Source organism: Musa acuminata, chromosome BXJ3-9 (assembly GCF_036884655.1).
Source record: "Musa acuminata AAA Group cultivar baxijiao chromosome BXJ3-9, Cavendish_Baxijiao_AAA, whole genome shotgun sequence".
NCBI classification, from domain to species: Eukaryota; Viridiplantae; Streptophyta; class Magnoliopsida; order Zingiberales; family Musaceae; genus Musa; species Musa acuminata.
Window position 1 is genome coordinate 13,726,216 of NC_088357.1, and position 72,089 is coordinate 13,798,304.

The 72,089-nt window shown below is 37.3% G+C and overlaps 4 protein-coding genes and 2 pseudogenes across 9 annotated transcripts; 2 read left to right on the plus strand and 4 right to left on the minus strand.

Moving 5' to 3' along the window:
* Nucleotides 1-14,745: 14,745 nt before the first annotated feature.
* LOC135649803 (uncharacterized) lies at nucleotides 14,746-16,340 on the minus strand (annotated as a pseudogene).
* A 532-nt stretch (nucleotides 16,341-16,872) lies between these two features.
* LOC103998310 (probable inactive ATP-dependent zinc metalloprotease FTSHI 3, chloroplastic) lies at nucleotides 16,873-29,864 on the minus strand. 2 transcript variants are annotated; one of them, XM_009419748.3, is made up of 6 exons: nucleotides 29,772-29,864; nucleotides 28,542-29,687; nucleotides 18,876-19,199; nucleotides 18,490-18,790; nucleotides 17,731-17,931; nucleotides 16,873-17,154 (listed from the first exon to the last, which is right to left on the minus strand). In XM_009419748.3, exons 2-5 carry the CDS (start codon nucleotides 29,577-29,579, stop codon nucleotides 17,747-17,749), a joined length of 1,848 nt encoding a protein of 615 aa, XP_009418023.2. In that variant the 5' UTR covers nucleotides 29,580-29,687; nucleotides 29,772-29,864; the 3' UTR covers nucleotides 16,873-17,154; nucleotides 17,731-17,746. The 2 variants fall into 2 exon arrangements, with proteins under 2 accessions (XP_009418023.2, XP_009418024.2); XM_009419749.2 differs by having other exon boundaries at nucleotides 28,542-29,589; nucleotides 29,772-29,841.
* A 359-nt stretch (nucleotides 29,865-30,223) lies between these two features.
* Nucleotides 30,224-35,914, plus strand: LOC135648606 (uncharacterized). Of its 4 annotated transcripts, none has more exons than XM_065166438.1 (9): nucleotides 30,224-30,363; nucleotides 31,137-31,356; nucleotides 32,111-32,306; nucleotides 32,662-32,832; nucleotides 32,927-33,043; nucleotides 34,258-34,455; nucleotides 34,972-35,031; nucleotides 35,112-35,210; nucleotides 35,596-35,914. In XM_065166438.1, the coding sequence occupies exons 2-9, from the start codon at nucleotides 31,211-31,213 to the stop codon at nucleotides 35,719-35,721; spliced, it is 1,113 nt and encodes a 370-aa protein (XP_065022510.1). In that variant the 5' UTR covers nucleotides 30,224-30,363; nucleotides 31,137-31,210; the 3' UTR covers nucleotides 35,722-35,914. The 4 variants fall into 4 exon arrangements, with proteins under 4 accessions (XP_065022510.1, XP_065022512.1, XP_065022513.1 ...); XM_065166439.1 differs by having other exon boundaries at nucleotides 30,234-30,363; nucleotides 31,122-31,356; XM_065166440.1 differs by lacking the exon at nucleotides 35,112-35,210.
* A 4,736-nt stretch (nucleotides 35,915-40,650) lies between these two features.
* LOC135649540 (S-adenosylmethionine decarboxylase proenzyme-like) lies at nucleotides 40,651-43,463 on the plus strand. Of its 2 annotated transcripts, XM_065168012.1 has the most exons (3): nucleotides 40,651-40,789; nucleotides 41,605-41,750; nucleotides 42,088-43,463. In XM_065168012.1, exon 3 carries the CDS (start codon nucleotides 42,108-42,110, stop codon nucleotides 43,275-43,277), a length of 1,170 nt encoding a protein of 389 aa, XP_065024084.1. In that variant the 5' UTR covers nucleotides 40,651-40,789; nucleotides 41,605-41,750; nucleotides 42,088-42,107; the 3' UTR covers nucleotides 43,278-43,463. The 2 variants fall into 2 exon arrangements, with proteins under 2 accessions (XP_065024084.1, XP_065024085.1); XM_065168013.1 differs by lacking the exon at nucleotides 40,651-40,789 and having other exon boundaries at nucleotides 40,796-41,750.
* Nucleotides 43,464-45,291: 1,828 nt separating this feature from the next.
* LOC135649603 (ASC1-like protein 1) lies at nucleotides 45,292-49,165 on the minus strand (annotated as a pseudogene).
* Nucleotides 49,166-51,144: 1,979 nt separating this feature from the next.
* On the minus strand, nucleotides 51,145-58,049 carry LOC135650141 (ruBisCO large subunit-binding protein subunit beta, chloroplastic-like). The gene is made up of 14 exons (XM_065169308.1): nucleotides 57,812-58,049; nucleotides 57,608-57,733; nucleotides 56,694-56,831; nucleotides 56,211-56,306; nucleotides 55,769-56,011; nucleotides 55,466-55,700; nucleotides 55,128-55,297; nucleotides 53,783-53,860; nucleotides 53,607-53,678; nucleotides 53,192-53,296; nucleotides 52,840-52,932; nucleotides 52,644-52,736; nucleotides 51,762-51,945; nucleotides 51,145-51,656 (listed from the first exon to the last, which is right to left on the minus strand). Exons 1-14 carry the CDS (start codon nucleotides 57,938-57,940, stop codon nucleotides 51,643-51,645), a joined length of 1,776 nt encoding a protein of 591 aa, XP_065025380.1. The 5' UTR covers nucleotides 57,941-58,049; the 3' UTR covers nucleotides 51,145-51,642.
* Nucleotides 58,050-72,089: the final 14,040 nt, after the last annotated feature.

The following is a 72,089-nucleotide window of genomic DNA, read 5'->3' on the forward strand; positions in this document are numbered from 1 at the left end:
GATGCATGAAGTACAACCTCGAGGAGGCGGGCGAAGTCAAGTAACCTTTGCCTTCTCAACTCTTAAGAGAATGGGCGAAATCGAATACCCCAATTCTCTTATCTATCCAGCAGAGGAGCTCTGCATATGTTCAAAGACCCTTCGAAGATAATGGAAGACAATAGTTGTCAAATCCTCACCAATGGTGATCAGTGCTACTGAGAGTAGATTGTCCGCTTCATTTCCCAACGAAATGCCAATCGAAAGCGGAAGTGATGCGAACCTACTTGGATGTGACAACTAAGTGAAGGAAGAGTCAATGAGCAAATTTTGTGGAGGAAGGACCCAAAACTTCAGAAGTTTGCGAGACGATGCTCGTTAAAGCTCCAACAAGCATCCATCCAGTTCAAGCAGCATGTGGAATTTGAGAGACTGGCGCAGTAAGGATGGTCTTTTCCTTCATCTGGGGGATCCACAGGAATCAACAAGGATCAATACAACTCAGCCAACCCCACACCAGAGTCAGAGTCATTGGTGAGTTGAAGCAGCATGGCAGATCAAAGGTTCGACTACTCAAAAACAACAGCAGAGAGCAACTGGGAGCCAAGAGGCGCATTGTAGCTGAAACAGAAGATTGAAGACTCAGCAAAGGCGAGGAGTTGCAGTGTCGACAAAGGCTTCAACGAGGACGTCGAAGGAATAAGTGGGGGAGAATGTCACGGACAAACTTCGAAACAGGGTGTTTGATGCAATGCTTATGTATGTCCATGTCTTTTGGCATGTTCATGCCTTGTACAACATGTAGAGGGGCGGCCGAAGGCTTAATAGTCCCATTTTAGTTGGGTTGGTGGCCTCTTTAGGCTTGTAAATAAAGGTTGTGTCATGTGGACACGTGCGAGAGATTTTCGGTCTGTAATGGATCATTTTACCCTTTGTTGTGCCACTGTTCAGAGCTTGTAAAGTCTGTTTGTAATTTACATTGTCTATGAAGTGTTTTTCGGACATGTTTGCTTGTGGATCCCGATTGAGGCGTTCTCTCTAACCCGTTCTCTCTTTTGGTAGTCCTAAGGGACAATGGGAGGCTTCGGGGAGGCTGACCTTTGCGGACGGACACGCAAGGGTGCCGCACGACTTAGGCAAAACCAGCTAAGTCCGTGACAGCCTGGCAGTCTCTCGGAGATTGTGTCTGGACAGTACAATCGCCTAGACCGACGGTACCATCTCCTGACACAATCTCGGAGATTGTGCCATGACGGTTCCACTTGTTAGGTCATTATTTGAGCCTTTTCACTTGGCCCAACATAGCCCAAACTTGGGTCCAATTGGCCCCTAATTGAGTTTGCCCAATTCTAACCCAATTATGTGCTAACTATGAATTTTAAGTCATACATTAAACTAAATAAGTCTAATAAGTCTAGGTTTCTTCCAACGAGCTTCTGGCGATCTTCCGACGATCTTTCGGTAATGTTCCAATGGACTTCTGGTAAGCTCCTGGACTTCACGATGATCTTCTTGGTGAGTTCCAATGAGCTTCTTTGCCAAGCTCCTGGACTTCTCGGTTAATTCTGACAGAACTTCCGATGAACGTCCAGACTTCCGACGAACTCTCAAACTCCCAATGAAATCTCATTCTTGACTCCAGGACTTCATTTTGTTTTATGCCTTGATCATTATTGTAGTTAATCCTACACACTTAAAACCTACTTCGATCTAGATAATTATTATAAGGCTTGAATCAAATATTGTCCGGTATATCATTGGTTCATTGACGCTTCATCTGATTTTTCGGTGCATCATCCTCTCTTGCATCCTATTGCTCAATTGGTCACTTGACTTTTGCAACTCTGATTTCCTTGGTGTAATTTCTGCTCTTCTTGACCCGATGCTTGAACCCATGGCCCAAGGCCTTTTGCCAATACGTTGACCAATCCTTTGGCTCGACGTCCAATATTCTGACATATTTCTCTCCTACCCAACATAATTCTTCCTACTTTTAATTGTCTTTCTTTGATCGAAGCTTCCTATATCACTCAAAACACAAATCAAATCATAAACACTATCAATTGGTTTTATCATCAAAATCCGAGATTCAACAATCTCCCCTTTTTGATGATGACAACCAATTGATGACAAAGTTAACCTTAACTACCCTTATCAATTTGCCATATTGATAGAACCTTGAATTCAAGTTGAATTCAAATCAAAGCAATATTTCATCATAAATATTTCATACATTATATGCATATGATAGCATGCATCATTATCATAAGTTTTGCATGCATTATCATAAATATTTCAAATCATTATGACATCAAAAATATCAAAGTATATTATATCTTACCATGTATGATTCTCATATCATCATATCTTCTCTCCCTTTATCATCAATAAAAATAAGAAGTACATCTAGCAAGTTTTTGATATATAATTTTAATTTATTGCATTATAAACATAATATCAAGTTTTATCATTAGTAATTTTCTTTCTTCTCTTTTGAGAAGTGAAATTTTTGCTTCCTTGGAAAAGTGCTAGCTAGCAAAATTTTACATCATTTTACAACATGCAAACTAGCAATAATTTTGAGTTTTGCAAGTTTGTAAACTTTACTAGATGTGAAAGTTAACATGTTTTACTTCTTGAGATAGGCAAGGTAGCACTTTTGCTTCTCTTGAGATTGCAAGCTAGCAATTTTTTGTGATGTTCAAGATAGCAAGTTCTTTCTTCTCTTTTGAAAAGTGCAAACTAGCAATTTTGCTTTCTAGTATGTTTTTCTCTTTGCAATTTGTAAGCTAGCAAAATTTTCTCTTTTGAGATATGCACACTAGCAATTCTTTCTCCCCCTTTGTCATTGGGAAAAAGAGGGGAATAATAAAATAATAACATAATTTATTTCCCTTTATATCAATTTTTAAATTATGACAAAGATAAATTATTATTCTTATTGTAATATGTCATAATTGAGATAAACCTCGAAGTCAAATTAAATTTAAGTCAAAGCAATTTAATCATGATTCACATCATATGCAATACATCATATACATCATCATAATAAAATTATAAATATTGCATGATTTTATATCATCACATGAAGAATAACAAGAAAAAATTTGGTGATGAGATATACTTCATGAATATAAGGAATTAAAAAAAATCATATCATGAAAGATGAGATCATGTGAATACCAAAAGATATGATTCATTTTGATAAATCTCCTTTTAAATAATGAAAAGAAAATCTTAAGAGATCAAATAGGAAACGATCTTTAAAAGAAATTTTAAGTCATGAATTCCAAAAAAAATATTCTCTTTAGCAAATCACAAAAAGAAATATAGGAGAAAATGATCTCAATTCATAGAAAGATTTGAAGTATCAAATATCAAGAAATCAAGATCGTGATTTGGATTAATAACTCATTTAAATCTAAGTCATCATAATCACTTTAATAGTTCAAGAGATTTATAAAATAACATAAATAGATTCATTAATTTTAAAAAAAATCAATAAAGTAGAGAAAAAATTTTTTTAAGGAGAAAGCTTTCCTCTTTTTAGTATTTCAATTCATATAATTAATTTCATATAAGCATGTCCAAATTTTTTATGTCAAATAAAAACATGCATCAACGTTTAGAACCGAAAAAGAACTTTCATTATGGCAAAGATCGATAATCCATAAATCACAAGAATCATCATACATAATTTCAAAATATAAACTTATTCAGCATTATCATTATGTATTATTAGATCATCAAGCATGGTTTCATTGAATATAAGGCATCTTTAATCAAAATCGAAAAGCTATACGGAAATTATCAAAAATACATATTATTGCTTCTTAAGAACATTCATAAGATTAATCTTATTTGGTATACAATAGATTTATATCTAACATTTTATTATATTTTCATAAAACATGTAATTGTTATTATCATTTTTAAAATTGCTAGCATGATCCCAATATATATATACAGTGAAAAAATCATCGGTTTGAAAAATTAGTGCATGATCCCAATTTTTTGTGATGTTCAAGAAAGCAAAATTGCTAGTTTGCACTTTTCAAAAGAGAAGAAAGAACTTGCTATCTTGAACATCACAAAAAATTGCTAGCTTGCAATCTCAAGAGAAGCAAAAGTGCTACCTTGCCTATCTCAAGAAGTAAAACATGTTAACTTTCACATCTAGTAAAGTTTACAAACTTGCAAAACTCAAAATTATTGCTAGTTTGCATGTTGTAAAATGATGTAAAATTTTGCTAGCTAGCACTTTTCCAAGGAAGCAAAAATTTCACTTCTCAAAAGAGAAGAAAGAAAATTACTAATGATAAAACTTGATATTATGTTTATAATGCAATAAATTAAAATTATATATCAAAAACTTGCTAGATGTACTTCTTATTTTTATTGATGATAAAGGGAGAGAAGATATGATGATATGAGAATCATACATGGTAAGATATAATATACTTTGATATTTTTGATGTCATAATGATTTGAAATATTTATGATAATGCATGCAAAACTTATGATAATGATGCATGCTATGATATGCATATAATGTATGAAATATTCATGATGAAATATTGCTTTGATTTGAATTCAACTTAAATTCAAGGTTCTATCAATATGGCAAATTGATAAGGGTAGTTAAGGTTAACTTTGTCATCAATTGGTTGTCATCATCAAAAAGGGGAGATTGTTGAATCTCGGATTTTGATGATAAAACCAATTGATAGTGTTTATGATTTGATTTGTGTTTTGAGTGATATAGGAAGATTCGATCAAAGAAAGACAATTAAAAGTAGGAAGAATTATGTTGGGTAGGAGAGAAATATGTCAGAATATTGGACGTCGAGCCAAAGGATTGGTCAACGTATTGGCAAAAGGCCTTGGGCCATGGGTTCAAGCATCGAGTCAAGAAGAGCAGAAATTACACCAAGGAAATCAGAGTTGCAAAAGTCAAGTGACCAATTGAGCAATAGGATGCAAGAGAGGATGATGCACCGAAAAATCGGATGAAGCGTCAATGAACCAATGATATACCGGACAATATTTGATTCAAGCCTTATAATAATTATCTAGATCGAAGTAGGTTTTAAGTGTGCAGGATTAACTACAATAGTGATCAATGCATAAAACAAAATGAAGTCCTGGAGTCAAGAATGAGATTTCATTGGGAGTTTGAGAGTTCGTCGGAAGTCTGGACGTTCATCGGAAGTTCTGTCAGAATTAACCGAGAAGTCCAGGAGCTTGCCAAAGAAGCTCGTTGGAACTCACCAAGAAGATCATCGTGAAGTCCAGGAGCTTATATATATAATATATATATGTATATATGTACATACATATATATATATATATATAATATATATATGTATATATACATATATTATATATATATATATATATATATATATATTACTAACTAATTAAAATTAACTCATAAAAAGCATCAAGTAATTTCAAAATAAAGCAAAGGGGTTTTGATTATCTCGTCGTCAAAAGTCGTTAAGGCGTAGTTTGCCACATTATCTTTGTTGGTTTGCTTCTCGTCTTCGGATGAGCTCGATTTATCCCAAGCCACCTTGAAGACTTTCTTCTTCTTTGGTAGCTTCTTCTTTTTAAGTTTATTTTTACTTTTTGATTCTTGTTTTAAGAACTTTTTAAGTATTTTTATGAGAAGTTCAAGTTCATCATCACTTGAGCTTTCGCTCGAGTGGTCTTCTTTTATTCTAAATACAAAATCCTTTCTGTTCTTTGGAAGATTATTCTCAAGTTCATCATATGCCACATAAGTCATTTCGTAGGTCATCAAAGACCCGATAAGTTCTTTGAGAGGGAAAGTATTCAAATCCTTGGCCTCTTGAATGACCATTATTTTAAGATCCCGATTTTTTGAAAGAGATTATAAAACTTTATTAACAAGTTCAAGATTCGAAAAACATTTGCCAAGAGCTTTTAAGCTATTGATGACATCCGTAAAATGGCTGTACATGTCAACAATAATTTTGCTTAGCTTCATTTGAAAAGTTCAAAATCATGCATCAAAATATTTATTTTAGAGTCTTGAACTCTACTAGTGCCTTCATGTATGATTTCGAGTATATGCCAAATGTCAAAAGTCGTTTCGCAAGTAGAAACCCGATTAAATTCATTTTTGTCTAAGGTGCAAAATAGAGCATTCATGGCTCTAGCATTTAAAGAAAAAGTTTTCTTCTCCAAATTATTCCAATCGTTCATTGGAAGAGAAAACCATTGAAATATATTTTCGATCATATTCCATAAATTTAAATAAATAAAAAATAAGAAAACTCTCATTCGAGTTTTCCAATATATGTAGTCGGTCTCATTGAACATAGGAGGACGAATGATAGAAAGTCCCTCTTGAAATCTGAAAAGAGTCATATCTCTTTGTTGTTAAACTAAATGAGAAAAACGTGGCTCTAATACCAATTGTTAGGATCAAGAGTGGCACTAAGAGGGGGGGGGGGGGGGGGGGGTGAATTAGTGCAGTGAAAAAATCATCGGTTTGAAAAATTCTTCATTCGATAAAACCAATTTTGGAAAGATAACTTCAAATTTCGTTCGTAACTATAGTGAAAGTAGTAAGCAGGTAAGGTAGTTTGCAGTAAAGATAAATTGCAAGAATGGAAATACAAACTGAGTTTTATAATGGTTCGATCGTCATGACCTACATCCACTCTATCGATTCCTCTTCCGTCGAGGCCACCAGCATCTACTAACGATCTTTCTTCAATAGGTAAAGATCAACTGCCCTTACAACTCGATTATCCTTTTGACAGGTTCAGGAGAGAACCTTTAAACCCCCACTTACTCCTCTCTTAAACCACACTAGCACTTAGAGCTTGAGAGGAGTTCTCACAAGATTAACCAAAAAGTGGATTCAAACTTAGAGCCAAAAAGTGTCTCATCCCCCGTTTTCATAGTATTGGCAGTACCACCACCTGCAGCACTGACATTGGATGGTACCATCGCCTTGTAGTCTCTCGAAGACTCTGTCTGGGTAGTACTGTCGCTTGACACAGTCTCGGAGATTGTGCCATGACGGTTCCACCTATTGGGTCACTGTTTGGGCCTTTCGCTTGGCCCAACATAGCCCAAACTTAGGCCCAATTGACCCCTAATTGGGTTGGCCCAATTCCAACCCAATTATGTGCTAACTATGAATTTTAAGGCATACATTATGCTAAATAAGTTCAATAAGTTTAGGTTTCTTCTAGCGAGCTTCTAGCGAACTTTCGACGATCTCTCGGCAATGTTCCAATAGACTCTCGGTAAGCTCTTGGACTTGACGATGATCTTCTTAGTGAATTCCGATGAGCTTCTTTAGCAAGCTCCTGGACTTCGCGGTCAATTCTGACAGAACTTCTGATGAACTGTCACGGACTTAGCTGGTTTTACCTAAGTCGTGCGGCACCCTTGCATGTCCATCCACAAAGGTCAGCCTCCCCGAAGCCTCCCATGGTCCTTTAGGACCTACAAAAGAGAAAACGAGTTAGAGAGAACGCCTCACTCGAGATCCACAAGCAAACATTCCAGGAAACAGTTCATAGACAATGCAAATTACAAACAGACTTTACAAGTTCTGAATAGTTGCATAACAAATGGTCAAAATGGTCCACTACAGATCGAAAATCTCTCATAAGTGTCGATATGACATAACCTTTATTTACAAGCCTAAAGTGGCCACCAAACCCAACTAAATTGGGACTATTAAGCCTTCGATTATCCCTCTACACACTAGGCAAAGCATGAACATACCAAAAGATACGGACATACATAAGCATTACATCAAACATCCTATTGAGAAGTTTGTCCGTGATATTCTCCCCCACTTATTCCTTCGACATCCTCGTGGAAGCCTTTGCCGACATTGCAACTCCTCGTCTTTGCTGAGTCTTCAATCTTCTACTTCAGCTGCAATACACCTCTTGGCTCCCAACTACTCTCAGCTACTGTTTTTGAGTAGTCGAACCTTTAATCCGCCATGCTGCTTCAACTTGCCAATGACTCTGACTCTATTGTGGGGTTAGCTGAGTTGTGTTGATCCCTATTGGTTTCTGCGGATCCTCCAGATGAAGGAGAAGACCATCCTTAGTATGTGCCAGTCTCTCAAATGCCTCATGCTGCTTAAACTGGGTGGATGCTTATTGGAGCTTTAACGAGCATTGTCTCGCAAACTTCTAAAGTTTTGGGTCCTTCCTCCATACTATTTGCCCATTGACTCTTCTTTCACTTAGTTGTCACTTCTAAGTAGATTCGCACCACTTCCGCTTTCGATTGACATTTTGTTGAGAAATGAAGCGAACAATCTACTCTCAGTAGCACTGATCACCGTTGGTGAGGATTTGACAACTATTGTCTTCTATTATCTTCGAAGGGTCTTTGAACCTGTGCAGAGCTCCTCTGTTGGATAGATAAGAGAATTGGGGTACTCGATTTTGCCCATTCTCTTAAGAGTTGAGAAGGCAAAGGTTACTTGACTTCGTCGGCCTCCTCGAGGTTATACTCCATGCATCAAGCTGGTTACTGGCCTTCGCCTGCTCTTTGCTCACACTTCTAAAGCACTTGAAGTGTTTGCACTCCTTGCGTTGAGTTAGTTACTGTGATTCATATTCTCAATGCCATCGAACTTCTGGAATGCAGGAAGTTTTCACTCCAACTTGGAGTAATTCTCTAATAGATTTGGTCGCCTTTGGGATTGTGCCGTCTTCTCCATCAACCCTGTCGCCTACTCCACTGAGTAGCAAAGGTACAACACCGTGTACTACTTGCTTCATTCCTTGGTTGTGCACTCTTGCATGACCCAAAGTCCTTCACTTTCGGCTATCTTGATGAGAAGCTCGTTGACACCGGTCGTACGAAGTTCCTTGGCCTCTCCCTTCAGCCTTGTCTCGGTACTTGGAGTTTGCCTCTGCATGCTCCACCTCCTCGGCCCCTTTCACATCCAAACGCTCTCCCTCCATGAAAGCAAGGGATCAATGACTTTCACGGAAGTCCCGCCTCTACGGTACCATGGTGCTGCTATGCCCATGGCCCTACTATCTGTCACCTCGCATCTGCATCACTTTTCTTCATGATCAGTAGATATGTCTTTGTGGCACTCCTCTGAGTCCACCTCTATTCTAACTGATGCTTGATTTTGGGTAGCTAAGTCCCTCTGGACTCGTCGTCGCTTCCTCGCCCCTTTCGACCCCCTGCTTCAATACCTCTGTGTTTTCCAAGCAACTCCCTTTGGTCGATGGAAAGATAGACTCCAACTCCCATGTATGGCCTCTACCATCACATTATAGGATTTGCATCAATTATGTTCTCGTTAGCTTCCTTGGTAGCAATGTTCACTTACTCGACCTTGTCCTTTGACTTACCGGGCTCCCATAAGCAAATATGGGCTCTCGAGCAATCTAACTCTCCAACTGCTTTGATCATACCTCTACATGATCAAGTCCCTCCCATGGGACTCACTGGTACTTGCATTCAAACTTTTTCCTTGGTGGATCACAACCCCCATATGCTGATGACCAAGGCTTTCATCCGATGCAAAATTCGATGCACGCACAGAAGACCCACCTCTACGGTACCATGACCTTCACTTCTTGAATTCATAGCCCTTCTTGTTGTCGTGTTGTTCACCGAAGTGGAGCTTCCAGTAGCTCTCGATCATATCTCTATATGATCTAGTCCCTCATGGGAATATGTCGTGTGTATCGCATTGCCATGAACTATTCCACCACGATCCGTTGCACCATGTCGCCTCCTGGTGACATCTCTATTGCATTCTGATCCTTGTGGGATGAATTCGAATTGTGATCCCTCCATGTGTGGCCTTTGCCAATACATCGCAGGGTCTCTTCCACCTTCGATTTTTTTTTTCGCTCCTTTGGCAATCGACCTTCATCCACCCACTCTTGGGTCACACCTAGATGAAGCACTGCTCTAGAACAGTCTATCTCATAGTAGCTCCCGAAGTCCACCGACTTCGCTGAAAATGGTGCACCATTATCCAGATCCTGGGCCTCTGCCCCTACTAGCACAATCTTCGCTGCGCACCGCTTCCTGCCTGGCAACTTGAATGGGTAACACTGTGGCATATTCTTCAAGAGTACCCGCCTTCGCGTCCTCTTACCCCATGCCAAGGCCTTTTGAACCAAACTTCGCCTTCGCAAATTGAGTCACCTTAGTTCCTCCCTCAAATGCTTCTCCAAGATAAGAAGCATATGCCTAGAAGCTCCCTTCGTCTTTGGTACCATACAAGATGAGTCTGCTCCATCAGAATGAAGGACCCATAGAACAACATGATCCTGCTCTTGCCTCTGCAAGAGTTCATGTCCTTAACCTCTATCCAAGGAAAGCACTGTGCCTCTGCTCCATGTTCCATCTTCTATGCTGACTTCCTTCATGCGGCTTGGGTACTTCGCCAAGTTACACCCAAGTTGCTCCGCTCCTCGTTTTTGCATTGAGTTGATGGTGGACCTCACGCCCACCATTCCATAGGTCAGCCCTCCCTTGAGTCCGATCTCTATATCAACTCCAAGTGTGCCTTCATTTGTATTGCTTTGGGTCGCTCCCCCACTTGATCTCGCAATGCATCCACCAATGCATTCTCTCAAACGAGATCATGTGACAACTCCTCGCTGCTTGCTCGGTCTATTGAGCTTCGTGGAGTTATTGTTTGTTGAGGTACTCCTCCTCAACATGTGCGGTCCGTCCCACATGATTCTACCCCTGGAGAGCCGAGAATTATCCCTCCTAGATATCTATCTCGTTGGAGCAATATCTCTCTTCGTTTCGGAGACCACCATCCCCTTGGACTACTCCGATTTGCTAAACAAATTATGCATTGTTCTGCCTCCTACAAACGCACTTACTAGATTATGACTCCACGTCAATACAGCCCCCGCTGCACCACTCAAGACCTAGCATCATATTAAACTCGTTACATACTTCAGCCTCCTACGGACATATCCTTCACATACCGAAGAGAAAGTTTCAATGCTCCATGGTGTCGAGTTTTGGTCGCCTTGGGATGGCCACGAACATTCCATCGTCTGCATACAAGCCCATGCATGAGTACCGAATTCTTTGAGTTAGTAATTCCCCTCACCTCTGTGAGCTTTGCACAACTCTTTCGGTCACTGAGCAGCTACTTCCACATTGCATAGTCTCATCTTTTACCAAGCGCTTCGCTTGCCTTGAGTACTATCAAGTATGGTTGTCAACGTTGAGCCATAGCTCAAACTCAGCCATCCCAACTTTGCACGCTTCGTATTCTTCCAAGCTTGCTTGTTCTCGTGGTGCCTCTCATGCGAAGGGTTAGCCATTCCTCTGAATGCCAATCTCAAATGCCCATTTTCCCTATATCTCCATGCCCATTTTCCCCCAAACGGTCGTGCGTGTGCTGACTGCCCTCAACGTAGCCCTGCTAGGTCCCCTATGTTTGCATGCCAAGTGTTTCTAAGAGTGCTTGTCCCACTCTGATACCATCTGTCACAGACTTAGCTGGTTTTGCCTAAGTCGTGCGGCACCCTTGCGTGTCCGTCCGTAAAGGTCAGCCTCCCCGAAGCCTCCCATGGTCCCTTAGGACCTACAAAAGAGAAAACGGGTTAGAGAGAACACCTCACTCGGGATCCACAAGTAAACATTCCAGGAAACACTTCATAGACAATGTAAATTACAAACAGACTTTACAAGCTCTGAATAGTTATACAACAAAGGGTCAAAATGATCCACTACAGACCGAAAATCTCTCATAAGTGTCCACATGACACAACTTTTATTTACAAGCCTAAAGCGACCACCAAACCCAAAATGAGACTATTAAACCTTTGGCTGTCCCTCTACATGCTAGGCAAAGTATGAACATACCAAAAGACATGGACATACATAAGCATTACATCAAACATCTTGTTGAGAAGTTTGTCCGTGATAGAACGTTCGAACTTCCGACAAACTCTCAAACTCCCAACAAACTTCTGACGAATGTTCAGACTTCCGATGAACTCTCAAACTCCCAATGAAATCTCGTTCTTGACTTCGGGACTTCATTTTGCTTTATTCCTTGATCACTATCATAGTTAATCCTACACACTTAAAACCTACTTCGATCTAGACTATTATTACAAGGCTTGAATTAAATATTATCTGGCATGTCATTGGTTCATCGACACTTCGTCTGATTCTTCGGCATATCGTCTTCCCTTGTGACCTATTGCCCAATCGGTCAGTTGACCTCTACAACTCTAATTTTCTTGGTATAATTTCTGCTCTTCTTGGCCCGATGCCCGAATCCATGGCCTGAAGCCTTCTGCTAGTACGTCGACCGATCCTTCGGCTCAACGTCCAATCTTCTGACATGTTTCTCTCCGGCCCACCATGATTCTTTCTGCTTTTAATTGTCTTTCCTTGATCGAAGCTTCCTGCATCACTTAAAACATAGATCAAATCATAAACACTATCAATTGGTTTCATCATCAAAATATGAGATTCAACAATCTCTCATCTCAAGCAACTTAGAATTTTAACTAAACTTAAGAATAGGAGGAGACTCAAACTATGCTCAAACTAAGAGCTTATAATACTTCACTACCTTATGAATTGGATGTTACATCAATCAAACATGAGTGAAGATATTTATAGGCCCTAAAAGACTTTAAAAATAGAGTCAAATATTTAAATCTCTAAAATTTTTAGAATGCATGCATACTACCGCCGATGTTGTAAATTTAGACTCCAGTAGTTTTATCGTTATAATTTTTAAATTTTGGATGGCACCACCACCGTCGAAAAAACTAAGAAATCATAAATAATACTTGTCGATTGACTTAGGTGATACTATTTCTTGAGCTTGGCAGTATGACCACTCAAAACTAGTTTAGGCTATTGGTTTAACCTTCTTAATAGGCCCAATTTGGCTTAACTTCAAGCCCAATAACTTTCTTGACAAGTGAACTTTATTTTAGTCCAATACTGGCTTAAATTAATCTAAAATAATCTTAATTAAGATATTAACAAATCAACCATAAATCTGACACATTTATAAAGCTTCTGGCACATTGTATGCTCTTTCAACACGTCGTTCGATCTTTCAACAGTTTATCCAAACTTTCAACATATTATCTTTTCCTTCGGTATATCACTTATTCTATTGGTATATTGATTTTCTTATGACATCCAATCTATGTAATATCTGATTCTTTCAGTACAATGCTCAAACCTTTAGCACGAAGTCCGATCTTTAACATGTTGACACTCCTTTGGCTCAACGTCCAATTTTCAATTTACTAATTTTCTAACATAACGTTTGACTCTCTTACTTAAAAGTTGGCTCTTTCGTGGTCTATTCTAAAATCAAAATATTTTTCTATGCATATTAGTTTCATAAGCTTATTAATTGATTTCATAATCAAAATTCTAGATTCAATAATAACTAGCAAAGCCACTAAAGAATCACTTATCATTTATAGACTTATAAAAACTATTTTAGAAGAATATTATTTAGTTTTAAATTTTTTTCTATTGGTTTTGATAATATAGCGACAAATACCACTTTTATTTTGGAATCATAACAAGTATGTCAATATGGTTTTGGTAGTGTTTTTTTTTCATATTAGGTGTGTTTATCATATTTTAAATTTATGTATACAAGAAATCTTACTAACTCTTGAAAATTTTCTTACTCTAATTAAAGAAGCAAATTTATTCTTACGAAGTCATCCACAAGAAATAAAAGAGTGGCTTAGATTTTCTAAATTAAATGGCAAAAGGCCCAAGAGATTTCCTAGGGATCTTTCTACTTGATGGATTTCAAATGACTTAAAAGAATTTTTTGAATATAAAAAACTATTTATATACTTTTATTGTAAATAATGTTACATAAGTTAGTTTATATCCACAATATTAGAACGTGTAAGAAGGAATATTTAAAATTTTAAAAGTTTTTATAATGCTACCTATACCTACCCATATATTTTTTGTTATTTGTATTAATATTGTTGGTGAATATCAATATGATAATCATTTAAAAATACTAATGACTATGAAATCAAAATGGATAAATTATTTTTAAAAAATTTATCGATTTATTTAGTTTCTTATGTTTTTGGTCCTCCTACTAGATTAGATGAGTTAAGTGATTATTTAATCCCTTACTATGAAATTTTATTGGAGTAGATATTGATATTGGTGATAAAATTAGAAAAATAGAAAAACTCATCATTAACTTACATGATCATTATAGTACTAACTATAATAGACAACATACTGCATATGAAACTTCTCCATCCATAGATCTAAGCTAGTAGGGGTTGTAAAACCCCCCCCCCCCCCTCAAAAAGATGATGAAACAAACCAAAAGATCATCCACAAAAACAACAGCCTCCTATTCAACATATAATCGAAAGGATGATCAAAATGTTTAACATTGTAAGTGATTAAAAAATTTATAATTTTATTTATTTTTATATCAACTTTTTTGTCATTACACTCATTATAGTTATATATTCATTTTTTTTCAAATTTTAGGAAAAATAATTTTTATATTTTAAATTATTTATAATTTAAAAAATAATAAAATTTTATCAGTTCAAATCGGCCCTCGTCGGTTCAGTTTTGGTTTCAGATTTTAGAAAATTGAAATTGTCTATGTGTCTTGAAATCGTGATTAGGGCTACTTATCCTCAAGACTTCATCCCTTTTCTACCTTCTTTTACATGTCAATCATTAGTGATCTTTCTGAGCATTACATTACTCTCATGTTTCAAGCATATCAAAATTCAACATGTATTGAATAGCTTTAAGAACACAAAAGAAAGAAAAGGAAAAGGAGAACATGATTTACTACTTGTCTAAGCTTTATGGGAAGCTTTTCTAGTTGACTTTTAGTCCCATTTAGACCTCACTTTAATGCTGTGTCTGAAATCAAAGGTCAACAACAAGCTCCCATCAATCCTCTTCACGACAAACCTCTCCACCAACACAACACGTAGCACGCAAACTTCTTCCACCTATTCATCCCTTCGTACTGCTCCAACCTCACCATCCTCTCCTCTTCATCGGCAATCCACCCTCCTCTCCCCTGCTCCCATTTGATACTTTCCCACATTGCCAAACTCAAACCAATCCTCTTAGCTCTCGAATCTAAAGGCTTGAACCATACCATGCCATCATCGCCATGCACAGTTCTGTCCTGCACCACCTCTTTGCCGCCATCCATCATAACCAGTAGGCTCCCGAAAAGAGCGTTCACTTCCACAACTTTGTCATGGCCAATGTGGTTCTCACAAGCATACACCTTCTGCCAGAACTGCTCCAGTGAGATCTCATAGAACATGGAACGCTTCATTTGGTCTCGCAAGCGACATGCTTCCTTGACAAACATGAACGGGCAGTACCATCTTCCGACAGTAATCTTCGGGCCATCTGCTGCATCTATGGGGAAGTTGAGGTCGGGCAGACATGCACGAAGACCCGCGTCGAGTCCCCAAGCCTCACGTAACGCATAATGCTTGGGCTTTGAGGCATAAAGCTTCCAGTGTTCCCTCCCTAGTAATGATGGAGGATGTCCGTCAGGAGCAACAGATTTCGCTGTAAATTTCCCGTTCCCATCATCCTTGATCTCCATTACTTGGTATACATTTCTGTGATCGAAAGCTCTCAATTTTGCATCCTTTACACCACCATGGCAAGAGCAGCATGCGATATCTTCCTTTGAACATGTATATACTTTCCTGTGGATCCAGTTCATCGTCATCATCAAGAATAACATGCAAGAAAAAGTACAGTGATGAGGATTTAGGATGTTACCCTCTCTTTCTTCCTTTGGCGACGATGACGTAGTATCGATTGGATGATAATGGATGACCTACCGCAGGGATGAAGCAAACGGTAGCCTTGTTGGATCCGTTCTCACCTTTGAGTGGAGAGTATTTGATGGTAAGGATTCGGTCCTGAGGGAATGGGAGATTTCGAATTCGAGTCTCTTCGGGGCACCCAAAACAGCATGCGGACTCAGGTTCAGATTCCTCGTCTTTGAGCACGATATATCCAGAATTCGAACCTGGTTTTGGTTGATCGAGAGACCATCTTGAGAGTGTCTTTGCTGCGTACATGGATATCTGCTTGTGGGCATCACGTTTAGAAGATCGTAGCTCTCTATAGATAGCAGTGAGGATAGAACGAGTGAAGTTGCCAAGAAACTTCTTCCTACTCGTATCTTGCTTGCACTTCAAGTTTAAAGACTTCATGGTTGCACGTCAATGAAGCAAGTCAACTTTACATCTTCTTCTTCTTTTTGTTTTCATTTATTTGATTTGAGGAGAAACCTCTGGATACATACAAACATAATGTTTCTGACCTCTTCAAACATTGCGGCGGATGATGCAAATGTTGTGTTGACTTCGATTTAATAGCATTCGTTGACTTCTGTTGTCTGTCTTGATAGCACCAGTGGCTTGAATCCATTGATTTCATGATATTTGAAACGAAACTACAAAGAACGAAGAGGGATATCCTTTTTTACAAAGAAAATACTCTCCTTCCTGCCTTTATACATATCTTTTTCTTTTTCCCTTTTTTTTTTTTTTTGGGGAAGAGCAACCCTGTCCAAAGGCATCAAGGGCATGTACATACTAAGAACATAACTTTTGTGCAATCATTTCTTATTTTGGCCAGTCAACGAAGAACTTTCAACCACAAAATCTACCTCTCCTCTTTGAAAATCCAGACATTATTGTTTATATTATAGAAGCAACAAGAATCAAATATACTAAACAAAAGAAAAAAAAAGAGATTCAGAGAGCTGAGAGAGAAAGTACCATCATGGCCTCATTAGCAGCCTCCCAAAGAACAAACAATAAAATAACAGAAAAGAATACTAAACGAAGCTAAATAACAAGTCTAATAAGAATTAAAAATAGGAATGAATGATTCAAGATACATAAAGAGGGTTTAGAAATACATATCTTTGGATGACACCTTGTGCAGATGAACATGGGAATGGGAATCATTTTTTTCCTTAAATCTGTAAATCCCACTAAGTGTTGGATGTGCAAACTCATATTGTAAATATCGAGATTTTTTATTGATTAAGCTACACAAACCAATGTTGCTTGGCCACATGAAATCCTTCTAGGTGTAGAAAGTCAATCTTGAGAGGCCCTCCCATCCCTGCAGAAGCAAAATACAAGCAGGTTAAGAATAGGACAAGTTGTGGTATTCGCTCATCTGATAGTTACACAGGCAAATATAACTTAATCTTTATATGGAAATTGTTTTATTAGTTTTAAGGCATTTACAGAACATTGGCATCCTCACAAGGTACATGTTAAAACCACATATCCCATCGTGGTAAATAAACAAGATGATGAAATATTATTATCCCATCCTATCTTTATATGTAAAGGTTTGAATCTTTTGGAAGTGCCACAGTTGTCTAGAAATTTAACACAACCAGATTAGAAATTTGAAGAGTAGCTATCATAATTCTATCTTCTTCATTTAAGATCATCAGCAACAAACAAATGATGGTTACAATGTATGGTTTCTTTTTAATCTTATTATAATGAAAAGATGAAAACCAATGGACATAACACAGGAATGTCTTTAAATATTCTCCTTAATTTACTCCTTGGTAAATGATCATAAACAGTTATTGCACTTTTTTTGTCTTCATTAAACTAAGTATTAATAATCTTGAAAGAACTATTTTATAGTATTTCACATCATTATGTAAATTAAGCATACCTCATAGTGACAAACATTAGCTCAAAGTTTGGTAACCCATAAGGCCTTGGAAACCATCTTTTCCTGTTGATGGAGGAATCCATGGAAACAATTTACCCAGACTCTTGCCTACTGTACTAAGATTCAGTCGCCTTTCTTTAATCCCAAACTTTGCTCGCTCTATTGCCTCCATCATATCATCTCTAGTAACCGTCTCAGCATCTGCAAGTGCATGCTATAAAATCTGATAATTCGGCCTTAGAAATAATAGAATTGTACAGTAGCTACGATGATGGGGAAATTTGTTCTCTCCAAAACTTTAGATGATAACAATAAAGCACATCAAAAATTTGACAAGAGAAATCAACAAGAGTAGAATAAATCTACAAGAAAAAAAAGTTGCGGAACCTAGAAGAATATAGTATCACATAATCAAATTTTAATGTGCTTCATGATAAAGGGCACCTAAACCAGTAAGATTCATGTATCAAAGAAAAAGCAGGGTCCAGGTGGGTCGACAAAAGAGATGAAGAAAGCAATTGCACAATGGGGGCTAACATAGAAAGGCTTGAGAGTATAAAGATAACAGGACAAAATTAGATCCCATCTAGTACTCCTCCCAACCAAGAAACAAATTTTGATCAACAGGCCAAGAATAGAAAGGAATAAAATACATGTATCAGTTTCTCTTTAATAAATTTACTAATAAATTTCTTGGCAAATAATCATATACTGACTTAACCAATGCTAGTAATGGTTTAAAAAGATAGCACAACCAACCTCTTCGAGCAGCAAGCAGAGCAGCTTCATTGACAATGTTTGCGAGATCAGCACCAACAAAACCTGCTGTGAGAGATGCAACAAGGTCACAGATTAACTCAATTTCTTCCTCCAGTGGTATTTGTCTCAGATGGACAGCCAAAATTTTTTTACGCCCTTCAAAATCTGGTTCACCGACAAGCACTTTCCTTGAAAAACGTCCTGGCCTGCAGAGAGCAGGATCTAGTGCTTCTGGTCTATTTGTTGCTGCAATAACAATCACTTTTGTCTCCGACTCAAAACCATCCATTTCTGTCAGCAACTGTAAATAATAAACCAAGCCATATTTAGAGAATTTGATATAAAACAAATTAATAAATGACCAATAGATAGAATTCAAAGCATACCTGATTAAGTGTTTGGTCCCGCTCATCATTGAAACTTCTTCCACGCTTTCCTCCCACTGCATCAAGTTCATCAATGAATACTATTGACGGTGCACATTCTTTTGCCACATTAAAAAGGTCTCTTACTCGTGCAGCTCCTCTTCCAACAAACAGTTCTACAAATTCACTAGCAGACACTGAGAAAAAAGGGACTCCTGCCTCTCCAGCAACTGAGCGAGCTAGTAATGTCTTCCCAGTGCCTGGAGGTCCCACAAGCAGCACACCTGTGGGCAATTTTGCTCCTAACTTTTTGTAGTTCATTGATCCTTGTAAGCAAGATACTATCTAAAGATAACAGCTTTGTTTGATTAGAGTTCCATCACAGCAGAAAAAAAATATGGAACTAGGTAAACATAGATGTGGTCTTAAACAAATAAACATACTCTATGTTCATTTAATCTAAATATCACAAATCAAAAGAATAACCAACAATAGATAGTAACTGCATAAATGAAACTAAACATACCCAATTTCTGCAGACAGAACTGATTTATAACAGTTCCATAAAAAGAAATTTAGGAAAATTTCTTCTTAGAATCAAGTGCTTATATATATACCACATGGTATTCAAACTTATCATTGTCAACAAAAACAGATACAGATAGAACCTCTTATATCTTTAAAACATAAATATTTAGCAATTTTGCCTTGAGTGTAATGGGTGTTTTATGAACATGTCCATGATTGACAAGGAAGAACAACTTAACTTCTCAGATCCTATATACCAAAATATCTAACAGAAGAGAATATAATTTAATTAATTTCAATAATTTCACAGCAATATATTGAATCCATAAATTCCTCCAGTTCCATCTCTGACATAATATATTGTTTCAAATCTGAGTTCTTTGAACAATCAATTAAGGACCATGAAAAAATTAGATCAATCAGTTGAAACCATATCAGTGATTGAAAAAGGCGCTCGGGCGCTCGCCTAGGCGCTCGGGCGAGGCGGGGCCCGAGCGCCTCGCTAATCTCCCAAGCGGCGCGCTTCAAACAAGCGCCGCCTGGGCGCTCGCCCGAGCCCAGGCGCTGGGCGCTTCGGGCGAGCGCCTGGGTATACCAAGGCGACCGAACCAGGATTTTAGGTCTGGTTCGGTTGTTAGTTGGTTCAATCGAACCAACTAAACCGATATAACCCTTACCCAACCCTAACCCGCTGCTGCTGCCGCTCCCGATCCCGATCTCGCTGCTCGCAAACGCTGTCGTTGTCGCTGCTCGCCACTGTCGCTGCTCGCAAACGCTGCCTCTGTCGCTGCTCGCGTCTCCCGCTGCTCGTCGCTCCTGCTCCCGCTGTCGCTGCTCGCGCCTCCTGCGAGCCCTTCCGCTCCCTTTCCCACTGCCGCTGTCGCCGCTCGCCACTGCTTCCTCGTTTCTCCACCAGCAAGCTTATACTGTTAATATTAAGTTTATTTGAATTTTGAAATGATTAATTTTCAATACTGTTAATAGATTAATAATATATTATTTTGATTTTAATGTTGTTAATTTTTATTTACTTGATTTTATATTTTAGATTTTCTTAATTTAATAGCATATTTTTATTTAAAATTTTAAATAATTATATTTATTAATTATATTATATATTTTTATATTTTAGCGCCTCGCTTCGCTCGGGCGAGCGCCTAGTGCCTCGGGCGTTTTTAGACCTTGGCGCCTAGCGCTTTTTAAATCACTGAACCATATAACATGCATGCATGAAAACCATGGATTAGTACATCAAAGATTGCAAAGTATGAATAATACCACAAGGACTTCTGTAATAACTTTAAGGGTGCAAAGATTTAAAATTATGTAAGTTGGTGACCGACAATGTGTTTCTTCATTTTGTCAATCAGGCCGCTTCTAGGTATTATGCCTACTCCAAATAGCAGAACTTGACAAAGACATGACAGACTGATCTTTGTGTGTAGATGAAGATGTCATGAATTGCTAAAGATCAGATCATCAACCAAAACATAGCAGAAGAGACTCTAGGAGACAAGTGATCAAAAGACTACTCATGTTGAAAGAGTTTGCATGACTAGGAGATTGGTCAATAGATGAACAACCTGTTGACAAAAAAAATCTGCATAGACAGGATCAACAATGATTATTCATCATTTATTATCTGTTAATGTGTTTTGGCTGTTTCAATCACTTATTTACCCATAGACAGAAGGAGGGTGAGACTTGGTACCATAGCAAGGTTGTTCCTTTATGAACTAGGTGATCAGGGTTCAAGTCCTTAAAACAACCTCTCTACGAGGGATTAAATTGTGTAGATTGATCCCCTCAAACTGTACTCATTGGGAGCCTGATGCACTAGGCCGTATTTTTTAGGTAGTTAAGTGTGGTGACAAATAATTTTTTCATTAATTAAGGAAAAGAAATCATAAGTTCAAAAAATAACATTGTGTTCAGATACTGAAGACAAAGATAAGATAACATAAACTTAATTGTTTGGTGCTTCTTATCCACATATTATTAGCAAAGGTCTTCAATTTTGAATAATACCATCCGATATGGGTGGTACATACCGGTCCGTCAACAGACCAGTATACGGACTGCCCGGGCAGCATATATATATATACATATATATATATACATATACATATATATTTATACATATACATATATATATATATATATATATATAAGGCTGTTAGGATCAAGAGTCGGGGTCGACACTTGCGCAGGGTGGGGGGGGGGGCGGGGGGGATTAGTGCAGCGGTAAAAATTACATCTTCAAAACTTTCGTACGATAAAATCTATTTACGTAGAAAACCGATTTCGGAAACTTAACTTTGAAAGCGTACGTAAGAGAGTAGTGGATGTAAAGAGCAAGTAAGGAGGTTTGCAATTAAAGTAAATTGCTCAAAGAAATGCAAACCAGATTTTAGAGTGGTTCAGTCATCGTGACCTACATCCACTTCGCTGATTCCTCTTCCGTCGAGGCCACCGGCATCCACTATCGATCTTCCTTTAATAGGCGAAGATCAACCTCCTTCTTACACCCCTCTTCTCCTTTTACCGGGTTTCGGAGACAACCCTCACAAGCACTCACTCCTCCTAAACAGAATTCTAAACTTAGACTTAGAGAAGGGGATTTCTCAAGTGATTGCAATAGCGTTTCTTCACTTTTAAACTCTCTGTGCTTGTGTAAGTTAACCAGGGATGAGAGGGGTATTTATAGGCTTCAAGTTGATTCAAACTTGGAACCTAAAAAGGTCTCATCCTAGGTTTCCTTAGTACTGGTGGTACCACTGCCGTTCCTAGGCATTACTACCGCCACAGGATCTGGTACTGGGCGGTACCACCGTCGAACAGGGGTGGTACCACCGCCCAGGTTTCCTGGGGTGCTGTTCCCCAGGTAGTGCCACCGCCGGCCAGGGTTTCAGCACTATGGTTGGGCCTTGAATCCGGCCCAAACCAGTCCAACTTCGAGCCCAGTTGGCCCCTAACAGAGTTGATGGGATTACCTCCCAATCCCAACTCTAATTATGTGCTAACTACGATTCCTAAGACATAATCTAAGCAAGATAAGTCTGGTTTCTTCCGGCGAACTTCCGACGATCTCTCGGCAATGTTCCAGTAGACTCCCAGCAAGCTCCTTGACTTCACGACGATCTTCTTGAAGAGTTCCGACGAGCTTCTCTGGCAAGCTCCGAGACTTCTCAGCTGGTTCCGACATAACTTCAGACGAACGTCCGGACTTCCGACGAACTCTCGAACTTCCAACGAAATCGCGTCCTTGACTCCGGGACTTCATTTTGCTTTATGCCTTGCTATCGTAGTTAATCCTGCACATGTAAAAACACACTTCGATCTAGACAATTAATACTAAGCATTAATCATGTTGTCCGGCATTGTCATTGATCCCTCGATGATTCGTCCGATTCTTCAGCGCATCGTCCTCTCTTGTGGCCTATTGCCCGATCGACTAGTTGACTCCGCAACTCCGATATCCTTGGTACAATATCCGCTCTTCTTGGCCCGATGCCCGAATCCATGGCCCGAAGCCTTCTGTCGATACGTCGACCGATTCTTCGGCTCGACGTCCAATCTTTTGGCATGTTTTCCCCCGGCACAATAGGATTCTACTTGCTTTAATTGTCTCATCCTGATCAAAGCATCCTCCGTCACTCAAAACGCAGATTAGATCATAAACACTTATCAATTGGTTTCATCTTCAAAATCCGAGATTCAACAATCTCCCCCCTTTTGATGATGACAACCAATTGATGACAGAGTTAATCTTAACTCCCGGAGTTTAAACAAACTCCCCCTATCAATATGGCATATTGATAGAACCCTGAATTCAAGTCGAATTCAAGTCATTGCAAATTTCATCATGAATATTTGCAACACATCATCATGCATAACATGATCATACTTCTCCCTCTTTGTCATCAACAAAAAGGAGAAGCGTAACTTTCAAGTGTTTAGACATAGGAGTTCAAATCATTGCATAATAAATCTCAAGTTTTATCATCATTGCAAGCTAGCAAAAAATTTAAGATGTTCAAGAAGGCAACTTTTGCTTCTTGAAATATGCAAGTTAGCAATCTTTGCTTCTCTCTTGAGATGAGCAAGCTAATATATTTTCGCATCTTCTTGACTTGTGGAAGCTAACAAGTTTACCTCTTTTCATGATGTGTACACTATAAATTCTTTCTCCCCCTTTGTCATTGGCAAAAAGAGGGGAATAACAAAACAATGGTGCACTTAATCAATTTTCAAATTATGACAAAAATAAAGTGTCATTCTTATTTCAATATGTCATAATTGAGATAAACCTTGAATTTAAATTTAATTCAAGTCAATGCAATTTTAATCATGATTCTCATACATGATATGTAATACATCAAATACATCATCATAATAAAATCATAAGTATTGCAAGCATCATTTAAAATAAGCTAGCAATTTTGCTTCCTAAAAAGTTTTTCTCCTTGCAATTTGTGAGATAGCAAATTTTACACATGCAAGTTGACAAAAAATTTTTACATCTTTTGGAATGAGCAAGCTTTTTGCTTCTTTTTGAAGTATGCAAGCTAGCTAGCAACCTAGCAAAATTTCTCCCCCTTTCTCATTGTCCAAAAAAGAAGAGAAAAAAATAATTTTGTAATTCTTTTTCCCTTTACAATAATTTTCAAATCATGACAAAGGTAAATAACAGATGAAAAATCAAGCCATGAATGTCAAGATCATAGTATTGAATGCATTCATATCGTCACATGAAGAATATCAAGAAGAACTTGGTGATGAGATAAACATTTCATGAATACAATGAATTTTACATAATAAAATTTAAGTCATAAATTATCAAGATGTCAAGTAGCATATCATGGTTAGTTTAAATGCATCCTTTTTAGTGAATATCAAGAAGAATCATAGTATGAAAAATCTTGATTCATAGAACAATCTCATGTATCGAATATCGATAAATCAAGATGATGATTCATAAAAAAATATCATAAGTTATAATCAAGAGAAAAATCATCATTCATTTTCAATTCATTCAATTTGTCAAATCAACATTTCTTGGGTATGCATGATATCAAAATATGGTTTCAAATCTTCAACATATAACATACATAATTTCAAAAATTGAAAAAATTGAAAGGAGAAGGGAAGAATTCAAAGGTACAAAGATTTCAACTGTCTCGTAAACAAATGAAAGATCAAGTCATGAATCCAAAATTTCATTAATTATTTCGACAAATCTCCTTTTAAATAATCAAAATGATCATCAAAGGTAATCTCATGTTATTCCAAGAAATCAAGATCATGATTTTGATAAAACTCATTTCAAATTCAAATCATCAAAATCTCAACATTACTTTCAAGAGATTTAAAAAGGCACAAACAACTTTATCAATCTCTTAGTGAAAATTTGATAAAATAGAGAAAGAGAAATTTTTAAACAAATGCTTTTCTCTTTTTAGTTGTTTCAATTCATGTGATTTATTTCATAGAAACATGTCTTTTTCATTTATGCCAAATAAAAAACATGCATCGTACATGAACACAGAAAAAAAACTTTCAAAAGATCGCAATAACTATCATGCATAAGTTTGAAATATAAACTCGTTAAGCATGCTTTCAAATCATCATTATATTTTTATTAAGATATCAAGTATGTTTTCGTTGAACATGAGGTTGAATGATTTTTAAGGACATCTAAACTTAGTTTCAATTTGTGTGATTGATTTTATATTGGCATGCCCAAATAATTATTCTTACGTCAAAACCATGCATTAATGTTTAAAACGGAAAGATCTAAACTCATCAAGATCAAAAAGTGTAACATATAATTCCAAAACATATGATTTCAAATCATTACTTCAAATCATCATGCATAATTTCAAAAAATAAATTTATTAGACATGATATCATCAAACATGATTTCATAAGGTATTTTTAATCAATATCATTTAGTTTGTTTATCACATGTAATTTTCATGATCATTACTAGAAGGATAAGCATGATTCTTAATTTTTTGTATTTTTACTACATTATTAAACATGCAATTTACAAGAAAAATAAGTTTAAAAAAACATCACAAAAAGCATCATGTAATTTCGAAATAAATTAAGGGGGTTTCGATTACCTCATCGTTGAAAGCAGTTAAGGCGTAGTTTGCCACATCGCCTTTGTTGATTTTCTCCTCGTCTTCGAATGAGCTTGATTCGTCCCAAGGAGCTTCCTTCTTGTTGCGTTTATAGTAAATAGTTGCGTTCTTTTTGTTCTTTAATTTTTGTTTCATGAATTTTTTAAATTTCATGAGTAATTCAAGTTCACCATCACTTGAGCTTATGCTCGAGTGGTCTTCAATTGTTCTAAGTTCAAAATCCTTCATGTTCTTTAGAAGGTGGTTCTTAAGTTCTTCACGTGCATTGCACGTCATTTCATAGGTCATTAGAGACCCAATAAGTTCTTCGATCAAAAAAGTATTCAAATTTTTTGACTCTTGTATAGCCGTTATTTTAGAATCCCAATTCTTAGAAAGCGATCATAAAATTTTGTTGACGAGATCAAAATTCGAAAAACATTTGCCAAGAGCTTTTAAACCATTGACGACATCCGTAAAACGGGTGTACATGTCAACAATGATTTCGCTAGGCTTCATTCGAAAAAGTTCAAAATCATGCAATAAGAGATTAACTTTAAACTCTTTAACTCTATTCATGCCTTCATGTGTGATTTCGAGAATGTGCTAAATATCGAAATTCGCTTCGCACAAAGAAAGCCGATTGAATTCGTTTTTGTCTAAAGCGTAAAACAAAGCATTCATAGCTTTTGCATTTAGAGAAAAAGTCTTCGTTTCCAAATCATTCCAATGGTTCATTAGAAGAGAAGACATTTGAAAACCAAATTCGACTATTTGCCATAAATCGAGATTCAATGAAAGCAAGAAAACTCTCATTCGAGTTTTCCAATAAGTGTAGTCCGTCACATTGAAAAAAGGAGGACGAATGAGAGAGTGACTCTCTTGAAAGCCGAAAAGAGTCATTTCTCTTTGGGTGTTAAACCAAATGAGAAAACCTTGCTTTGATACCAATTGTTAGGATCAAGAGTCGAGGTCGACGCTAAGAGGGGGGGGGGGGAGGGGGTGAATTAATGCAGCGATAAAAATTACATCTTCAAAACTTTCGTACTATAAAATCTATTTATGTTGAAAACCGATTTCAGAAACTTAACTTTGAAAGCGTACGTAAGAGAGTAGTGGATGTAAAGAGCAAGTAAGGAGGTTTGCAGTTAAAGTAAATTGCTCAAAGAAATGCAAACCAGATTTTAGAGTGGTTCGATCGTCGTGACCTACATCCACTTCGCTGGTTCCTCTTCCGTCGAGGCCACTGGCATCCACTATCGATCTTCCTTTAATAGGCGAAGATCAACCTCCTTCTTACACCCCTCTTCTCCTTTTACCGGATTTAGGAGACAACCCTTACAAGCACACACTCCTCAAAAATAGAATTCTAAACTTAGACTTAGAGGAGGGGATTTATCAAGTGATTGCAACAGCGTTTCTTCACTTTTAAACTCTCTGTGCTTGTGTAAGTTAACTAGAGATGAGAGGGGTATTTATAGGCTTCAAGTTTATTCAAACTTGGAGCCTAAAAATGTCTCATCCCAGGTTTCCTAGGTACTGATGGTACCATCGCCGTTCTTGGGCGGTACTACCGCCGCAGGATCTGGTACTAGGCGGTACCACCGCCGAACAAGGGCGGTACCACCGTTGGCAGCATTGCTGCCGACGGTACCACCGCCCAGGTTTCCTGGGGTGCTGTTCCCCAGGCGGTGCCACCGCCGGCCAGGGTTTCAGCACCCTGGTTGGGCCTTGAATCCGACCCAAACCAGTCCAATTTCGGGCCCAGTTGGCCCCTAACAGAGTTGATAGGATTACCTCCCAATCCCAACTATAATTATGTGCTAACTACGATTCCTAAGACATAATCTAAGCAAGATAAGTCCGGTTTCTTCCAGTGAGCTTCCGGCGAACTTCCGACGATCTTTCGGCAATGTTTCGACGGACTCCCGACAAGCTCCTAGACTTCACAACGATCTTCTTGGAGAGTTCCGACGAGCTTCTCTGGCAAGCTCTGAGACTTCTCGGTTGGTTCCGGTAGAACTTCCGACGAACGTCCGGACTTCCGACGAACTCTCAAACATCCAACGAAATCGCGTCCTTGACTGCGGGACTTCATTTTGCTTCATGTCTTGCTATCGTAGTTAATCCTGCACATATAAAAACACACTTCGATCTAGACAATTAATACTAAACATTAATCATGTTGTCCGGTATGTCATTGGTCCCTCGACGCTTCGTCTGATTCTTCGGTGCATCGTCCTCTCTTGCGGCCTATTGCCCAATCGGCCAGTTGACTCCGCAACTCTGATATCCTTGGCGCAATATCCGCTCTTCTTGGCCCGATGCCCGAATCCATGGCCCGAAGCCTTCTGTCGATACGTCGACCGATTCTACCTGACATGTTTTCTCCTGGCACAACATGATTCTACCTGCTTTAATTGTCTCATCCTGATCGAAGCATCCTGCGTCACTCAAAACGCAGATTAAATCATAAACACTTATCAATTGGTTTCATCATTAAAATCCGAGATTCAACAAAGGCGACGTCGCCTTTCCCTTCTCCCATGCAGGGGAACGTCGTCGACGCGACGCGACATCGTCTTTTATAAAAATATTTATATATAAAAAAATCTTTTATATATAAATATATATAAGTTTTTTTTACTTATATATGTATATATATATATATATATATATATATATAGGCGACGTTACTAAGGCGACATCGTCGAATTTATATATATACATATATATAATTACATATATATACATATATATATACATATATACACACATACATACATATATATATATATATATATATATATATACACCGAACGATATACCGCTCGGTATACAGTATCGTACCGTACCGAGCGAATGTCGAAACTCCGGTACGGTACGATATTTCAATCCTTGCTATTAGCAATCATGTAATATGCATCTATAATGATCATCTTCCTAATGAGTACCATTTATAAAATTGAGTCAATACTGAAAAGTAGGGAAAAAGTAAAATGAGAGAGAGGGAACAAGAGTAAAAGCTTACCTCCATCAATTCTAGCTTGGCAGCATCAACTCCCTCCACATCATCAAAACTGACAGACTGCTTACTAGGCCGCCGCTTCTTTGCAGGGCCATTGCTAGCATAGAATTGGTGATAAAGCAACCACAACATTGGGGCTATTGGGATCCACAAAGTAATCAATGTGATAACAAGACTTCTCAATAACTTTACTGCAGATTGAGGAGCAGAACTGTATGTGGTCCCTCTCTCTCTCATCAAACCAAGAAGAAAACTCTCATCATGCTCGACTTTTCTTGTAGAGTATTGCCACTTCGAGATAGATTTACCACCTCTCTCCCTTTCATTTGTAATGCTTTCAGATGATTTTGGTGCACTGACATCGGAGACATCGACAGTCAGTGATGATTCTTCTACTGACTTCAAACTCTCATTATCTTCAAATTGCTTATTAAAGTAAATATAGCGGGAATCCTCTTCGAATTGAACAGCTGACACGCTTCCACTCTTCAGGGCCGATACAAAATCTGAGTATGGAACATCCACCGATGCAGGTCTAGCTGTGCACTTCAAGAACAAGAAACACACCCCTAGGGCAACAGAAAACCAAGCAGATAGCATAAGCTTCTTCGAGTTTCTGAGCAACACTGTTCTAGCATTTTCCACCAATCGTTGAACCGACAATCTCCTCAATCTATAAGAGAGCAACCGCAGCCTGGGGCGCAATCTCAGGGAGAATCGCCTTCTCGACCTGGGCTTCCCTCGAATCCCAAAATGGGTATGCTTCTCGTTGCTGCTCCTATCAATCTTCGCAAATACAATCCTATTACATTTGGACAATAACCGAAATCTCCGCGAAGAACCCCATAAAGAAAGACATCGGGAGTTGCGACAACAAAGAGAGGAAGACGAAGTAAGATCCCAATGTCTTTCTTCCAAAGACAAGATTTTTCCTTCTTGCAGGCTCAATCTCCTTCTATGAGAGAACAATCTAGGCCAATTTGAAGAAGAATGGTGAGGGCTAAAAACCCCATGAGTTGAAACCAAGGAGAACGGGCTCATATCGGCACTTCTGCCCAAGAATCAGGAGGCTTTCACTTCAGTTTGAAGGCCAAGAAATCATCAAGCAAAAAAATCGATTTTTTTTTCCGATCAAAAAGAGCCCGAAACCTGTGAACAAAAAAAATCCATACATGCCTACAAAAATGCTACAGGAATTCAAGAAAGGGCTTTAGGAAGGAGGCAGACATGTACCTGCGTTTGCTCTCGAGGGTTTTATGCCCTCATCCTTCTCATTTGTTTTGTTCTTTATCCTCGATTTTATTCCACGAGGAATTAAGAGGTTGGGTCTCGGATTGGGGGAGCGTAATGGATAACGGGCGCGGTTCACCTGTGTCACCCCAGACAGGGAACACCAAGACCATGTCACACCCGATTCATTAAGCCTAATGACAGTCATAGTCGATCAGCTTTTCCGAATACCCGTATCTATTCGATCCACATAGTAGATCCGATACCCTTTAAGTATAAAGTAAGTAAACTGCGTTAGTTAATAGCATTGATGTCGGATTCGGATGAAATTATTAAGAATCCGATCCGTTGTGGGCCAACAAGCTTGGACCCGCAAAGTCAGCCAGTCCCCGACTTCGATCCCTCACACACAAAGCTTAAAGGAGGAATTTATGATTATAATTAAACTAAAATAAATAAAATGTAAAAATAGAATACATCGGCGGATCTCACAAACATTTCGCTCTCTCTCTCTCTCTCTCTCTCTCTCTCTCTCTCGTTCCAAATTCTAATCGTGCGATTCGAGTTTGTTCCTTGAAGATACTTAAACCTTGAGGTCGGTTCCAATTCTTCACTTGTGAATTGTTGTTAGCACTTGTTTTTCTCGATTAGATCCGGCAATGAATGTTAGGTTTTCATCGGCTTTGCTGAAAGCACCGAAAGGATTCGATCTTTTGCTAAATTCGAGCGTTTTTGCTCTGTATTCTTGGATTTAGTTAATTTGGATAGAACTTCGATTTCTCTCTCGAAAATTGTTCTTCTTTTCCCCTTTGTTTTTGAGGCGTTGGGCTGTTCTCCATTCAATAGGTTGGCGTTATTGATTGCGATCAGTTTGTTAAGATCGTGTAGATGTTTTGGGAGTGAGAGTTTTTGAACAGGGTGGAGATGTCCATCGTAATAAGTTTTCCCGGCCTATTCTGTAATTTGGTTGTGTGGGGATTGGATTTTTTTCTTTTATTTGTCCAAGATAGAGTACTCATGATTGTTGCATTATAACTTAGGTGGATATGTTTGTGTAAATTTGATAAGCTTGACTCGCTGTGTGCATGAAACCATAATTTAAGTCTCAAGACGCCATCAGATGCATCAAAATTTTGATTTTGTAGAAATGTAGCATTTTTATCTTATTTTTAATTTTTTTTATAACTTCATCAAGATCAAATATACAAACAGTTTTCTTGGAATCATATGACATGCAAACAACCTTGAAGTTAGGCTTTCTCATTGGCATTTGCCTCTGCTAAATTTGTAAAGTTGAATGCCCTGAAGTATCTCTTGATGACCAGTTTGTGATTTTTCTTTCCTTTGACCTAGAACTTACAAGTGCAGGTCCATGTGGAGAAGTATGAATTATTTGTAGTGCTTGTCTCGCAAGGGGTGGTTTACTGACTAATAAAGGGGAAATGAAATCCACTACTGCTGAGGTGGATCCAGGATCATATCTGCTTTCAAGAACAGTTGATGGTTTTGGATTTACAAAACAAGAACAGAGCAACTCAACAGAGGCCTTATCTAGAAACAGACCTGTGGATGACCATCCCAATGACAGGCATGTTTGACAACATTGGATTTTTTATTTCTCCCACTTATGCATGTTTCTCCTTTGTAAAGATTATCCAATTTAAGTATCATTGGTGACATAAAACAGGGCAGTCAGTAAATATTACCATTTGCAATACCATTCTATATGGGTCAAGAATTACAGAAAGGGTTAAATGTAGATCATATGAGGCACTTTCTTTCATATTACTGGCTACTAGTATATAGATCTGACAGATCAGTTAGTCTTCATTTTAGTGAACTGCTACAAAATACTCCACATTTGTTATATTGCTGGATGAGAGTTATTTTACGCATGTTGCAAATACATGAAATAATGTTAGTGTACTTATGCAATCTGTTCATGTTTTCAAATATGAATATATGAAATAATGTAGGTGTACATATGCAATCTTCACATGTTGCAAATATGTGAAGCAATATTATCTTTTTTGTAAATTCTTCCTTGTTTCATATTGCATTTCTTCCTCAAAGGATTTCAACCTAATGGACACGACATAAACAGTATTGTGACACATTCTACTAGATATGAAGACTTCTAAGTTTTCTTTTCTCTGTTCAATTTATGAAATATTGGTGTTATTTATCCCTACTGCTGCTGCTTTCTTTTCACTAAAGTTCTTTACAAACTTGTATCTGTTAGGAATTTTCATGGTGTATTTTTCAAAAAAGAAAAAACAACAATGTTTGTACTTACATGTGCATCTTCTTACTACTAATCTGTGGTTATTGATTTTTTACAGAGAACAAAAGAGGATAAGAAAATGGAGGAAAATGATAGGTGTTGGTGGGAGTGACTGGAAGCACTATGTTAGAAGAAAACCTCATGTAGTTAAGAGACGTATTAGAAAAGGCATCCCTGACTGTTTAAGAGGACTTGTTTGGCAGTTGATTTCTGGAAGTCGAGACCTCCTGCTAATGAATCCAGGGGTTTATGAGGTACTTTCTGTTTCATGCTTCGTAAAAGGTATACCCTATTTCAACTGAAGTGACATTTCTTGTTGGACTGGTGCAATCTGGATCTATATGATTCAGAAGCATCCAATATTGTTTAGTACCTAATACATAAGTAGAAATGTTATTTTATCGTAAAGTAATGATTTAAATTATCTATTCTTTTATATGACAAGGCGTTCTGCAGCATCACTTTTAAAATCAAATTTATGTGGAAAATGATCAAATTTTCTTAATTGTCATTGCAGTTTTTGCAGGTTTCTTTACCAAAATATGCACTGTGTGGTTTCATCTTTAGCTGATTAAAAGAAAGCTTAAACTGCTAAAACTTTTGCTGCAGCAACTGGTGATATATGAGACATCAGCATCAGAATTGGAAATAATTCGAGACATATCTCGTACTTTTCCATCACATGTTTTCTATCAACAGAGACATGGACTAGGGCAAAGATCCCTGTACAATGTTTTAAAGGCTTACTCTGTATATGACAGGGATGTTGGATATGTTCAGGTTTAGTTGTCAACTGTATAACAATTCAGAAATCAATCAATTAAAGATTTTGTTATTCTTAGGATATCATTTGATGCAACCTTTTCTGCTGCAGGGCATGGGTTTTTTAGCAGGTTTGTTACTTCTTTATATGAGTGAAGAGGATGCCTTCTGGCTGTTAGTTGCTTTGTTAAAGGGAGCCATTCATGCACCAATGGAAGGCTTGTACCAGGTAACTGCATTTAATCTAAGTACTCATTTGTCTAGCCATGTTATATGAAGTTCTTTCTGACTCTATGCTTTCTTATTTTACATGTACAGAAGTCATAGTAGTATAGAGCAAGGTCCGCCATACCGTACCGTACCGGAGTTTCGACCCGGGCTCGGTATGGTACGGTACCGGTGTACCGGGTGGTACACCAGGGCGTATCGAGCGGTACACCCTGGTGTACCGATACTGTAGCAGTGCTTCCTTTTCTTCCTTCCTCTTTCTCCATTGTGTCTTCTTCTTTCTTCCTCTTTCTCCACTACTCCTATTTCCTTTCCTCCACTGCCTTCTCTTCCTCCTTCCCCTGCCTCCTCCTCCTCTTCTTCCTTCATTTTCCCATTCTTCTTCTTCCTCTTCAGTAGAAATTGGTGTTTCCATGTGTCAATTCACTGTACCAATTGGTATGTATCCTGGTTCGAAATTGCAATCCTTGCTTAAAAGTGAGATTGGGAGGATACGTGAGGCCAAACATACATGATAGGTAATAATACACCAAGAAATCTTATTAGCTGAATTTTTGCTTATTAAAGTTGGCTTTTGGAAAGATTCTATATGGGGTTAAGGTAAATGTTATTTCTTGTCCCTACTCCCTATAGCATAGTATTTATGAGCTGTATAAGTTCCCACTAGCTGTGTTCAATTTAACATAAGCATTTCTTTGAGTTGTCAACTTAATGTGTGGTTTTTGAATGTGAGATGTTTCTGTGGTTTCAGTGTAAAGAAAATGTTATCATCTCCAGTTAAAAAGTGGAAAAACCATACCATCACTTTTATAAATCTTGGACACATATGACCCTCTCTCTTTTTATTGTTGTTCTTGGAACGGTATCCTATTTGCTATATGCTCTTACAAAAGCTGAGTAATAAATTCTTGCTCAGATATTGAATGTACAATCCTTTTGCTTCTGTGGGTGCAAATAATATTGAGTTGCATAGAAAAATTATATTGGTATGCCGTGAATAAGAATGCAAAGTATCTACTTGAGTTTTGGTGCTATGGTGATGGATTCATATAATTATTCTGTAGGGAATTTTTGAAGTAGTTCTGATATGATTTTGTTACAATAAGATGTTGAATGGAGCTCTTCTGTTTTAGTTAGAACATAGAAGCATATATTATGGCATTCTTAGTTAAATTGATGCTTACTTTATGTTTTTAACTTTTGCTTGTTGAGTAGGCAGGCTTGCCACTTGTTCAAGAATACCTATGTCAATTTGAGCAATTGGTGAAAGAATATTTGCCAATGTTGGGAGAACATTTTACTCAAGAGATGGTTAATCCCAGCATGTATGCTAGTCAATGGTTCATAACAGTTTTTTCGTACTCATTCCCATTTCCACTTGCACTTCGTATCTGGGATGTCTTTCTCTATGAGGTAGTAATCTGATTTCTTTCCTTTGTTTAGATCATGTTTATAGAATTTTGGTCTAACGATTTGCAATTGTTTGGGTGTCTATGTACTAAATTAATGTTCACAAAGATAGTTTGGATATCTATGCATCTAAGAGATGATATGTTTTCTTAGTGTCTGGATTCTTCCTACATGTGAAGCATCCTGATGGTATTTTTAGTAATAGCTTTTGGATAAAATATCTTCTGAGTTCGTATTCATTTATTATCGATTCTTCTCACATATATTTAGTGCGTATATTTTTTGTGCTCAAGGTTGTCCAAAATTGATTATTTTAACTGAAAACTTTGAAATATTTCTACACTTATTATGGATAATTTTGACAAACAGTAGGTCTTATTGATTGACCCACCACAATAGCCTTCTAAGTAGTCTATTATTTTTTTCTTGGAAAGCATCACATTATATAGTAAACTTGACTTAGTGCATCTAAGTCAATTTTTTTTATCATCTATGGTTGTAAAATTTATTTTTGAACAGGGTGTAAAAGTTGTTTTCCAAGTTGGCTTGGCCTTGCTAAGATTCTGCCACGATGACTTGGTAAGAAATGTGGTAAATTTTATCTCAGTGGTATGCTTTAGAACTTTCAAGTTATTGATACCACCAATTTACAATTTTAGATAAAATTACCCTTTGAGAAACTACTGCATGCCCTGAAAAATTTTCCTGCGGAAGCGATGAATCCAGATAAACTATTGCCACTTGCCTTCTCAATCAAGGTGATGATTAGTTTTATTCTCCTGCTGTTGTATTTATTCTTTTATGTCTGTTCTTTCTATGCTTGTAATATGATGGATTGAACCTTATGGATTCTAAAATTAGATGCTCATACTTTCACGGTTAAACTCAGCTAGAACATTTGCATCCTATTTCATGGAGGATGTGTTTTTTCCTTAAAGTAGGTGATTTGTTATTCTCATTTGAAAGTAACAGACTTTATAAGTATTACAGTGCAATCTCACTTGAAATCTTCAACAACCTAGTAGAATCAAAACTACTTCCACTCAAGCATTTATTCATTGTAAAATTGTTGAATAGTGCTTCCATTAGGAATACTAGTATTTTTTGGATGATTTCCATAACCGTTCTGTGTTTTTTTTCTAGGTGTCAAAACGCTTGGAGGAGTTCAAAAGAGATTATGAGAAGAGGAAGGAGAGACCTTTGCCTCATTCATTGCCATCATTAAGCAGCTCTGGTATACCAATTCATAACCTAGCTGGCCTTGAATGATCAGTTTGTGCCTGGTAATTGGTCCTCTACATAAACCATTCAGTGTGACAGAAGAAAGATATGATGTAATGGTATCTTGCATAACTATTTACCCGCTGTAATATAGATTCTTTCCTTCTTGTGGATTCTGTTTGGACAACTGTAATTGTTTTCAGTTCTGATTACCAAGTGAGTACCATTTCTTGTTCTTTCATCAGTGTGGATTTCTGTGGTGTCCGATATGACTTAGTGAACTCTGATAGTGGGCTGTAAACCTGATACTCTATTTTTCATGTTGTGCAGATATTGCTTCTAGTTTTCACATACCTAATCTATCTTGTGATACGATACAGAATGGTTAAAATATCTTTAGAAAAATATTTGTCTTTGTGCAGTACCATTAAAAGGTAATACAAAACAGGTTCTATATTATAATATTCCTCGGACAGGCTTTAGCCAAAATGATGATAAGAATGAATCCTGGACTCTTGTTGATGAACTTGTTTGCAGTGATTTCAAAAGGTGCTCACTTAAGTGCTCCGGCGAGGCAAGGTGAGGCCCGAGTGCCTTGTTTCATTTTCAAGTGACGCGCTTCAAAGAGGCATCACGCTTCATTTTCAAGCGGTGTGTTTGAAAGAGGCATCGTCTGGGCGCTCGCCCGAGCCCAAGCACTAGGCACTTCGGGCGAGCACCTAGGTTAAACCAAGCGATCGTACTAGCGTTTTAGGTCTGGTTCGATCTCCAGTGCTTTAGTTTTTTCAAGTGAACCAACTAAAGTACCAATATCAGTGCGACTTCCCCAACCCTAACCCTGCTTGTCGTTCACACTGTCGTTCCCGTTGTCACCGCTTGTCGCTCCCGCTGCTCCCTGTTATCGCTGCTATTGTCACTGCTCGTTGCTACCGCTGCTGCTACCACTGTCGTCGCTCCCGCTACCGTTGTCGCTACTCGCTGGTACTGTTGCCACTATCTCCGCTCGTCGCTCCCACTCCCGTTGTTGCCGCTACCACTATCACCGTTACCGCTGCTGCTACCATTGTCGCCGCTACTGCTCCCACTTCAATTAGCACCCTTAGTCTTTCCTTACACTCTTCTCTTCTCTTTCAATAGTATACTATTAATTGTATAGTAGTAACAATATTTATATTTATTAGATTAATAATATATTATTTTTTATTTTAATACTATTAATATTTATTTATTTAAAATTATTGTTAGGTTTTAGGATAAATGACAAGTGTATAGAGCAACTCAATAGAGTCTCCAATGGCATCAAAAAAAGATCTAGAAGTATAATTATCTAAACGATCCGAAAGATCCTAATGTAGTGACTTGCATCTGCGATAGGACTACTAGATGTGATTTTTTTGTACAAAATAACATATAGTAGGAAATTTCAAGAATACAGCAGTTTGCAAAAAGTGTCCACTTGAGATAAAAGAAGGGTTGTTGAGTTATATGAATGAAAAAAAGACGCAAAGGAACAAATCTTACGAGAATTTACTAGAAGACAATGTTGAACATCTCAAGGATAAAGAAGAAGATTATTCTATAAGTATTAACCCAAGTGAGAAAAAAAATATACGACAAAAAAGGAAAAAAAAGTTATGAGTACTAAGAATGGTAAAAAAGGACCGTTGGATCTATATATGTTTCAAGTATCACAGAAACAATAACGACAAGCAGGAGACTCAAAATTTGAACAAACAAATATAAGTAATACTTGTGATAAAGAAATAAGAGGAAGAACAATTTAGTACATTGCGCCCTTCTTCTATCAGGCTAGTCTTCCCCTTAGTATAACTCGTTTAGACAGTTTTAAGGAAATGATTGAAGTTATTGGAAAATATAGTGCAAGATTAAAACCTCCAAGTCATTATAAGATACGAGTTTCATTATTACAAAAAGAGTTGAATTGTATTAATGACTTACTAAATGGTAATAAAGAATCATGGACAATACATGGTTGCTCCATTATGTCAGATGTTTGGACTAACAAGAGGCACAGGAGTATAATTAATTTTATGGTTAACTATTTTTTAGGGACTATGTTTGTGAAATCAATAGATACTTCATCTTTTGTAAAATCTAAAGACAAAATATATGATTTATTTAACAAGTTCGTGAAAGAAATTGGAGAACAAAATGTCATCCAAATCATAACCGATAATGGAAGCAACTATGTATTAGTTGGTAATATTCATCTTTTTTTTTATTTTTAAATTATTTTATCTTTAATTAAATGTGTTAAACTCTTAAGTCTTATCATTTTTGTTATCCTTTGTCTTAGGTAAATTGCTTGAAACAAAATGACAACACTTATATTGGACTTCATGTGTGGCACATTTTATTGATTTAATGTTGAAAAATATTAAAAAGATCTTAGACATCAAGAAAACCTTAGAAAGGGTAATTTTTATTGTTCGATTTCTTTATAATCATATTGGGGTTTTGAATATGATGAAAAAATTCATAGGAAATAAAGAATTAGTGAGATATGGTGTTACTTGATTTGCTACTTCATTCTTGACATTACATAGTGCGCATCGTTAAAAACATAATCTGATAAACATGTTTACCTTTGATAAATGGGTGACAAGCAAATAGACAAAAGAAGCAAAAGATAAGAGGGCTGCTGATATCATCTTAATGTCATCATTTTGGAATCATATAGTTTATATATTAAAGGTAATGAGCTCTCTTGTTCGAGTCATTTGGTTGGTAGATAATGAAAATAAGTCTGCAATGAGAAATATTTATGAGGCTATGCATAGAGCAAATAAGTCTGCAATAAAAAGTCTTTTAATAAAAATAAAGAAAAATATGAGAAAATTTTTATAATCATTGATGAAAGATGGAATTGTCAACTTCATCGTCGGATATTATTTGAATCTTGAATTATTTTATAAGATTAAATCTATTGGATTTGATGTAGAAGTTTTGGATGGGTTATATCAGTGCATTACAAAATTAGTTCTATGCCTTGAGGTGCAAGATAAGATTATTCATAAATTATCTTTATATAAAAATACCGAAGGTCTTTTTGGAATTTGAATGGTCGTTCGATCCAAGACAACTATGTCTCTAGGTATTAATAATTTGATATAATTAATTTCATCTATAGTATGTTAATATGTTATTGCTAATAATAACATAAATTTTGTAATTAAACGGTGGAGTCTATTTGGAAATTCCACCCCGAACTTATTGCAATTTGATATCAAACTACTTAGTTTGATATGTAGTGTTTCAGGTTGTGAGCGAAATTAGAGTGTCTTTGAGCATGTAAGGATCACTAAATATTTTTATTTTAATTAATTAATTTATTTAGATAGATGTATTAATATATTTTTCAATTATATGACATGATAGATTCACTCAAAGAGAGAAAATTGGTTGGAACATCAACGATTACACGATCTTGTTTATATAAAGTATAATAAAGCTTTGAAGGCTCGTCATGATTTACAAAATAAAATTGATCCAATCTTATTGCAAGATATTGATATTCAAATAAGTGGTTGGTGGGAGAAATGGGTGCCAACTTGCAAGATGCCGAAGACGAGCTTGTATTTGAAGATAATAGATTGACATGAGGAGATGTGGCAAGAGCTTTAGGTGCTGGAGAATACAAACATATACAAGATAGATGACAAAGAGATTTTCTTAATTTAATCATATATTTTTATTTAAATTTTTAAATAATTATATTATATATTTTTATATTTTAGCATCTCACTTCGCTCGGGCGAGCGCTTAGCGCTTCGAACGTTTTTGGACCTTGACGTCTTTTGGCGTCTAGCGCTTTTTAAATCACTACTCGCTTGTTGCTCTGCTTCTTAATGCCAGTGATTAGTCTCTTGTTTGTAAGCATAGATCAAGTTGCAATTTGTAGTGCTTAACCAACCAATCTATAATCATCTGACTCATATATGATATGGAATGCTAGGAACAAGGTTTTTTTATGTCTATTTTAAACAGCTAAGATGCACATTGTTGTCAATGTTACACAGCTCTAAGGGTTTATCCACTGATGATTTGTCATCGACATCCACTGGCACCCTGTGGGAGTTGTTGCTTCTGACTCACGTACACGTAATCTTGTATTTTTTTCCCTGTTCTGCTGTCCTATGTATAGCATTTAATGTTGAATTTTTTGTCTGCTGATTTGTCAGTTCATGATTGAGCAACTTTTTATAGTGTGGTTAATAATTGTGGCCTTTTATGGAATCTATTGATCTGGATTCGGTACATCATCCATTGCAGCTGGTGGAGGTGATCATATCTAGAAACGTATTAGTGTAGTGTTAGAGTATAGGGTTGTCAAAAAAGGAAAGGAGGTGCTGCTTTGCCCTCATGGCACTTTGTGAGTCTCCTTTAATAACACACAATGAGAATGATTGATTGATTGTAGATTGTTTTCTCAGCAAACTCTCCCAAAATTAGTTTTTTAACCCAAGCTATTGTTTGACTAATCAAATTCTTGATAAACAATCTGAGACTATTTAGCTACAGTGCCATGTAAAATTATGCATTTAAAAATGTGCTAATATAATATTTTATAAGTGCCTTGCACTCCAAGAACATTGATCAGATTCAAAATGATTGCTTCAATTAAAAGCAACCCAATAACTCAATGTAAGAATGAAGAACATAACATTTTCCTAGAAGCATTATTTGTTGATTATATTCTACTGCAATTGTGTCAGTGAATCAATTTGCAAAGGTATTCATGAGAGCATATGCTATAAACTAAATGTTGTTGAGGATCACCATAACCAAACTTGAGACATCCACCAGAGGCATAATATAGGTTACTTGATGCAAAATTGATATTTATGCCATTTGTTTAAGTTTCTTAATATTGATGTCAAAATGTTAAGAAATCATTTACAAGCAAACACCTGTTGCCTATAAATACCCTCATCTGACCTATTCTCTTTCCAGCTATTACAACTCTCTCTCTCTCTCTCTCTCTCAGTGGGATCTCTCCACTATCTTTTGCTACAAAGCTTGTGAGGTTTCGTTTGCTTGAGGGGTCTGGTTTCTTCTCTCTTCCATTCGGGGCCTGCACAAAGATCTCTCTCTGGTGTGTGTTGCCTTGGCTTTCTTTAAGTATTTGTTTGGATTTCAAGACTCGTATCTCCAGTCGATTTAGAACCGTGACATGAATTTAGAGGTTCCCCTTGTGTGTGTTTTTGTGTGTATGCTTTCATGGCAGAAAGTTCTTTGTTGAAATGGAACTCCTCCTGTTCATGAGAAGTCTCTTGTGGAAGTAAGGAAGCAGTATTACTGAAGAAGACAATTGAGGCATGGTTGGCAGTTCTGCATGGTTCAACTTGCCTATTTATGTTTCTTTTTCTTTATCTGTTGCAGCAGTAGGTATTATAGCATTTGGGATATATTTTTTATTAGTGTCATACAACATGATTCCATAAGGTTGGCCCGATGTCGCTTTTCGAATGTTGTTGTTGCATCTTCTAGAAGTCAGATGCCCCGCTTGAAACAATCCAAATTGGTTGTTTCTTTGTGTCTCGTCAATTTTATAATATACCATTATTTTCTGATAAGGATCATACTAATTCTTTGTGATACTTAAATCAGTAAAATGTTTCAGAAAGTGATTGAGCCCTAAGTGTCTGCCTACTTGGGAGAGACTGCCCAAACCATAATTACAAAGGACTATAGTGGAAAAGTTTTCCTTTTGGAGACCATGTTGACTGACTATGCTTATGACTGATTGATTGAAAGATGCTTAGGTTACGAGTGTCAAACCTCTTGACAACTTAACTGGTTCCATGTGTCGAGTTCCCAAACATAGCCTTATCATCTATTCGTTGGATAAATAGAGTAAAGCTGTCATGAAATCACTGACTACTCATGCTTTCCATCTCTCGTTTGCAGCAAGACTGGATGTTCTAATGGACGCCAAACGTGGTGATCGATCAGGTAGCAACTATTCCAACTACGAATCTCCTCCGGTCTACAACGTTGAAGAGATCCGTCCTCATGGTGGAATCAAGAGGTTCAGATCTGCTGGCTACTCCAATGTAAGTTTCAAGCAAGAAGCAATCATGATTCACGACTTAATTGCATCGACATCACTCTTCGAGTTTCCTTGAATTCCATTATTTCGACTGCAAGAAAGATATACTGTGTTGTGCTCCAACAAAGTTCTCTCTGGATTTAAGTGGGTGATCTGCAAGTATCGAGTGGAACTCGATACAGATCATAAGCAGGAAACAAGTGATGATCGTTTCCTACACCTGTGAGACATGATAATGACATTGGAATTTAACCTGTAGCCCCCATCCAAATCTCGTATGTTGATATATCTGCTGCTCACTCTAATGACAATATTCAACTCCATTCTTTGCATGTTTGCAGTGCGCTCGCAAGCCCTCCTGATGACCACAAGTGACACTCTTCCAGAACGCACGCGATTGCATTACTCGCTCGATTTGATCTGCATACATACCGTTTCTACTCACTTGTGTGACTGTTTCTTCCGATATCCCACCGAAATGGCATCGCCTGTCTCTGCAATTGGATTCGAGGGATTCGAAAAGAGGCTTGAGATCTCATTCTCTGGGCATGGAAGAAGACAAGACCTTCGATCCCTCTCCATGGCACAACTGGATACCATTCTGCGACCAGCTGAGTGCACGATAGTAGCAGCACTGTCGAACAAGTTTGTGGACACCTATATCTTATCCGAATCCAGTCTCTTCATCTACCCTCACAGGATCATCATCAAGACCTGTGGCACCACAAGGTTGCTCCTATCGATCCCTCCTCTCCTTCATCTGGCTGCAGACTTGTCTCTCTCGGTTGCATCTGTAAGATACACTCGCGGAGGCTTCAGATTCCCAGAAGCACAGCCGTTCCCTCATCGCAGCTTCGCGGAGGAGGTTGCGGTCCTCGATAGGCACTTCACTCGGCTTGGTTGCAGCAGCAAAGCATACAGTATGAGTAGCTCGCTGAAGTCTCAGCAATGGCATGTGTACTCTGCGACTGCGGCGCGCTCCGACCGACCTCTCTACACTCTCGAAATGTGCATGATGGGTTTGGACCGCAAACGTGCTGCAGTCTTCTACGGGAAGCAGCACAACACAGCGTCCGAGATGACCATTGCTTCCGGGATCAGCGACATCCTTCCCGGCTCCCAGATATGTGAGTTCCAGTTCGATCCCTGTGGTTACTCCATGAATTCCGTCGAAGGAGCTGCCATCTCCACCATCCATGTGACGCCGGAGGATGGATTCAGCTACGCCAGCTTCGAAACGATGGGTTATGATGCTGAGGTGATCGACTTGGGCCGGCTGATTACTCGGGTTTTGGCGTGCTTCAGACCCGCCGAGTTCTCGATCGCGGTCGAAACAGATGGCGTCGGTGAGGGATCGCCACGGGGAGTTGCGTTGGATGTGAGTGGGTATGTCAGCGGAGAGAGAAGGTACAAGGAGATGGGAAGAGGCAGTGTGGTGTATCAGAGTTTCAAGGCATGTGACTGTGAATCTCCGACATCAATTCTGAAGAATTTGTGGGATGATATGGATCCTCACAGGTCTAATTTGTAGAGGTACGTGGGTGATTCAACAGAGTTTTAGATGTATTGTGGTATCATTCTCTCTCTCCCTCTCTCTCTCTCTCTCTCTCTCTCTCAGAGGTACGTGGGTGATTCAAAAGAGTTTTAGATGTATTGTGGACTCTCTCTCTCTCTCTCTCTCTCTCTCTCTCTCTCTTGCAAGCAACACCCTAAAATTTATGGGGCTATTCAATCAACCCACCTTGTGGTTTCCAAACATACAAATAAAACGAGTGGTAAAAGTTACATTCTATAAATTTATAATACAACAAATTAATTTGATAGTACTATCCATGACTCAGTTATTTTAGTTTAAAAACTTAAAAAATCTTGTCCTATAATTTATATCTAAAATATTACTATAACGATAATATACCTCTCATTTATCTTAGGTGAGATTAAAGGCTCCAAAAACATCATCTTACAAGATTAAATATCGAATGTTTTATTCTGCGGTAAATTAGCATACTTAAAACATTTATTTTGGTGGTATGTAAATTCCATCCTATAAAATTTGTCACTCATATATTAGAGAGATTAGATGATCTAAAGCATGGGCCTAAATCATCATCCTATATATATATGTATATATATATATGTATGTATATATATATATATGTATGTATATATATATATGTATATATATGTATGTATATATATGTATATATATGTATGTATATATATGTATATATATATATATGTATATATATATATATATGTATATTTATATATATATGTATATATATATATATATTTGATACTGATGTTTGTCACTCATAACTCATCTTCATGACTCCTAATTTGTTTTAAAAAAATAAAAAATAAAAGCTTTATCTGGTGCTCAAACTCATATTTTCTCTCTCTCTTCGTACTGTAATGTATGTGAGATGGGAAAATCCATATCACCAAATCCCCTATGTCACTAAAGAGAAGGTTTGATATGAACCGTCAAATTTATCATAATTCTGCTAAAAATCTTTTAATTATTCATGTAGAACAAATGATAAAAGCTAAAGCTAAAAGGACAAGAGAAGTCTTGATTTATTTATTAAAAAGTATTTGGAAGGAGCAAACTGATTAAGACTCAGTCAAGATTTTATAAATGCAAGAAGAGCCTAAAATGATCAATATGATTCAAATAAGTTTAAATCATGAAGAGAAAGTTCAACTTTGAGAGAATGATAATTTTTTAGTCTATTTTGAGAAATAAAGGTTATTTAACTATATTGGATAATATTAAGAATTATGGGTTTATTCATGAATAATCATTCAAATCAATTCAAGACATATTAATGAGTGATCTATATTCATGAATTAGGAATACGAATGTTATTTAATATATTTAATAGATTCATTTCCTTTATACTTAGTTTTTGTATTATATAAACAAGACTGACTCTCTTTTGTAAGGAAACAATTTAGAAGTATAATAATCTTCCAACACCGGTGAGTATTTTATTTTTTAAGTTCTTGCATGAGGCGTTTAAACCCCAAAAATCTTTGATTTTTCTTTCAATTTATTAAACTTGTTAGTTTGTGATGTTTTAAGGGAATCAAAATACTCTTCTAATTATTTCATCAATTTTATATTGATAAAATGATTAGAATAGTTTCCCTTACTTCAATTTACATTCCATATGTATCATAGCTCTTTAGCTATCAGGATTTATGATTGTTAAGTTGATGATTTCCGTTAGTATTCCCTCACCCTTATAGTGTTGAATGATTAAGAGAGTCACCATGCTCCACTTCAAGCTTTCAAGACTGCTTCTCCCTGTGTTCTGATTCCCTCGGGCAATAAAGCTTGACCACACACGGACATATTTGTTGACTTGTTGAGCTCCTCTTTACCTATAGAGATCAGGTGATTCATCGGTAAACCAAGTTCAAATGTCCACATTTGTGTTCCTTTTTTCCCCCTCCCTCCCCAGCCATGAGAGTTTACACTTCCAAGTCAACTTTGATCCAAACTTTACAGCAAGGTTTACTTGCGTAAGATTGCTAGCTGTTCAAACAAAATGCTTATCAAGCGCAATTGTTTAAACCAAAAGGAGGTGCCAATGTTTCTCAACTTTTGATTGGTCATATACTAGGAGAAAATGTCAGGTTCATCATTCGTTTGTTTGTTTGTATGTGTAAGGCAGGTACAGGGGAAGATAGCAGAATACCTCTCTTTCACAACATTTTGGAGCATCTGACATGCTTTAATCCAGGTGACAAAAATGAGAATTAGGCATCATTCTTGTGGATCAGTGTTGAGGAGGCATCTCCAGTCACAACAACTCACCAGTTTGGGCAACAAAATCATGCTGAAGAGATGTTTGTTTCCATCTGGTGAATCTCTGGTTGTAAAAGTCAACCTGTAAATAGAGAACAGGCTGACCTTTTTCCACAACTTGTAAGCCATTTGAGTACTAGTAGCTGCCATAATATCAGCACAACGGAAATCCAGATACTAATGTCAATGATATTGAATCATGATCTTTTGTGGCCTCATCGTTCACATATCAGCAGTAGTCAGAAGATATCCCTGTTAATCTTCATGTTCCTCTTCACTCTCTGAATCTAAAGAAATAATTTATCAAGAAACATCAAAACAACAGAAGGCATGGAATTACATAAAATATGGAATGCAGAAAAATGAAGATGGGAGCTATTGAAGGTTGCAGACAATCCATAAACAGAACCCTACAAATGTATCATTGACCACTAAATATTTATATATATTTTATTTTTATGTAGAAAAATGTTATATGAGACAGCACTTACCCGATCGAATATCGTCTCCAACACTACCTCTAGCCATGATTTCTTTTACAAGAGTCTGGTAGATAAAAACCCACCGATAGATGTGAAGAACAAGTAGCGAGAATAGAAGAGTGTTGTCCTTCAAACTTGTGCTTCTCGTTGTCCTGAGTTAAGATGGCTTCATAACTGCAAGACAAGGTAAAAGAACCATTAAACTGAATCTCAAAAAGCCCAAGTAAAAAACATTCTCTGGAAATAGAATTGAGATGCATTAAACTTAGTCTTGGATCAAGATTTATTTTCTTTTTTCATTATGCTTGGAGAATTCCACGTTCTGTTAAGTAACTTATGCTTAGCTGTACTATGTACACAGATTTGTAGCATAAAATGGTAAACTATTCTTACCATCAACCAATGTCAATCACATTGAATTGTCAAAGTCAAAATAAATCAAAGTTGCAAAACTCCCCTTTCTCAAAAATATTAGACCTATTTAGGAGTTGGAAGAATAGCATTTGAAAGCCAATTAGTTGCAAGTTGTACGTTGGAAGAACAATAGGATTGGTTTATGCCTTTGTGCTGCCCAAAACAGACCAAAAATAGCTCAATCATAGTACAAAATAGCCAACAACTGCATGCCATGACTCACACTCAGGCGCAAAAATCCTTATGACCATCCAAAACTTCAATCCTTCTGCAAAACAGTCGATCTGCCTGAACAAACCGAGCTACTCCTAATTCTCCTTTATAAATCTATGGATGGGGCACTCAATCCTTCCTAATTTGCTCTTCTACTTAAAATGATGTTCAGCATAAAAAGATGTTGCATGAATTAAATTAATTCAAATACCAAAATAATCTTAGTTCCCCATCAGAGGTTTGACTCGTCATGCCGAGCAAATACAATGAATACAAAATAGATTGATATGGAAGCCAACTTGTGTAATCTACCCTGTAATGTCAATTCACATTGAACCAATATACCTAAATAGCATCATCAATAAAAGTATATCAATCAGTATTAGCATGAGATACTTACCTTGTACTTCGGAGGATCCAGAATGGATAGTACGCAAGCCAAGGTAAAATCCATGATGCAACAAACAGAAGAAATGATGTGTTAGCAAGCCATTCAGAGCCATTATACTTAGCCATCTTTCCCACTTCCAAAAACACATCACTTGCATCATGTATGGCGAAAACAACTGAACCAACATGAGCAAAACTGTACAAATAGAAAGATATAAGACAAAGGAAATAAACTTTGACACCTAAGCTGTCAAATGGACTTTAAAAGTACCATTTTATGAACATCTTCATCATCCAGGTCTTTGTGTATCAAGTTGTCTATGGAGCATAACTAAATCCATACAATGTTATTGGAATCCAATTTGGGGCACAAGAGCATATGAACTGGTATAATAAGTTGGTAATAGCCTATTGGTGGGACCATAGGAGCAACCAATTTCATTTGATTCATGACCATGGTTCAATTAAACTGAATAACTATGTTCCACGTGTAACACCGCCGATGCTGGTCTCAAACCCGAATGGAAAAAGGTGGAAGGTTACATTAGGTCACTAACAACCAACGTAAAATTATATCAGATCTCATGAACATGAATCTTAATCGATTTCAATATAGAGCCCCCAAATAGTTGGGACTTACGGCTTTGTTGTTGTTCTAGTTATTGTAACTATGTTCCACCTGTAGAAGTGCAGCCACATAAACCTGATGGATGAGCACTTACATGTACAAAAGCTCCCAACTTAGACACATCTTAAAATACAGTGAATGCTTGATATAGTGGCACATTATGTTATTATTTTGTGCTCTTCTTCTCAAAATTCTACCAGTACCACCTCACTCCACCAATTAAAATGTTATGGTATACTAGTTTAACAAAATATTTCTCACAATTAATTTAAATATGCTCTAATTTGTACATGTTTTTACTCTGTTCTCTTTAACTTATTTGTATGTATATGACAGAGATGCAGATTATAAATGAGATTTCCTTTTTACTTGAAGCTCAAAGAGGTTAATTTTGAAAAAAAATTTCTATTATTTAAAGTGTTTTGTTTAAATAATACAAACATATCCTTTTTCATGAAAGATAGTCAAAATAAATTAAATTTAAAATTATATTTAGAACAAACAATATGACAAATGATTTATCTAAAAAAAGGAAGAAAGAAATATTTGTCTCCAATGAAAGGACAATCAGATAAAACATATATGCAATCTGAGATTTGCAAAGAGTAGTAAAAATTTACAAGAAATATAAGTTGACCAACATAACCTGCGAGCTAATAGAACAAATATCTCCATGATAGCTATTTGTTAGAATGATAGCAGCAAAATTAAACACTTATATCCAGCGGAATGACTAACCTGAATATGTAAGACGGCTGAATAAGAGCCAAAGTTGCTAAATGATTAGGCATTGACACATCGAAATCGGATTGTCTTGTTTCCCAGAACATAGTGCATGTGTAGAATGCAGCAGCATACATGTAAACTGCCTAAGTTTCAATGTGGATGAAATTTATATTCAATAAATATGTCCATAGACAGTTTAGATGCCATTAGAAATAAAATTGCCAAGAAAAAATAAATTTACTTTATTTTCTGATCTGGCCAGACCTGATCTCCTGGTCCTATCCATAAGTATCTGGTACTTTGTAAACCATGGTTCACTGTATGTAACAGGCAGGAACAGAGACTCTCCTGAAAGAAAATAAACACTCTTCCATGCTGATTCCTTAAATTTGTTAATTTTTCTTCTCCTTTCGTTTTTCCGTACTGAAATTTCCATGAACTGTTCTAGGTATAAGCTGCATAGACAATGTCTAGAGATCGAGAAAAACATTATATTCAGAATGAGAATGAGATATTCCATAGGTATAAATGAAGAACTGCTAAAAGTGAATTAAACAAGAAATGAAACATCTGGAATCCATAAACCAAACAACATATGGATGCTAAGACAACCATTCTTTCTTTGATATGGACTATCCATCAGAATCAGATGCATGCTAAGGAAATATAGGCAAATGTAAAGAATAATAATCCTTGTAATTGATATAATGCTTATATATTCTTGTCATCAAATGTAAAATATTACAAGCTTTTCAGAAACTTGAAAAAGCAAAAAACGATTGTTTTATGTTATCAAAATACAAGTACATATGTGACCAAAAACTTAAAAGAGTTTGTCAAGTGCCTGACTAAAATAGTCAAACCACATTATTTGTTGGGGTAGATGCAAGAATTCTACCATATTAGATGCTAAGACGCATACCATCATGTCTAGAATTGAATGTCAGCGTATGCATGGTACCATACACTGGATATAAGGGGGACATGGTGGAGCTAACAAACTCCATGGGATTAACTCAGCTGTAATCAAAGAATAGTAAAACATTCAACAAATAATTCATACAGTTTCTTTTTTTTTTAACAAAGGTAACTAACTATCTATTAATCAAAGCTGTGTTATAAACTGAGCAACGAGGGGATCAGCAGCAGAAAACATAAAGCTGGAAAGCTGGGATCTTGCAAAATTGGCCAAGGTGTGGCTTACACAATTATGAGCCCTGGGGACATGGTAAATACCTAGGACAAGTAGTGAATAAAAAAGGAAGAAGCTATGTAGCAACATATTCCTCAAAAACCAGGGAATAGGATTGATTCCTTTTGCAATGTTCACTATCTCCAAGCAATCAGAGTAGATATCAATGCAGGGGAGTTGGAGAAACTGGAGTCCTTCCAAAAGGGGATTTGTTTCTGCCATCAAAGGGCTCGAAGCCTTGCTGTAGGTGCTTCCCAACCAAAGCTGCACAGGATCCTCCAACATTTCCTCAGGACTTTGGGCAGAATTTATATAGTCATTAGTATAACAGCTTTAGCAGTGAGAATGATAGCTGTGTTTGGCGTCATCTCGGTTAATCCAAAGAAACCAAAGTGCATAGGCAATGATGCCTGAGTAAGGCAGAATGAAAAGAGCGATCATTTCAGCATTTCGGTTGTTTATAGATTACAAATAGTCATTTCAACAAAATAAACTACAATACCGGCACTTAAAAAGAAAACTTTTAAGGTGCTCCGAATCACATACCTCCAAGAGGAACCTATCGAGGAACAACATCACGAAGAAGGGCAGCGCCACGAAGTCCCCGTACGCGGCGTACGACTCCAGCTCCCATCTCATCCACCGGAGAGCTTCCATCACATCCATCTGTCGCCTGATCACGGGGCGGAGAAGGTCCAAAGAGAAGCTTTGGGAGGCCGCCGGTGCCAATGGCCGGTCGAAATGCGAGCATTTTATATCAATGTGTGATGGGAACGACATGCGATCGCAAGTGTTCATTATATTTTTCCGGCGATTCGTCGCACTTACCTCCGACCGAAACAGGCGAATGCGGATCCTGGGAAGGATAAGTGTAGTTTTCTCATTATATCGCGGCCGTCCATGACCTTAATTTAAATGGAACAAACGGCTTCGATCGAGCGTCGAAAATTTTGGGATTAGATCCAGAGAAGATTTACGATGGACAAGCCGAAGTCAACCTTTCAGAAGTCAACATCTCATTGACCCCATTCGTATGACCAATGGATTACGTGGAATATGCCAATTGGACGGATTCGAAGATGAAACTACGTGGTTTTGATACAGCCCGCACCAAAAGTTACAGAGACGGAGAACAGCAATTGGTTGGTAGCAATCCAATTCTGGTTCTACAACACCGTGAGATTTAACACTGGTACGATGAAACTGTTTTCTCTCCATCAACCAGTTTGGATGAAACTGTTTCCTGTAGGGCTGAATGTGCAATTTGAGGGGGGGAATCCAAGAGCCACCTCCGTGTCTTCATCAGCAAAACGCTTACAGCTTGAGATGGAGTGGGCTTTACAGATCTGCATCTGGTCACACTTGCTATTTGTAATCAGAATCAACATTTACATCTGGTAGAAGTAACACACAAAAAATTAACATAATTGACTAACATGAGAAACGAGCAATCTGTATGTTTTAAAGATTCAGCAAAAAGATCCTTTTTTTTTTTTTTTCTAATGGAAACCAACACAAGTCGCGGAAGAGCAAATGTGGGAAGCAACCTCAAAGATTCAGAAAGGAGTACTGGAGCAACAAGTATCTGCTAAGGTTAGAGCCATAGCAGTCATTTACAGGGTAGAAGTTTCCTCAGTAAGTAAAAAGAAAGAACAGTATCTCTTGATCTGTTTGTGGTTAGTATTCAAACAGGTATGGGATGTAAAACATCAGTACAGATTGCAGTAAAAGAGACTACAAGTTTGCTGATCCATCATATTGTATGGCACCTGCAATACACTGTTACCTCGATCCAACGATTAATCTTGTCATGGCTTTCTTCCTGAAATCCATTCAAGCAGCATCTGGAAAGAGAATTTGGATATGAACTTGTCTGAAATCAATCAGGTGAACTCATTATCTGGTTAGATTTCTCATCCAGTGTTCCTTGACCATTGTCTCTTTGGCAAATCACAATGGCAACAATCACATCCAACTCTATCAGCTCCAGAGTGATGCCAAAGCAATTACTGCATGCTAAACAGCTCCAATGGTCTAAAGTGCAATACCTGAAGTTGTAAATGATGGAGAAAACTGTCATGGAATGTTCTTCACTGGAGTTCATCAAATACGCCAATGAAAATATTAAATGAATCTGAGAGGGGGATAAGAACCTGGCATCCGCATAAATTTAGATGCTGGCAAGGGTGGTTGCATCATATTAGACATCGGCATTGGTCTTCGTGGTGGCATTCTCATCGAAATGGTCTCTGTTCCCTTTACATCCACAACAACCAGGTCAGAGGTGAGAAAAGTCTTTGCAGTAGCAGCAGCATGCTCCAAACAGCATCTAACAACCTGCTCCAACAGGTGAAAAGGTCATGAATGTATCTCAAATTAAGAGGATACAACTTTGCAGGAATTTTCGACATTTGATTCCCAGAAAGATAAAAATGAAGATTATAAAAAGGTCATTGCTTCAATTGTTCCAGATGAATGAAATATGAAATAGGATTATTCAATTTCTGAAGTTGAGAATAAATGGTGAACATCAGTAAGATTTTAAGCACAGTATATCTGCATTATTAATATATCTCTATAATGAATAAATTATTATTAGAAATCTTCGGCAGGTCTAAAGAACTTATATGGATCAAATTAAGTCAAAAGAATACATTAATCTATTGGAATGCTGCAACTATTGATATCTGCTATTCAAGGAAATGGTTTACAACCTTCTTTAACTCCTATAACATGGACAATTGGCACTTTTGTACCAGATATGGATGAACCCACAAAAAGATGATGCACTTGCAGTAATCAGAACATGTGAATAACATGTGATGTATAATACAGGCCCCATCTCATAAAGCACATAAATATATATTGCTTGTTCATACATTTTCATAATAAATGTGCAAGGATTTCAGGAGAAGGCTGACAAGAAAGTTGGCTAAGAAACAGATCTAGCTTTTCATCAACTTAATTGTGTAACCTTGATTGGATTTAAAAATAACAAAACAAATCTAGCTTTCATCAACTTAGTTATATTTTACCTTGGATGGATCTAAAATGCCAGCAGCTACCAAGTCCTCATAACAGTTCATAGCTGCATTATAGCCATATCTTATGTCATCATTAGACAACACCTATAAAAAACAGAAACTTGAATTATACTAGTAATACATAATTAAGTAGAGAATTCAAAATACTAGAATATGAGTTTGAGCTTTCATAGCATGACTTGGACACCTTGTTGACAATAACATCTCCATTTACGCCAGCATTTTTTGCTATCAGTTTTGCAGGGTAACTTAAGGCCCGTTTAAAGATATCAGCACCAATCTGCAGAAAATAGTCAAGGAATTACATAACAAGAAAATAACCTGACAAACAAGTCCTTCTGTAAGATAACAGAAAAAATAATTTGGGAGATTTTCTTTTGCTTTTCTGATAAAAAAATTGTATTTAGGATTTAGTGCAGGCACTTGCCCTAGTATATGTCAGCACAGGTTGCATGTGCCACAACCATGGTAGATAATCATGTATTGTTTGCCAGTAAATCACTTGCAAGAAATGGACAAGGAAAGAATATGTGCAATACCTTCTGTTCTTCATTATCCAGATAATCTTTGATACCATCAACCATGGTAGATAACCTTAATAAGGTACACCCACCACCAACTACAACACCTTCTTCAATAGCTGCCTGTAAAAGTGTAAATGCACCAATTAATTTGGAAGGAGCAGCAAGATCAGCAGGACCACTTAAAAAGATAAATACTCAGGGAGTACAGCGAAGGATAAAAAAGAATGAAATATCATCTATTCCTGGAGTGTTGGAGAACTATATTTCCAGGGAGAGCTAAGGTAGCCTTACTATATGAACTAATACAAATTCTCCGATGCTACTAAATAACCTGGAAGCTTTGGCTATGAGGATACAAGTTGGTGCTATATATCTACTATTTTATTATCAGTGTTGGATTATATTATGTCAAGTCTCTGGTAGGACTGACCTTTGTTGCATTTAGAGAATCTTCAATTCTCAGCTTTTTGTCTTTCAATTCAACCACTGTTTGTGCACCTACCTGTAGAAATATAGTTCAGCCTAGCATATTAAAACTTCAAATATATAGACAAACTGCATTGGTAGCAGAAGCTTCTAAAAACAGAAGTTTTAGGGCGTACATACCTGAATAATGGCAATACCACTACATAGCCTTGCTATCCTCTCATTCAGTATTTTCTTCTGGAACTTCTCTTCAGAGTACTAAATCAAAACATTGACATTAGATAGATAGAAAGACATATGGTTGTTGTTTTAATTAAAGAAATCAGCAAAAAGTTGGTAAAAGGATGAGTTGGATTAAGACTTATGCCAAAAGCTGACCAATACATAAATTCTACGAAAAGTAAACCTAATGAGCAAATCTGCAGATATAGTCATTTCAACAACTTTAGTACTTACCAGAATAAGGTTGATATTCAGCAATGGAATTTAAATATTAGACACAGAAAAGAAAGATTACTCCTTTAAAGAAACAGTGATGCTAGTAAACACATTAGAGCAAATTGTATCCATCTAGTCATGAAAGACATCACTAAACAACTTTATCAAAAATGTCAGAAGAGACATTTTAGAATTTTTGCTGAAGTTTCTTTGACAGTGAAACAATGAATGTCAATTTCATGAGGGAAAAATATTATAGCATGATTGCTGAGTAAACTTCATTAGAGGGAACTGCTTCAGAATCAGAAAACCACCATTATTGGCTGAGTGATTGTTTGGTGTCATAGAAATTTAGACACAACACTCTCTTACTTCTGAATTAGCTACTACAACTTAAAATGGGTACAATTATCCAAGAATACCAGTCACCCTTGTCCACGAAGACCATCACAAGTCCACCTAGCTTCCAGATCAATAAAATTAATGATCTTCACGATAGTATATCACCACCTTTCTGAGAGAGAGAGAGAGAGAGAGAGTGATGCTGTTCAAGTTCCCGTTGACCTTAACTATTGATTGTCTACAAGCATATGTTTGAACCCTCCATCTGAAGCACCCTTTGTCTGGGTACAATACTCGCTAGCACTTGTAGCTCGTGATGTATTAAAAATTGTACAGAAACCATTTCCACAGATAGCTAGACTGCTTCGTTATTGCTTCAGAAATCCAGAACATTTCAGTCATTGTGTCTAATACTGAAGAAACAAACAGCGTTTGACACAGGGACAGGGTTCTCTATGGTATATACAAGATTGCTCCTAGAAAAAAACAACTATAGTAAGTTTTGAAAGGTTTCCATATAAAAAATCAACTGCCATAAAATAAAGTCGGTGGACTGAATAGGAACTATAGATTAGGATGAATTTTATTTGAATGTCGTACTAGTGATGAAGAGAAAACATAGGCAAAGGCAAAAAACAGTAAGTTTTGGTGAAGTTTGAGCATAAGCAGTGACCGGGTAACAGTCTCTTGCAAACAACTGAAATTAATTGCATGGTGGATGCACCACTAGAACAAGTGTTTGTACCTGTTCAAGACTTCTTATCTGAGCAACCCGCTTTTCCACTGCATGCTGGGTGCTCCCATCAGTTACTATTAAAGTTGAATCCTTTCCTATTATCACCTTCACAGAAGAACCCAAAACCTCCTTGCCAACCGTGTCAAGAGTCAATCCCATATCATCTCTAATAACAGTACCTGCAAACCGATTATACGTTTCAATGTCAAAAGACAGCATAAGTCAAAGCAAAACAGTAAAAAAGGTGGGTGAGAGTTGCATAATAATCTAAATTTTAGCAAAAAGGCATTAGTTTTAGACTTTTAGTACATATTTATTACTCCTCATTTTTTTCATCAACCTACTACCTCCAGTCAAGACAGCAATGTCATTTAAGTAGTCAGTCTTTCGCTCTCCAAAGGAGGGAGCTTTGATAGCAGCTGCCTTCAGAACACCTTTGAGTTTATTTCTAATAACTGGGGCAAGAGCTTCTGGCTCAAAATCCTCTGCAACTATCAACAACGGAAAATTCTCTTTGACTGCACCATCCAATATTTTTAACATCTCCCTTGCATTGGTGATTTTTTTGTCAATCAAAAGTATCTGTATTCAGAACATGCAAATTACTTCACAGAGCAACATAGTAATTACGCTAGTGCTGCATTCCTTACCTTGCAGTTGTTGAACTCCACTAGCATATCTGCACGATTGGTAACAAAGTATGGTGACAAATAACCACGATCAAATTGCATGCCTTCAACAATTTGCAAGCCGTTCTCTGTGCTTCTTCCATCTTCAATTCTAACTACACCTTTCCTACCAACTCTTCTAACAGCTTCTGCAATCATACTTCCTACTGCATGGTCATTTCCAGCACTAACTGCTGCTACATTTGCAATTTCGTTGTCTTCAATCTGCAATCATCCTTCCTACTACATAGTTTAAGAATTCCATAGGAATACATCTAAGAATATACTCTTATGAGCACAATTGGTTGTATGCAGGAATAAATATACTCCTCACAAAGGTAAGGATAAATAACTTTAGAAATGAACTTCAATGATAAATCTGGTATTTTAAAAACACAATGTTTCACTTAAGTACCGATCATACCTCCCTTGACATCAACTTGAGTTTGGAAACAAGAGCTTTAGCAGTTTTTTCAATTCCCCTTGCAACTTGTATAGGATTCATTCCAGCAGCTAGTACCTTAATCATAATATAACAATACCAGAAATAAAAAAATAATAATAACATCACCATCAAGAAATTTTAGTTCTTAAAAAAAGTAGAATCCTTGTCTTGTTTGATAGGAAAAGGAAGATCATTAAGAACTTATATTAGTCTTCTTGAGAAAAGATTCCCTTGGTTCCATTTGGATACGGAAGACATAACAAAGCAATCCGTAAGAGTGAGCAATGATAAGACTTTCATAAAGAGTGAGAAAAAGATGAAAAGTGAAGAAGATGGAAGGAAACCATACTGAAAGCCCTGTCCTGGTAATTTGTTATTTGGTGACTAGAGCGAGAAAGGTGCAAAAAGTTTGAAAAGAGAGAGTGGGATGCTTAAAAAGAGCATGGACAGATTCATACATACCTTAACACCTTCAGAAATCAAACCCTGAGCAAGAATGATGGAAGTAGTGCATCCATCACCAGCAAGATCATTTGTTCTTGCACCGGCTTGTCTCACCAACTTGACACCCACATTCTCCAATGGGTCCTCCAATTCAACCTTGGGAAAACCCAAAAGAAAAATTATGCGAAGGTAAAGTTGTTCTGTAAAAAGATGAGTGAGAAAAATCAAATGTTTCAACTTAAATGTTTTCTTCCAACATCAAGTACAGAAACCCAAATCTTTTACGAAAAACATCATTGAAACTGTTTTTGTTAGTGCATGGTTGTGAAACTACAAGAAAAAATCGATGCAAGATAGTCTTTTAAATCAGTTATTTGCTCATTCTGAAGTATTTATTATAGGAGTCAGGCACATTGTTATCAGGAGACCTGCCTCAGTTCAAAAACTGCAGGAAAATGATGAGGATTCATAGCAAACTTAAGCCAACCAACCAAATCAAGAAGAAATGAAATAAAATCATTGATGGAAGTGCTAAATTATATTTCCTCGTTGTGGTAACACAACAAGCATGTAGTAATTTGAGAATATATCATTTTTCAGCTAGTGTTGGAGAAATTCTATTTCCTCGTTGTGGTAACACAACAAGCCTTCAGTAATTTGAGAAATATATAATTTTTCAGCTAGTGTTAGAGAAATTCTATTTCCTCTTTGTGGTAACACAACAAGCCCGCAGTAATTTGAGAAATATATAATTTTTGAGCTAGTGTTAGAGAAATTCTAATGGATTGCCCCCAAGCAAAACTGAAAACTAGAAATAAAATGAAGCCACATTAAGAACTCTACCATACTAAATCTTTTGGTCGACTGCCGAAATCATAAGAAGTAAATCCTAGAGTAAGAGCAAACGATACAGGATTTATCCTCCGTGGTACCTCTTTAAGAACAGTCTCCCCATCATTGACAATCCTAGGAGGGCCATACTTGTTACCCAGCACCACATTCCTTCCCTTGGGACCCAAAGTCACTCCAACCAAATTCGCCACCAAGTCCACTCCAGCCTGCATCAAAGCGTTGTTCATCAAAACTGTAACTAAAAACAGAAAAAAGAACAGGAAAAAGAGCTCGAGAGATTGGACCTGTAGCTTCTTGGTGGCAGAGAGGTCATGGTTGAAGTGCAGCTCTTTGGAGATGGGCCTGGGGGGAGGCCTCCTGGGTGAGAATGGCAGCTGAGGAGCAGCGAGAGGAGTGGGAGAAGTTGCTGCCATCGGTAGAACACTGCGCCGATGGCTGTACCTCGGAACCCACAGGGAAGCCGGAGGAGTGCAGGCAGGATAAGGGTATCCGTGACCCAAACGAAAATGAAGAGATAGGAAATGGACCGTCGGAGATAATATGTTTCGAACAACCTTAGCAGCTCAATGTGGTAAGCAGACCGTACGTTCTCAAGAAAATAACAGTTCACACGACCTTTTAATTTTGTAAATTTATTTATCTTCCACCGATAAAGATTTATTTATTTTTACTCACTTATTTATTTGTTACTTTAGTTATTAATGTCTCACGGGTTCGAGTACATGTATTTGCCGGGGATGCTGACGGCTTACGATCTTCTGCAATTACAAGAATGATCCGATTACGATCGGACCCAAAATGGTTTGATAGACTTTTTCTTTTATTAAATTGGTATTTTTAAAGTTATATCGGACCGTTCACATCCCAAAATTCTCAATTTATATCAGCTTTTTAAGGGTATGAAATTATGAGTTTTTATCAAATTTATTTTTGAAACAAAAACTACTTGAATATTATAATAGAAGATTCTGTGAGGTTTTAAGGATACAAAAAAAGATTTTTGAATGAGGTTATATTGTTTTTTGGTCCAATAAAAAAAATTAGTGTAAGTCATTGTCTATTATTTTCCCAAAAAAATTAGAATTTTTAATGAGGTTAAAAATAATTATTTTAATAGTTTTTAAACAAAAATAATGATCGTTTAGGCCTTTATAAGTTATTTATAAGGTTTCCTGAAAAGTTATTATTTTTTTTTATTTTTTTGAATGAGGCTACGCTATTTTTATATAGTTCCAAAAATAGTGTAATTTAAGTTTTCAAAAATATTTTGCTGTGCCTAAAACCTAAAAAAAAATCTTATATAATAATATTCAAGTGGTTTTCCTCCCAAAATTATGGTAAATTCACCTTAAATTAGATAAAATAAAAAGTCTAAATTTCACACTTTTAAAGCGTTAAAATGAATTATATATATATATATATATATATATATTAATGACTTAAAAAGATAAAACTTGATCATTTGGATCTTTGTAAATAATTTTTAATATTTTCTGAAAATTTATGAATTTTGGAAAAAGGAAATTTTGAGTTAGAATATTTTTGACTGGGATTATACTATTTTTGCATGAGACCCAAAAACAATGTAATCAAACTCAAAAATAGTATAAATAAAGTTTTTAAAACTTTTTTGTATCCTTAAAATCTCTAAAATCCTTCTCTAATAATAATCAAGTGGTTTTTTTTCCAAAAGTTATGATAATTCACCTTAAATTGGGTAAAATAAAAAAAATCAAAATTTCATACTTTAAAGAACTGAAATAAATTAAAAGAACCTATATTTTTTTATTTAAAAACAAAAAGATCATTCAGGCTTTTTTTAAAATTTATTTTCAAGGTTTTCTGGAAATTTAAGAATTTTTTTTGACGTGAGTTGCACTATTTTTGTAGGACTTAAAAATAGTCTAGCTCAGGTTTTCAGAAACATTTTTGTATCCTTAAAATATCAGAAAGTGTTTTATAACAATTTTAGATGTATTTTTTCTTTTCCCAAAAGTTATGGTCGGTTCATCTTAAATTGGGTAAAACAAAAGGCTTGAAATAAATAAAATACATCTATTTTAATGACTTACTTAAAAATAGAAAAAGAAAAGGTAATTTAGGTGTTTGTAAGCTATTTTTAATATTCTTGAAAATCTGAGAATTTTTAAAGAGGATGAGATATGGTTTACAATGTTTTTCTATAGAACCCAAAAACAATGTAACTTAGGTCTTCAAAAAACTTTGTTATATAATCAAAATCTAAAAAAAATCTTCTATAATATTAATCAAGTGATTTTTGTTCACAAATTATGATAAATTTACCTTAAATTGAGTGAAATAAAAACAAATCATAATTTCACACTTTTAAAGGTTTAAATAAAATTATTAAAAATTATATAATTTAAAATAAATTTTAAAAAAATATTATTTAGGTATTCGTAAGTTAAATGGAATATTTTCTGAAAATTTAAAGAATTTTGGAAAAGGAAGGTTGTGAGTTATAGGATCCCAAAATAATGTGCTTCAGGTCTTCAAAAACTCTTTTGAATCGAACATCACAAAACTTTCTATAACAAAAATCAAGTGGATTTTGTTCCAAAGTTATAGTAAATTCATCTTAAATTAGATAAATTAAAAGACCATAACTTCACACCTTAAAGGATTGAAATATATATATATATATATATTTATATATGTATATGTATATATCTTAACAATAGTAAAAATGGTAACACCTTTGTAAGCTACTCTTTAGAGTTTCCTGAAAATTTTAAAATTTCTCATTCAAGAATAATATAACTTAGATATATTATTACCCAAAAATAGCAAGATTTTATGAAACATTAAAAATGTCAAATGAAGTCATAATTGATTTTTTTATAGCAATTAAGAGATCTATTTTCGATTAATTCAACTCTTAAAATTTTAAAATTTTTATTTTTGATCAATTTAAGCTGAAATTATAATGTTGTAATTATTCCATTATTTTGTCTTATAATTTTGAGATTTAATTATATATGCATTTTTATTAATATAAATAAATATATAATAATTTTTATTAGTTATTATTTATATTAGATCGATTTCTGATCCAATTGGGAGAAAGGGAGGAAGAAAAAAAAAAAGTGGTCAATTGTATCTTTATCTCTTTGTTTTAAATTACGGCTCAAAAATAAAATAAAAAATGTAGGGTATTTGGATTTTGATCAAGAAATTATTAAGAGTATGATCATGGAATGACTTGACTAACATCTTCCAGTGAATTAAATAGTAAAATTAAATAGTAAATCATACATAAATAAGAGAAAAAAATTCATTGATCTCTGAATTCAATTGGTTAGAGATTTAGGACTCTATTTATAGAACCTAGAAATATCTCAAAGATCAACAAATGCTGTACCTTTGTTTAAATATTTGGAAGAAGGTTCTACTAATTAATTTGTCATTGTCCGAGCCGTGAATCCGATGTGCGTGCATAAATCTATCTCTCCGTTTTGCCTTTCTCGTTGTCTCTAGCGGGCCTTCGATTTGCTTCGTCGGGCAAGCATTATCGTTGCGAATCTCCTCCACCTCCTCCTTTGGATCGTCGACTATTTCAAAAGAGGGAACATGAATAAGAGAGGTTAGAATCTGGCCTTTTCAACTAATCGGATGTTTCGTTGATTGGATTGGGTTTGGATCAGAATCGTGTCCCAAATCTTTGGTTCATCTCTCGGTTTTGGATGAATTTTGCTTTTCATTTGCACCTATTCTCAAGTTTCTTCTTTAATTAGTCTATCAGTGATCAATCACCTGTACCTCGATGGCCATACACAAAAAGTCACCTAATTTTGTATGTGTGTCTGGATTTTTTTTTTTTTTTTTCATGAGTCCGTTTAGTTTATATGTTTATTGAGTCGATTTGATTCAGAATCAAGTAGAAGTTTATTTAATATTTATTTATTATTAGAGTTCAAGTTCGGATGGACTCTAGATGGAACTCTATAAATAGAGATGTAACTGCTTCTTTTTAGTTATCTATGAAAAATATTATTCTGTCTTTTGACAAACCTATGAGGCCTATCCCTTGAAGCGATCAAGGAGGGCCGATCCCCTCGAAGCGATCAAGGAGGCCGATCCCCTCGAAGTGATCATCCCCATTCTCTTCATCTTTTTTACGATAAGATTTTAGGGTCTTATCATTTGATATCAGAGCAACGATAAGACTTTAGGGTCTTATCATTTTATATCAGAGCAGCGATTCTTGGCGTTCTCGCTGTAGTTCGTCATCTCAAAAAAAAAAAAAATTATGAGTGCGAAGCCGGCAGCCACGCACGCTGTTCCTTCTCAACCAAGAAGGAACATTTGCTTCCCGGTGTCGACCACCCCTGCTTTCCTTCTCCTCCACCGCCGACGCTGCTTCCTGGTCGGCGACCATCGCCACTGCTGCTCCCCGGCCAACGCCCACCGCTGCCGCTGTGCCCCGGTCAGCAACCTTCTCACCTCGCCTCCTCGCTGCCTGTATCTCGCTCGAGCAAGAAGGGTTGCGGCCGTCGTTTCCCAGCCAGCGAACCACCCATCGTCGCTTCTACCGTCGGCGACGCTGCCCTAGCCGCACCACCATCACTGCCTTCCCTTGGTTGTAGCTTCGGTCGTGCGATTTGTCGACGTCGTTGTTTCTGTGGTGCGATAGAAACAGAGCAGCCGCCGGTCCCTCTACTGTCGTAGGCGCCGGTTGCCTCTACCGCCGCCACTGTTTCTCGGCCACTTCAACGCCACCCTCTTCTTCGTTGCCGAGCCACCACCGCTGCCAGCCACCGTGCGACGACCGTCGCACACCTCCCAGCAGCCGATCCTCCTTGCTCTGCATCCGTAGTGCCAGAAACAGGGCAACTCACTGGTTGCCCTTGTTCCCAACCGTGACACCGCTGACTCCTCCTTCTCCACCGCTGCTGCTACTTCTCGGCCGCACGATCACCGCCGCACCGCCATTGCTAGCATCGCCAGCGGCTCTGGCTGTGGTGCGATAGAAACAGAGCACCCTGTTTCCCATCCCCAGCAGTGCACGCAACATCGATTCCTCTTCTCAACCTTGGCCGCATCAACGCCGCCTCCCCGTTGCTTAGCATATTCTGCCACAACCATAGGTTGCCATCACCACAGCCTCAACCCCGTTGCTCGGCGATCGCCCCTTGGGTCATAGCAGCTGCAGCCACATCAACGCAGTCGCCTTCCAACCTCGGCGCTCTCACCCCATGCAGCGATAGAAACAGGGCAGCTACTCTTCCTCCAACGCAGCGACCACAGCACTACCCTTGGCGTCCACCTCCTTGGCAACTTTGCATCGACAGTGTTGATGCCCTTGACCGACACCAAAAACAGGAGTTGAGATTACAGATTTGCAGTCTTACGTAATTGCCACTGATAACTCGGTGAAAACACAAATGGAAGTATTGGAAATCAGAATTGAGAACCGACTGCAAGAAATACTTAATGATATCAAAAAGAGCCTACTAGAGAGCCTCAGTAAATTTCAACAAAATTGGGGCTCAAGTTCTACGTTGCATAGATCTGAAAATACAGGAAAAGGGCCCCAAGATTATGACACAAATTACTCACACATGAAGATAGAATTTCCGAGATGGAAATATGGAGATCCGACCAATTGGATCTCTAAGGCAGAAATTTTTTTCCATTTTCACAGAACCCCAGAAGAATCCAAGGTAGAAGTGGCCTCAATCCTGCTCGAGGGAGATGCACTCTAGTGGTACGATTGGTATGAAACTTTCCTCGGAGTTCCTTCGTGGGAGCAGTTCAAAAGAGGGCTTCTTGTTCGCTTTGGCCCATCCGAATATAAGAATATTGATTGCCAGCTCGCCAAAATTCGTCAGACTTCTATAGTGTTAGAATATCAGAGTAGGTTTGAAAGATTATCAAATCAAGCTAGAGATTGGTCGGACCGACAACTTCTGAATACATTTATTGAAGGGCTTATTCCAGAGATCTGGTGTGAAGTTAAGGCTCCTCAACCCCGCACTATGATAGCTGTGATCTCATTTGCAAATCTACATGAGAAAAAAATTAGCAAGGAAAGATCAGCAAGGGGTTTGTACTATGGTGAAAAGTGGAGTATGGAGCACCGATGTAAACAAGGGCAACTTCTGATGATTGAACTAATTGGAGAGGAGCCAAAAGCTACGAATGTGGACTCCGATCATGAAGGCATAAATTCTAATGAAGACGTTGAACCTACCGTACATACAATGCATACATTAGCCAACTACTCTAACCCGTAAACTATGGAAGTTGGCGGAACTCTGGAGCATCAGCCTATTATAGTTTTGATTGATACTGGTAGCACTAACAATTTTATGGACAGTGAGATTGTTAACCAATTGGCCCACCACATTGAAGACTATGACATATTCGAAGTAAAGATCGTTGATGGACGGATTTTCACTTGTGATAGCAAAGGTTCAAAGATAAAATTGATTATATAGAGCCAGAAGTTTCATGCAACGATTACTACACTGAAAGACCGACATGTTGCTTACACTATCAAAAAGTGGAGACTATACTTACTTGATCAACGGGTTGTGATGCGTTGCAAATAGTCTATGGCTAAAGTGCTGAAAGAGAAAGATACAGCACACTAGTCTGTCCGATTATCTCGATGTCTCTCTCAAGTAACCTATGACCGGGATTATTTAGGATATGTGTTTAAAGGCGAATCAGTCTTATTATCGTAATCTTATCATGATCCGATTTTCATTGCATAGATCAATGAACATCACAATATATTCAAGTAATAGGTAATATAAAGTGATAAAATGTCAAGTAATAATAATAAGTAAAAAGACTACGTGTCAAGTCACATGTGTCATCACTCACGCGATTGGCTTACAAAACATATATAATTAGCAATCTACCACTTGACCTAAAGCAATCACCTATGTGTCTAATCCTCATCATACCCCTATGACGCTCATATGATACAATAACTTTGTTAGTAGATCTACAATGTTATCTTCAGATGGAACTCTTTTCACTACTATATCTCATCGAGTCATGATCTTTCTGATCAAGTGGAACCTCCTCAGAACACTTTTGATGAGACCTAGGTTCCCTCATTTGAGCAATCGCCTCGTTGTTATCATAATATAAGAGATTTGGCTCCTCACTGCCCAGCATGACTCCCAGATCTATGATGAACTTCTTCATCCAAACTCCCTCCTTTGCTGCCTCTACTGCAGCAATGCACTCTACCTCTGTGGTCGAGTCAGCAATAGTATCTTACTTGAAACTCTTCTAACATACTGCTCCTCCATTCAAGGTGTACATATACCCCAAATTCGACTTACTATCATCGATATCAGATTGGAAACTTGAGTTCGTGTAGCCTTCAATCCTGAGGCTACCACCTCTATATACTAGTAAAAGATCCTTAGTCCTTCTCAAGTACTTAAGGATACTCTTTATTGCTTTCTAGTGCTCCGAGCCTAGATCCGCTTGAAACCTGTTCGTGACACTCAGAGCATGCGCTATATCAGGCCTGGTATATAGCATGACATACATGATAGACCATATCGTTGAGGCATAGGGTATCATATCCATGTTCGCCCTTTTTTTAGGAGCCTTTGGGGACATACTCCTAGAAAGTGATATCCCATGTCTCATCGGTATGAGACCTCTCTTAGAATTTTTCATGCCAAACCTTTTGATAATAGTGTCTATGTACCTGGACTGAGATAAGTCAAACATCCTCTTGGATCTATCTCTATAGATCTGAATCCCCAAGATATAGGATGCTTCCCCTAACTCCTTCATGGAGAAGTGTCTAAATAACCAAATCTTTATTGTGGATAGCATTCCTATATCATTCTTAATGATTAGGATGTCATCCACATATAACACTAAGAAGGTGATAGTACTCTCACTTACCTTTCTGTACACACAAGGCTTATCTTTGTTCTTAACAAAATCATAAGATCTGATTGCCTCATCAAATCTTATGTTCCAACTTCGGAAAGCTTACTTTAGTTTATAAATGGATCTAAGAAACATACACACATTATCTGGATAGTCTTTGGACACGAATCCATCAGGTTGTATCATATACACCTCCTCCTCGAGGTTGCCATTGAGGAATGGGGTTTTCACGTCCATCTGCTATATCTCATAATAATAGATTACTGTAATAGCCAATAGAATTCAGATATATTTTAGCATGGCTATGGGAGAAAAGGTTTTATCATAGTCAACACATTGTCTTTGATGATACCCCTTAGCCACTAGCCTTGCTTTATAGGTCTCTACTTTTTTATATATTATGATCTTCTTCTTGAAGATCCACTTGCAACCGATGGGTACAATACCCTCAGGTGCATCAACTAGGTTCCAAACCTTGTTGGAGTACATAGAATCAATCTCAAAATTCATGGCTTCTTGCCACTTCTCGAAGTCTATACTCGTAATAGTCTCCTCGTAGGTCTAAGGATCAATATCCTTAACATCTTCTTCTCTAATATGTCCCACATATCTCTCAAGGGGATGAGATACTCTGTCGGACCTACGTAAAGTCGAAACTTGTGTGCTAAGTGCTTGAACATACTTGGGCTATGGAGTGGTGCTTGAGCTAGGTTCTCCAACCTCGCTCAACTCTATTATGCTCCCACTATCTCCGCTAAGAATGTGTTCATTCTCAAGGAATATTGTTCTCTTGGCTATAAAGACCTTTTGGTCCTCAGGATGATAGAAATAATATCCACAGGCTTCTTTGGGATATCCTACGAACTTATATCGCTCTATCCTCGATTCCAACTTATCGGGGTTGTGTCTTTTAATGTGGGCAAAGCAGTCCCAAATCTTAATAGTCTTAAGTTTTTTCCTTTTCTATGTCTCATGTAGTATAGACACTACCGACTTAGTTAGAACTATGTTCAGAAGGTAAGTTGCGGTATCTTGGTCGTATCCCCAAAATGAGATGGGTAGGTCAACGAAACTCATCATGAACCGCACCATGTCTAACAGTGTATGATTCCTCATTTTAAATACACCATTGAGCTGGGGTATATAAGGAGATGTCCATTGTGATAGAATCTCATGATCCTTGAGGAACTGGGTGAACTTTGTACTCAAGTACTCACCTCCTTGATCTGATTGAAGAATCTTGATACTCTTTCTAATCTGGTTCTCCACTTCATTCTTATACTCTCTGAATTTCTCAAAGGCCTCGAACTTGTACTTCATCAAGTACACATGTCCATACCCTAAGAAATCATCAGTAAAAGTAATAAAGTAGGAGTAACCACCTATGACATGAGTTGACATGAGTCCACATACATCACTATATATGAGTTCTAATAGCTCGGTGGCTCTCTCACCAGTTCCACTAAAAGGAGAGTTGGTCAATTTTCTACGAAGGCAAGGCTCGTAAGTTGTATATGACTCATAGTCGAATGGATTTAGATATCTATCCTTTAACAACTTTTGGATCCTTTTCTTATAGATGTGACCTAGTCTACAATGTCATGGGCATGCACTTTTCACCTCATCTTGTTTCCTCTTAGACATGTTTACATTCATGATATGTGGAGTAGTGTCCAGCATAAACAATCCATTATGCAATGTTCCTCTCGTGATGATCTCATCATCTAATAATATTGAACAACCATTGTTCTAAAAAACTAATTTATATCCACTAGCTATCAAACATGAAATGAAAATAATATTTTTGATAATAAAAGAAACAAAATAGCATGCATCCAATGTAATAATAACTCCACCAAGCAAATGTAGGGTGACCTCGCCAACAGCTATTACAACAACTTTTACTTCATTGCCCATTTTGAAGTCCATCTCGCATCTCGCCTCTCGCCAATCTCCTAGGTCTTTCCATAACCTACAACGAATTGTAAATATGATAAGCACTACTAGTATCCAATACCCATGTGTTATCATAAGAGTCTAACAAATGGAAACTGATCATGAATATACCTAGAGCTTCTCCAAACTTCTGTTCACCATCTCTACAAGGTACTCTTTACAGTTTCTCTTCCAGTGCTCATCTTTGTCGTAGTGGAAGCATTGGCCTTTGTTCTTTACCGGATCTTTCTTAGCAACCTTTGTTTTACCTGATCTGCCCTTGCCCTTGCCCTTCTTAAGGGACTTTTTTGCTTTCCTTTTATTTTTGGTCTCACCAGTATAGAGAATTGGCTTCTCTTTCTTGGTAATGCTCTTTGTCTCCCTCAACATATTGAGGAGCTCAGGGAGAGTTACTTCAAGCTTGTTCATATTAAAATTTATTATGAACTGTGAAAAGGAATCTGGTAGGGACTGAAGCACAAGATCCACACACAAGTTATCCTTTAGAATCATTCCTAAACCTGTGAGTTTCTCTATCCACTTAATCATCTTTAGGACATGGTTCTGAACTAATGTCCCCTTAGTCATCCTAGTACGGAAGAGGCTCTTGGATATCTCATATCGCTGAGTCCTTCCCAGTTCCTCAAACAGTTTGCGGACATGTAGGAGAATGAATTTGATATCCATCTTTTCATGCTGTCTTTGTAACTTAGGAGTCATGGAGTCCAACATATAACACTGAGCAAGAGTAGAGTCATCTATATACTTCACGTAACCAGCAATCTCATCCTTGCTTGCCCCTTTCTCGGGTGTAGACATCAATACATCAAGGACGTACGTCATTTTCTCCACCGTGAGAATAATTCTCAAGTTATGAAGTCAATCTGTATAATTCGGACTAATGAGGCGGTTGACATCAAGTATGTCATGTAAGGGATTTGAAAATGATATTTTTTAAAAATAAAGATGCAGTAAAAATAAATAACATACAGATTTTATAAAAATAAATAAATAAGATATGGACTTCTATCTTAATCTACTCACACTATTTTACTGGCGAGTCACGCGACACCCTCAACATATGAAATAAAAGTCTCTAGTTGGGTTTTAGTAGGGATCGAGATCCAATCAGTATTTTAGTGTAACCTCGAGGGACTCGACCACAACTCTTTATGATTCTCGTCATATTCGACCTCCAAACCACCATGGTCTCAAGAGACTCAACCAACCATGTTGTTCGGTTAAATTAACACTATCGTTACAAGATGAGTCTGATTCGATGATATACTCTCGAGGGACTCGACCAAGCATACCATGTCCTCAGGTCACCGATAACATCTTTATGTCATAGGGAAGATAGCGAATCACAATATAAGTGAGCATCGTAGGACTTGACTAACTCAACATACATCGAGAATCGGTCCCTACCAATAACGATGGAAGGTCACATGGGTCAATCTAATTACCTCACATTTACCAACTCAATATTATCGAAAGAGGGGATTTTTTATTTGATCTCCTAATATAACATGTCACACATATACATATTTAATATATATATATATATATATATATATATATTTAATATATATATATATATAATGTATACAAGCAATCACATATCACATGAGCAATTACACCAGATGATCATGGACCATAGTCTAATGTGATCAAGCCTGAGCTAGTGGGCTTAATCACTCACATCAAGATATATGTGTGCAGCGGTGCATCTCCATGCCCTGTGATCGTCTATCTCATCCTCATCGGTTTCGTCAACATCTTGACGCATCTCTATATATCGCGATCATTCGTCTCGTGGGTCCCACTATCACTTCCACGCTCTCGTTGCGCCTCCTCGTGTGATTACAACTTAATCATAGACATGCAGGCCCGATAATAAATGAAAAATAAAATGGAAGCTCGTAGGCCCTAATAATAATAATCACAAGTACACACGCATCACACGGTCCATGATTATTCGTTCACATATCATACATCACATATAAATATTATTATGTAGGACTACTAGATGATAATAATAATAATAATAATAATAATTAATTAATTAATTTTTTTAATTAATTAATATTTTTTAAAATTGAGGCATGTAAGGAATTTTTTAAATTTTAAGGGGTATTTTGGTAATTATGATAAAAGGATAGAACTTGGAATTTCTGAGGGGCAAAACTATCTTTTGCCCAAAAAACCATAAACCTTCCCTTGCCTTTGCTTGTTGCGGTCGCCACTACCCTGCTGGCGATGGCCCTGTGCGGTGGGGACATCGCGGCGAGCTACCCGCGGGCGGTGCCGCCCTTGCAAGTGGGTGCCCTTGCAGGCACTATCGGTCTCATGAGCTGCTTTGCTCGTGGGTGCAGCGCCCACCGGCACCGCTGCCCTGCCGGGCGGGCACCCCTATGGGCCCTGCCGCCCCTACGGGCGGTTTTGCCCACGGGTGCAACACCTGCAGGCGCCGCCCCTTGTGGTGTAGTGCCCGCCCCTACAGGCACCAATGCTGACAGTTGGCTGCCGGCAGCAGCCTGATGGTCGCCAACCCCTTGCATGCAGATGGCAGTCCATCTACGAGGGCAGCAACAATTGCATCAATGATTTTAACGTCAAAAGCTTCTCTAAAACACAATACACGTAGTTCAAAACTAATCTTTCACATGAACAACCTGGCTCTGATACCACTATAAGGAAATCTTTGCGGGTATCACATGCACAACAGAAGGATATGAAAATAAAATCCTAAAATTTCTCATCGATGTGTTCATCGTCGTGTGAAGATTGGTACACAAAACTCCGCGAAACTTAAAACCACGTGTGAGATAGTATTTTACATAGGTAGATCGTATATCCCTGAATCCTTGCATATCTGTAGGAGATGATGAAAAAAGTCAAGCGCCCTCCTCTCTAGTGGTGATCCACATAGTGGGGCTACGATGATGTTCCTTAAATCTTCTAGCCTGCTATCTAAGGAGAAGGGGAGGAGAATGGGAGAAGGCAACCTAAAGAAGCTCTAGCTTATGAATCATTGGTTCCCTCCTATTTATAGAGGTCCCCTATCAACTTAACGTTAATGGATCCTACCCTATTGGATATTGGATCTTCATCCAACTACCCAAGCCTCTTAGATTAGTCGATCTGTATCCAATAATCTCTCATTGGCTCTTATTGGATCTCATCCATAAGATCCAATAATTTAGAGGCTTATTGGATATCCAATAAAATAGGGGCTCCGACAGATATCTTATATCTGAACCTCTACTCATCGCAACGCATACCATATGTGTATGACCCTCTGTGCCTTATATCGAGCTAGCCATGAGTCATACCTATCAGAACTCCTTTTGACTCAATGAATTATTATCTCCATAATAATTCACTTGACTCATTGATTGCGGACGTACTAGGCCACTTCGTCGTAGTCCCCAAATGATATAGGGGAATCCAATCCATTGGACCTGTTTGTCCTCGGTCACCGTATACCTATAGTCTCTCATCCATATAATATCCCAAGGACCGTATATCAAGCATAGTGCTGTCAGACCCATACGGTTTCTACTCGAGTCTCGCTTTAATCGGATTCTCCTAGATAACTTTTTTTCTTTGAATCCGAAAGACCTTGGTTAGGGATTTGTTTAAGCAAAATCATATGAGATATTGCTCTCATGACACTAAGAGTGGATGATCCTCTATCGACACTCAATAGTCCTCGTTAGGTTGGCTATCACTCTCGATGACCAGCTCTGATAGATCTAGAACCTCCAGACCTATAAGTCTGGTATCAAAGAGTGGAATCTCAAGTCTTAGGAACAGATATACCACTGGGATTACAGAATCGTTATATGACAATTAGGTATCATCAACCATCCAACATTTTGTAAGCAGATCAATCATGAAACTTATTATCCAATGAGCACATGTATTTTATCTCTAGTGACCCCACACGAGCAACTATGAGACCAACTACATCCATCATATGAACGGTATATAGTACACCTGTCTGTCTAGATATCTCAATGTTCCTTTTGAGTAACATATGATCGGGATTATTTAGGATGTGTTTAAAGACAAATCAGTCTCGTTATCGTGATCTCATCACGATATGAGCTTCCAACAAGTAGACTTCTACCTGTAATTATATTGTTAATGATGTTGTTTCTTCGTTATTTAGGAAAATCTTCTTGATTACCGATCTTGAAATTGTTTGAGAAGTATTAGTACGTTCCTTCTTATTCTTTATAAAAAATGCATATCTTCCTCACAGTGAGATGTTTTAGAATTCTTTAGCCCGTCCATGAAGCTCGACGTTTTTGATGTACAAAATTCAAATCTTTTAATGTCACTTTTACTCATTACTGGTAACGTACAGGTGGAGGTACTGGATTCTCTATTGGTCATACTGCAGACCTGACTAAAGCTGACGAGCTTGACGGCCATGTACATCCACCTTGATCTCCTAATTCCAGCAGAGAGACGATATATTGAGCAGGGGCAGAAAATTGACATGAAGAGATTGGCTAAGATATCAAGCAAATCTCACCGGGACCGGATTCAGGAATTTAACCAGTACTTGGCAAATCTCAGTGAGCATTATGACATTCCCAAAGTTGGTCCTGGTTAATGATGACCAGAGCAATCTGATTCATTTTTTTGGTGCCTGGTTTTTCCTTCTGTACTTGATTTGTGTTGCGCCTGTCATCTGACATTTTTACTTTGGAGAACCAAAGTCTA

Bases quoted from the DNA above. Each gene is read 5' to 3' on its own strand.
- LOC135648606 (XM_065166438.1), top strand. From the start codon at position 31,211: ATGAAATCCACTACTGCTGAGGTGGATCCAGGATCATATCTGCTTTCA. The intron at 32,307-32,661 runs GTACTTTCTGTT...CTTTTGCTGCAG, and splicing joins TGAATCCAGGGGTTTATGAG to CAACTGGTGATATATGAGAC. The intron at 33,044-34,257 runs GTAACTGCATTT...CTTGTTGAGTAG, and splicing joins CAATGGAAGGCTTGTACCAG to GCAGGCTTGCCACTTGTTCA.
- LOC135649540 (XM_065168012.1), top strand. From the start codon at position 42,108: ATGACCACAAGTGACACTCTTCCAGAACGCACGCGATTGCATTACTCG.
- LOC103998310 (XM_009419748.3), bottom strand. From the start codon at position 29,579: ATGAGCCCGTTCTCCTTGGTTTCAACTCATGGGGTTTTTAGCCCTCAC. The intron at 19,200-28,541 runs GTAAGCTTTTAC...TGTTATCTTTAG, and splicing joins CCAAGCTAGAATTGATGGAG to ATAGTATCTTGCTTACAAGG. The intron at 18,791-18,875 runs GTATGCTTTGAA...TATTATTTACAG, and splicing joins GGGACCAAACACTTAATCAG to TTGCTGACAGAAATGGATGG.
- LOC135650141 (XM_065169308.1), bottom strand. From the start codon at position 57,940: ATGGCAGCAACTTCTCCCACTCCTCTCGCTGCTCCTCAGCTGCCATTC. The intron at 56,307-56,693 runs GTATGTATGAAT...ATTATGATTAAG, and splicing joins TGATTTCTGAAGGTGTTAAG to GTACTAGCTGCTGGAATGAA. The intron at 52,933-53,191 runs GTATTGCACATA...TATTTTCTGCAG, and splicing joins TGGATAATGAAGAACAGAAG to ATTGGTGCTGATATCTTTAA.